The 72089-nt window shown below is 37.2% G+C and overlaps 1 long non-coding RNA gene across 3 annotated transcripts; it reads right to left on the bottom strand.

Moving 5' to 3' along the window:
• Positions 1-15501: 15501 nt before the first annotated feature.
• LOC143654858 (uncharacterized) lies at positions 15502-24824 on the bottom strand. 3 transcript variants are annotated; one of them, XR_013162013.1, is made up of 3 exons: positions 24647-24824; positions 17473-18292; positions 15502-16131 (listed from the first exon to the last, which is right to left on the bottom strand). It is a non-coding gene; the product is annotated as an uncharacterized LOC143654858 (long non-coding RNA). The 3 variants fall into 3 exon arrangements; XR_013162015.1 differs by having other exon boundaries at positions 17842-18292; XR_013162014.1 differs by having other exon boundaries at positions 17847-18292.
• Positions 24825-72089: the final 47265 nt, after the last annotated feature.

Genomic DNA, 72089 nt, shown 5'->3' with positions numbered 1-72089 from the left:
TTGTGATTTCATTCTTCCTCTTTTCCTTAATTTGTTAATGAGAGTTTTCCACTTCTCTTGAATAAGAAAAAATGTGCTCATCTCTTATTTTTCATTTCCAGTTTAGCCAGAAAGGTCACAAAGACATTTTAAAATTATGCTTCCTGGTAATATCTAGGGCTGTTAAAATCTCTTAATTCTCAGAGGTTCTACCAGTATCACCATTCATTTTATTTGATGACTATCTGCAGAAAAAAATATCATTCTCCCTTTTCTCTTCCTTTTGCATAAGAAAAAAAGTGACAGAGAGCAGAAGTGGGTTCTAAATGGTCTAGGTTAGGATTCTGTAGAGACTACAAATACCAACACATGATAATCCATTTCAGTTATCAGAGCAGATTCAGAAAGGGTCACACAGTTCAAATATAACCTTTAAAATTAAATCAGAAGGTTTTCCCCATTTCACCACTTTCTGCAAAGAATGATGTTGCACTCTAGATACATGTCGATCCATCCTGTGTGTTAAAGCTGCTTCATTTTTCTCCCTGGATTCTTCTCCATTCTGGGGAAATGATGGCAGAGATTAGGGGTCTTCCCATGATTTGTTTCTCTCAGCCCTGAAATCCATTCCTCAGCTTCTCCTCCGCACAGACACACTTAATAGGGTAATGTTAATTGGAGTGTAGATTTGAACGTCTTCCTCAAAGATCTTTAAATTGTCAAACTGTAGTACAAATATTCTGTTTTCTTGGACTCAGTATCTGCATAGTTTATAACTTTTGGGCTCCAGTGTAAGCTTAAAAAAGAAAGTATCCAGGTGTGGTCTTTGTTTTGTTTTGTTTCTTTCCTCAATAAAATCTTCTTGCTGCTTTTTCTAAAGGCATTTTTCTCATCCTATCCTTTTCTAATGGTGGAAATGATGAAAACTCTTGATTGCGTAATGTGACTGGCATTCCGTCTGCACCGCCTCCTACATATCTGAACTGAAATTGGAGTTGGTCATCATAAACCCATCACCTATATAAAGTCACCTTGTGAACAGACACAGTACAAGCAGCAGGGAAGAGGAAGGAATGTTTATTAAATTCCTACTACGTGAGTCATCATGCTGTTTCTTTTATATGTGGTATTGTATTTAATCTTTACAGCTATTTCTTGAGTTACATTATCTTCACATTGTACAGTGATGAGATTTAAGGTCATGTAGGGCTGCATGACCCCAAATTCCATAGAATGAAGCCTTTATATAAGGCATGGAAAAGAGATTTCCTTGCTCTACTTGGCATTCTATTTAGAAAGCTATGGAAGACAATAGCAGTTACCTAAAATTGTGGAAGAAAAAAATGTATTTTATAAAGTGTTTTGAAACTCACTGACCTGCTACCTAGAAATTCAGGGAAATTCTCAGAGACCAGAAATAGGAAAATGACAATTCAGAGACATTTGAAAGCACTCAAGCAGTTATTTGCCCTTGGGCATCTGCCAATACTAGGTGGCCTAAAGAACCTGAAAAAGTTTGAGGCAGGGCATCGTCCAAGGCCCACCTAAGAAGGAAGATAAAATAAGAGAGTCAATACAAAGCCAGAGCCCAAGATAGGAAATAGCTACAGAGGCAAATACCACGCAATGTGTTGGCTTACACATTTGGAATTTATTTACTCATGGTTCTGAGCACAGGAAAATGTCCAAATCAAGGCAAGCATTCTCCCTGAAATGGTAGCATTCTGCAACTGGCTGCAGGTGACCCTTGGTTCCTCTGTAACATGACAAGTTACTTGACAATACCTCCTGGTCTCTTCCTTGTCTTCTGGGTCCATTTCAGCTTCTTGATTTCTATGGCTTTCTCTCTTTCTGTCTGAACTTTATTCCATTTATAAAGGACTTCAGTATAAGACTAACACCCATTTTGATTGAAATGGGCCACACCTTAACAGAAGTAGCTGTATCAAAACGTCTAACTTACAATGAATTCATACTCACAAGAATGCATTGAATTTAAGAACATGTTTCTATGGTTTCAAATCCAAAGAGGGTAAACTTAGAAAAAAAAGAAAAGAAAAGATGGAGATCTTGGGGATAAGTACTTTTCTTCACCTTAACTCTGAGTGAAATGGGGAGAAAAATTTGTCTCTTCTGAGAATTTCTAAGCACACACCTACCTTTATGCAAATGAGGGCCAGCATCCCACCCACAAACAAAAACCCACTTTGAAGTAGTTCTGAATCAAGCTTTAGTCATAGTTATGTCATGGTTCTGCAGATCAACCCTTGGCAAGTTGAGATATGGGCAGAGAACCATGCTGGGTCCCTGCTCTCGTTCGAAGGTAAATCTTAAATGGAAGGGAAAATAATGAGTTCAGTAATGCACCAGATGCTCTATGCTCACTCATCAATTTATTTTCATACCCACCTGTGCGATATACTTTTCTTTTACCCGTTTAAAGATTAGGCCTCTGAAATGTATGAAGGGTAATAATTTGCTAAATTACACAGGACAGGGAAGTGGTGGAGCCACAGTGTTGGTCCAGTTCTGTGGACTTCAAAGTTCTTTATTTGCTATTTAGAGTGAAAACTTCATCTCATGACAACAGCTATAATGTGTAGACCAAAGTTTGATGACTCGAGAGTATGTATTTCAGGCGGATTTCATTTATACCTAAGTGGGTTTATTTTTGTTTTTGCTTTGTTTTGTTTTACCACCATATTGTCCTCAGGCCACATTGGAAAGATCTTTTAAAGGTTCCCAGGTCCTCAGGAAGTTACCTAACTGGAAATTATAAAATAAATTGTTGTGATCAGACTATTAAAATTTTTCCTTGCTGAATTCGACTACTTAATTGCAATGAATTTAATTGATCGCAGGAAAACGTTCCTTTGAGCTGACACAACAACTGCTTTTTTTGTGTGTTTAGCTGGAAATGGAAAATGGTGCAATGACTATCCATGTTAGGTTTTGCAACAGCAAAAGTCTTGGGGGGGGGGACAGGAAGGGATTGAAATGCTTAAAGTTACTTGAATTGTTCCTTAAAGGATCCTTTCAAAATATGTTAATTTATTGTCTCCCTGTAGCCTCCCTACTTAAATCTTACCTTGATTCCATTTCCTCAATCTTAGAATTTGTTTCTTAGAGTAGAGATATGATCAGGGGCAAAAAGTTGTTCCAGTCTCAGCTCTGCAAATAAGCAATTGTGTGGGGCTTAGGTAAAATTCTGACCCCTCAGTTGTAACATGAGATAACACCTATCTCATATTACAAGTGACCTACTGTTGTCAGAATTAAAGAAGGTAATATCTTATTAAGTGTCATGGAACATGATAAGAAGCCAATAAATACTAGCTAATATTATTAGTAATAACAAAAAGAACCATCAGCATCTCTTGGAAATTAAGATAACAGCTGATATTATTGAGTATTTGCAGATATAATCCTTGAGCTGGTTATCAAGATTTATGCAGGAAACGAGAAATTACAAAAACTGGAGATAATAGAAAAAGAGGGATACAAGAAACTATTTCTAATAAGACAGATACATACACATAGAAAGAGAATTTTCTAGAGAGTGAGTGGATCTGTACCTTGTATATGCCATTTGTCTAGCCCATCTCCAGTCTGACCAGGTGGATACTGGCCTTCTGGGCTGGGCCAGGAGTCAGAAAAGTATAGGAATGGAAATCTATAGATGCAAGCATTGGTCCAAAAGAAAGTCGTGTGGTGTGATATCTAGGTTATTTTGGAAAATAACATGGATATCTTGCTTATTACCCCCCTCAAAATATTTATTCCAAAGATTGAAAATAGGGAGAAAAAGAGGAATATTGGTGTTTCAGTTTGCTAGTGTTGCTGGAATGCAATATACTGAAATGGATTGGCTTTTACAAAGGGGTTTTATTAGGTTACAAATGTACAGTTCTGAGGCCATGAAAATGTCCAAATTAAGGGATCCAGAGAAAGACAGCTTGACTTTGAAGAAAGGCTGAACACTTCCGGGCTTTCTCTGTTGCATAAGAAGGCATATGGTGACATCTGTTGTCTTTCTCTCCTGGCTTCTGGTTCACATGGCTCTCTCAGCTCCTTCTGTGTCTCCAGACCTCTGTTCTCAGTGTCAGCTTTCCAAGCATCTGTCTGTTCTCGCCAAAATGTTTTCCTCTTAAAGTACTTCAGTAAATGGATCATGACCCATCTTGAAAGGGTGGAGTCACATCTCCATCTAATAATTGTCCTGCCCACAATTAAGTGGGTCACATCTCCATGGAAACAACCTAATCAAAAGGTCCTGCCCACTAATAACTCTGCCCCCACAAGATTGGATTAAAAAACAGGCTTTTCTGGATATATAATAGCTTCAAACCAGCACAATAGGAAACTATATTCTGAAAAGTCTGATGTGTATAATATCTAGAAAAATCATCCTGTAATGAAATGCAGAGCCTCAAAAAGAAGTGAGAATGTATGACAAAATTATGGCAGATTGCAAAACAGACTATGTTTTGTACTGAATGGAAGGAATGATCATAAATTGTAAAGTACCTAAAACCTCAAAACCTAACTGCCACCCCTTCTTTCTAAACAACAATTTCTTACAGAAAGCACCAAAAGTACCTAATGCACAATTTTGCCCACATAATACCCTGAAAGCATTTATGTAATCAAAAGCAACCTTTGGGAATGGAAACTGGAATCTGGAAGTGAAACTCAAGAAAGATTTCATCACTGCACAAACAATTTCAAATTAAGTACTAATCAGAGGGGAAAATTAGGTTTATTCACAGGGGCCACCCAAAATAACCCTCTTAATAATGTAGAAATTGGCTGTAGCTGAAATCTCACAAGTCTAGACACAAATACATTTAAAACACAGCAAAGCCAGTCAATATAAAATGTAGCAAATCCAAGAAGTCAATGTAAAATAGATTTCCCAGATATGAAGAACATAGTTCCAGGATTGTAAGCTAACAGCTCAGGAAAAAAAAATATATGTGATTTAGCAGAATTTTAGACCTATAAGAAATGTGCTCACTTTTATTAGTGCCCTGGTATTGAAATGTCTTTTTATAGTCCCCTCTCTCTAATTAGGGCAGATACTGACCAAAAACAAGGTAGTCACTAGACAGCAAACTCATATTTCTTGCGCTGATAGAGGAAAAAGGGGAAAAAGAAAGAAAGCAGTCAGAAGAAAAAAGGTAAAAAAAAAAAAAAAAAAAAAAAGAGAAGGACACAAGATAGTGGCCAGTCAACCTAAGGGAAGCATTAAACTCTCCTGGGATTGAATTCAGATAGACTCCGGGAATATACACAGATACAACTGAGTCCCCACACCTCGGCACCACCTGGGTCAAACCCAGGGACACTGTATCTGTGGATGACTAAAGTAAAGGTTTCCTGGTGAAAGGATCAGGCTTCCTGGGAACAGATAACCAGAGGCAGAGCTGTGAGGCATCACTCTTAGTAACATTCCTGTGTGTAACATGAGTATTCTGACTCTGTCCTTTTCTTTTGTATTTTCCTTCTCCTTCCCACTGCCTCCTTTATTCCTTCTTTCCCTTCTCTTCATACTTCTCCTGGATCAAAACACTTGTCCCAACATTGTTTATTCCTGCAGATGGCCAAAGAGGTTGCTGAACTCTGCTTCGGTTCATGAAATTTTCAAATACATCTGCTCCCAGGCCCTGCAATTGAGCCCTATCTGAATCTCCAAACACACCAGGGTGCCCTGCATCCCTAGCTGGAGAATATCTTATCTGGTCTTCAGACAAGCAGAGAAGGGAAGCAGTCTGCCTACAGGAAAAACACTAAGGTTTCTCTTTCCCTGGGAGCCCTGTAAGGTTGAGGGGAAGGTATGGAAGAGTTTTAAACAAACTTTCTCTCATAATAAGTGGATTCAAAAAGAGAAAAGAAAAGGAGATATTAGGCGAAGAAGATAACAACTCTCAGTCACTTGAACCTGAATATTGTAGATAATCTCAGAGATAAATAATTGGACTAAAGCAATAGTGGACAACTTGATACCCATTGGCTACATGTGACTACTCAAATTGAAATTAAATTAAGAAGTTGCACTCATCATATTCCAAGGTCTTAGTGGGTAGATGTAGTTAGTGGCTACTGCATTGGACAATGCAAATACAGAACATTTCCAGCCTCAGAAAACTCTATTGCACAGTTCTGGAAAGACCTCTGGAGGCAAAGTGATAGAAGAGGGAGAAGGTGAAGACATGAAGGGGAGAGAGAGAGAGAGAGAGACAGACAGACAGACAGACAGACAGACAGAGAGATAGAGTTAGAGAGAGAAAGAGAGAGAACTGGGAAAGAAAGAGACAAAAAGAAATGAGGAAAGAAAAAAGAATTAATAGAGAGAACCACACTGCAGGTCTGGGATCAAATTATTTTCTCTAGGTTTAAATCACTTGACTTTAAGAGGCTGTCTTGGGCTTAAGCAAAATGAATATGAGGCCTTCTCTATAAGGGAGGTTAGAATTTTTGCAGCCAAGTAGTTGCTGTGACCTGAATCCCCTCATTTTCATTTAGATGTTTTTCTTGTAGCCTACCAGCAAGCACCCTACATCCCTCCCCTACCCACTTCTTTCTCTAAATCTGGGAATGACTATAGCAATGAGGCTGGAATAGCACATGTATTAGAAGTAAAGAGCATCACTGAGAATTTAAACACTGTGTCTAGTTTGGAAGAACCCAAGGGAACTTCGAGAAAAGTAATCAGAGTGAGTAAGGAGAGTATACATAATGCAAAGTGTTCCCTCCAGGAACTGTACTTCAACAAAAACAAGTGTGTTTCCCTGAGGGGCATGATTAATGTCAAATTTAACTCTTTCCGAGTCTTCTCCAAGGCACCAAATGGGTTTTTAAGCCACACATTTTGGGGGCTTAACAATGGATTCAGAACAGGAACTGTTAATTTGTCCTCTAACTTTCTAAGTTGACAATGGAAAGCAGACAATATCAGGGTAGTTTGCAGCCTGACTGGGATAACTGCTTACAATTTAGTGGGAAGTTGTAAAAGATGAATTGGTGATACCTCAGAAGTCTTGCATTTTTGACCCTCTATTTTATGCGGTGAACTACAGAGCAAAGCTTCTGGTAGCCTCTGAAGAAATTCACAAGAGGATATTTGTGGAGCATAGAATTAATTTATCAATAAATAACAATAAAGAGATATAACTAATAATCACTTAGAATTATAGAACCTAATTTTTAGCTATTTTCTGGAAAGGAAGAGAACATCAAGGTATAAACCCCCTTTGAGGACAGAGAACCACCCCCTTATGCTTATACACAGATATTGTTACAAGGAATTCTAACCTGAAAGGTCTGCTGCCCATCACCTCTGGCCCTCCAGTTCCAGGCCCCATTTTTGCATCAATCTCTCCATTCCCTGTGGCTTTCCAAGAACCCCTGTAATCCCAATTGCCAACAGAAACCTCTTGCTATAGACACCTGCTCCCTACTATTTCCGGTCAAAATGACTTGTCCCTTCTCCCACTAGTTTTGAACTCTGAACTCTTAGCATCTTAAAGGAAGGTGGTCCTAATGCTAAACATCCATGCAGCACAGTGAGGTTGCTTAAAGACTCTGAATCCCTTGCTCTGCTGTTTATTATGTGTGTGACGTTGAACAAGCTATTTAGTCTCTCTGTGCTTCAGATTCTTCCCCTGTAGAATAAGGTAGTTAGGAAGATCAAATGAATTAATATTTGAAAATCACTGATGAGATGCAGAGAGATAGATGACTGATAAGCATGTGGATAAATAGATGATGAAAGAATGGATGTATAGATTGGATAAAAGATGAGTGATAAGTGAATGGAGATAGATGATAGATATGGATGATGACAGAGATAGATAGATTAGATAGATAGATAGATAGATAGATAGATAGATAGATAGATAGATAGATAGATAGATAGAGAAATAAATAGTTGGGGATATTGCCAAAGTCTGGCATTCATCCTTTCTTCATTTATTCATCTCTTACAGGAAAGGCACTAAGGATACAAATAGCTAAGATGTAGTCCATGAAAATAGCAAGTCAACATTGACTGGAATACAAACAAAAGGCGTTAGAATGACTGTAGTAGATTCAGATACTAATTGCTTTAGGAGTACAGAAGAAGGAATAATTAATCCCTCAAAGGGTTTAGGGAAACATTCATGCACAAGCCTGTGCTGCCCTGAAGTTTCAACACACATTCAGAGCCCACTGGATGTGAATTCAAAGACAAGATGAGGGAAGACCAGATGTGAGATATCTATGGATGACCCTCCTAGTACAATCCTCCTTCAAAAGTTACTCCTGCACACACACTCTTCCCAACTGAACCAACCCTTTGCCCTACTTCTGCTGACAACACTTGAAGAGTTAAAGTTCTTCTCCTGGATTACCATACTACTGTTTGAAAACAGCCTGCATTTCCCTATTGAGAAGTCCATCATTAGAGCAACAAACAGCCACCCATTCAGGTGTACAGGTGTGTCTATCTATCTCGCTCTCTATCTAAAACTTTATATGTATATATTTATACATTTATATGTACAATTTATATATATATATATATATATTTGGTTTTTGTTCTATTACACAAAGATAGCAGGCCTACTCTCTTTTAAATTTATTTTTTTAATTTTTTATTGTATAATATAACAAATATGCAAAGCAAAAAGCAATAATTTTCAAAGCACTCTTCAACAAGTAGTTACAGGAAAGATCCCAGAGTTTGTCATGGTCTACTAAACCACCATCTCAGATTTTTCCTTCTAAATACTCCAGAATATAGGAATCTAGAAGGAATAAATTTTTTTTATCATCACAATAGATTTTTTTTGTGTGTGAAGGATGGCATACATACAAAAAAGCAGTAAACTTCAAAGCATAGCACAACAACTAGTTGTAGACCAGATTTCAGAGTTTGTTATGGGTTATACGTCCACAATTTTCGGTTTTTACATCTAGCTGCTTTAAGATACTGAACACTGAAAGAAATATCAGTTTAATGATTCAGCAATCATTTTCATAAACCCTACTTTCTCTGTATAACTCCACCATCACCATTGATCTTTCTACTCCACTCTTTAGGAGTATTTGGAGTATGGCCCTTCTAACTTTTTTCATGTTGGAAGGGGCTGTCAATAAGATGGGGTAAGGAGATGGAACTAGCTGATGTTCTGGAGAGGCTGGGCCCTCTAGGTTTCAGGACTTATCTGGTTCAGGGACCCATCTGGAGGTTGTAGGTTTCTGGAGAGTTACCCTAGTGCATGGAACCTTTGTAGAATTATACATTGCCCTAGGTACTCTTTAGGATTGGCTGAAATGGTTCTGCTTGGGGTTTGGCAAGGTATGATAGGTAGCAATGTCTAACTGAAGCTTGCATAAGAGTGACCTCCAGAGTAGCCTCTTGACTCTATTTGAACTCTCTCTGTCACTAATACTTTATTAGTTACACTTCTTTTTCCCCTTTTGGTCAGGATAGAATTGTTGATCACACAGTGCCAAGGCTGGACTCATCCCTGGGAGTCATCTCCTGTGTCGCCAGGGAGACTTTCACCCCTGGATGTCATGTCCCATGCAGGGGGTGGGGGGCAATGATTTCACTTGCAGAGTTGGGCTTAAAGGAAATGAGGCCACATCTGAGCAACAGAAGAGGACCTCTAGAAGTAATTCTTAGGCATACTTCTAGGTAGGTTAAGCTCTGCTACCTATATAAGCTTCACAAGAGTAAGCCTCAAGATCAAGGGTTTGGCCTATTGATTTGAGTGGTCCTAAAGTTTGACACAGTATCAGGGGATTCCCTGATGGTAAAGTTTAATAGTTTCATATTTTTCTCCCATCTGTCAAGGGAATTTGCCAATACTTTTTGATTATCTGCTCAATGTATTCTAGGACATATCCAGGCATTACATTAAGCTATACAGGATTAAAGGCCCTCATTCTTATTCTGAACTCCCTGTGTTTCAATTGTTCAAATGAGCTATCCGGACAGTAGAGTTAGTTTATGTGCTACAGAAAATTTAGGTTCTGGAAAAAATAAATCTCTCTTTCTGTGGTCTCAAAGAGTAGGTGCGGTTTGAAAATATAGGCAATGTCTTCCTTACCCTTGTGTTCTGAATTACCTTAATCCCAACCTGACTGGTTTTGTTCTTATCTCTAAATACCAGGTTATAGATATATAAAACAGCCTTTCAAAATCCAGAAATAATATTTACTGCTCCAGACTAAATGTGTCTGCTATAAGAACTTACAATCTAGGCCCCTGTTTTCTTATAAGCATTTTCTAAAGGAGATCATACAGTAGTTGTTCTTTCGTTTCTGACTTATTTTGCCTCATCAAATGTCCCAAGGGTTCATTCACATCATTGCATGCCTCACAACTTTGTTCCTTTTTGTAGCAGCACAATATCTGATCATATGTATACACTATCATTTGCCAATCTACTTCTCAGCCAGTGCAACCTTCAGCCAACTGCATTCATTAGGCACCATGTCTAATGGCAGGCCTGCGCTTAAGAGAAAACATGTTAGGGTTCAGAGAATATAAATATGCATAATAAAGTATGATACACTTGTCCATAGAGAGCCTACTCTACAGTGAAATATATAGTAGCTTATGCATAGCATATCTACTGCTAGCACAAAGGGAAAAAGCCCTTTTCTGGCGATGTTTTATATTCTCTTTAGCTCAAGCCACTGTCAAAAACCTTGGTGATCATATTCTATGGCATATCCCAGTGTCCTCCACTTGCAAGCACTGTTACCATTAGGTAATAAATAAAAAGGTTTGTGAAAACAAGAACAACTATCAGATACTTGTATATTCTCTTTGTATGTCCCATGACCATCAAGAAGCCAAATACTCTCACCCATCTCTTACTGAAAATCTAAACTGTCTTCCCAGTAATATGTACTATGCATGGAGCATAGTAGGTGTTCAACAATCATAATTATTATTATTAATTAGTGCTACAATAGAAAACTTAACCAAAAATAGAAAAGCTCCCATTGTCCTGCCTTCTGATAAGTGCTAAATTAAATCCTTCAAGAAAGAATGGATGAAGAGTGGATGAATATTTTGGATAATCATGAATGCAACATATAGCATAGGTCGGGGAGAAATCTATAACAAAACCAGAAAGAATAGTTTTCCCTTTAGCATCCATGACTATAGAAGAGTTTTAGTTTAGAAATCAGGAAACCCACATTCTAGACCAAAGACTGCCACAAAACTAGCTAACTGCTTTGGGTCAATTCCCATCTTTTTTTTTTTTTTTTCTTATCTAAAAATGAGGAGGTTGGACTAAATGCTCAAGTAAAATAACTTCCAATTCTGATATTATCCTAAAGAAGCAAGGCAATCATTCCTGGGAGTGGTGCCCAAATTACACCTTCTATGCTTCTATGTTCTTTCTATTCCCCAGCTAAAGTATCCTTTTTTTATGACAAGGACAAAAACTTCAAACTACAATCCTCTTGGGAATGCAGGGAGTGATTGTGACTTCTAAATGTTGACTAATTCAAACTCTCTTTAGGTATTTACTTTCAGAATATCTTGACCAGAAAATCATAAAAGGAAGGTGCTTTTCCCATGAGATTTTGGCAAGTATGCAAGCAAGCTGGGTTTTAGTTGATTAGGCATGCTATTGAAATCTGAATGACTGACAATACTGGAGTATTCAATATTCCATTGGAATATTTCAAGACTATACACATGAACTCTAAATTTCCTGTAGGTTATGCTCCCTAGATAGGCTACTTATATAGCCAGCGGACAGGGCCTATATCTAGCATGAGTTTCTCATAGACTTTCAAACTTCCAGAAATAATAAACTAAATTGGCACGAGACCTTGAGTTTCTCTTTTATGGGATATGATTTGAGGGATCCTTCACACCAGGGGGGAAATAATCAGGACCAGGACATCTATAGTATGACTCCAGTTTTGATGATGCTTTTGTGTCCATCAGTTCTCCCCAACCTATGCTACATGTTGCATTCATGGTTATCCTAAGTATTCATCCACTCTTCATCCATTCTTTCCTGCAGGATTTAATTTAGCACTTATCAGAAGGCAGGTCAATGGGAGCTTTTCTATTTTTGGTTAGGTTTTCTATTGTAACACTAATTAATAACAATTGCTATGATTGTTGAATACCTGCTATGCTCCATGAATCAGTTGCTTCTCGTATAGTATCCTTAATCCTTAAAAATATCAGTTGCAGGCTATTTCACAGATAACATAACTGAGATGCAGAGTGGCTCCAATGTCAAGCGAAATAAAGATTCATATCCGGGTCTGCAGTGTGGTAATCTTCCCACTGCATTTCACAGTCTTGAGCCTGGCAGTCGTTCTCCTTATAACATACTTGAGTTGTTAAATTTTCATTTCTCCAGGCTAGTAATGAGAGCTCTCTGAAATATGTATAGCTGCCAATGGAGCACATGTTATCATGATACTTTGTCAGAGCTTGTGTTCATATTTTTAATAATGCATAATTTATTATGCTGAGTTATTGAACTTTTGTTTTATTAGTCCTTTTATTTCTCCAAAATGCCTCAACCCTTTAATTTCCTAAAAAAAAAAAAAAAAAGAGGAAGTCAAAACTCCCAGACTTCCTCACTAAAACTCCTCCACATCACAATTGATGTCAACTCCATCCAATTGCTCAGGCCAAAAAACTTGGAAACACCTTTGACCCTTCTCTGTGTCTCACCTCCATCTTCAAATCCATTAATTAATTCTGCCCCCTCTATCTTCACACTATATCTGGAAGATAGGCATTTGTCTCCGTTTCCATCGCTACTCTCAATGCTGAACCAGTGACATCTCCCACCTGGGTTATTGTAGTAACTTCATAACTGGTCTCCTCAGTTCTATCCATCCATCTCTATAGACTCTTCTCTTCCCAACACCACAACTGGCAGATCTTGTTTTAAAATGTCAGGTCATGTCATTCCTTTGCTCTTAACCCTCTGATGTCTTCCATTCTGCCCATTGTAAAGGCTAAAAGTTGTGCAGTAGTCTCAGGTTCTACATGATCTGATGCTTCATGTTGGCTAATTTTATGTGTGGATTTGGTTAGGCTATGGCACTCAGTTGTTTTGTTGAACACTAGTCTGGATGTTGTTTTGAAGGTATTTTGTAGATATGGTTGGCAGCTAAATTGGTTGATTTTAAGTAGAGTTTCGCTTCAGTAATGCGGGTGGGCCTCATCCAATCAGTTGAAGGCCTTAAAAAGCAAAAACAGATTTCACAAAAAGAAAAGTCCACCTTAAGAACACAGCATAAAAATTCTGCCTGAGTTTCCAGCCTGCAAACCTGCTCTATGGATTTGTGAATTTTGAGCTTTCCAGGTCCCACAGTTACGTGAGCCAAATTCTTCCTGTTGGTTCTGTTTTTCTTCAGAGCCGTGACCAATATACTGTATTAACTTCCATGTGACCTTATTTCTACGACTTTCCCCCTTCTTACTCTGCTCTGACCATTCTAGCTTCCTTGTTGTTCTTAAATAAGGCTCCCACCTCAGGGCCTTCAACCACCCTTCCCTCTACTTTCAAACTCTTTTTTTATTCAAGTATTCACTCAATGTTCATTTGCTTAACTAAAAGAAGGCTTTTCTGACCACCTGCCTCCCTACACCAAATGCAGACAGACCATATCCCCTTTATTCTATTCTAATATTTTTCCCATAGCATTTATCACCTTCTAACATACTATGAAATTTTCTTATTATAAGAACTATTCAGGTTTATGTTCTACCATAAGCATGTAAACTATAAGAGGATAAGGATTTTGTCTGTTTTATTCACTGAGCCTTCCCAAGTACCTAGAACAGTGCCTGATTCATGGTAGCACCAATGAATGAACATATAATATCTTCTAAATCACAAACTCTTTAAACAGCAACATTCTGTGTGTCTATAAATTTCAAAAATTAAGAAGAAGCCCAAGATATAAGAATGTCCAAATACATGATTTCAGAATATTGAATAGTCCACCCACCATTAATATCTGAATTATTTTCTTACCTTTATATAAACAGACATGACTTCATCTATTCAAATAAATAACCATTTTTGGAGGCAAAAAATATTTGAATATAGACCCACATGGATGACTCCCAAATGTATGAATTGTCCTAGAAGTAAGAAACAGTTGTTTTGTAAGCTACAATGAATTAAAGAAAAATATTATATCCAAAGATAATCTGAAGAAGTGTGCTTCGAAATCCCCCCTGGCACATTTGGTATTGGCAAGTTTTATTCAAATCATCTGCATTAAAACATAGTTGTGACTTGGTTGATACTTACTTCCAAGTGGAAACCACGGCAAAGTTTCTTTTGCATTGATTAGTGTCTTCCAGCTGCCTAAAACCCCACAATGAATTCACAATGCATTAAGGATCACATCAGGGGGTTATTTATGGGTGAGGAGGATGCTCAGCTCCACCTCTATTGTGCTGTGTCTGTGCCATGGATTCAGTGACTTATTAGAGTGCCCTTCTTGAGCATTCTTCCCATCAGAATGAATGACTATTTTTGATTAGTCTTAAATGAGCTTATCTGCAATTTATTTTTCTTTACATTTGAAGCATTCATTTACTTTCTAATAAATAACTGCTTACCCTCATCCATCACCAAGGCTTGCCATAAATCCAAACAGAATGGCCTGGGGGCCTCAGCTACAGTTTAGTCACCAGCCTTAATGGGTTCCCCAACACGCTCATCACTGAGGTGTGAACTCAATCTATCTCTTATCTGACTCGACTACTGAAATACATAAATAAGCAAACTCTGAAAAGTAAATGGAGCTGTACACCATTCAAAATGTTATCTGCATTTGCTGAGGAAGAATATAAGTGAATTCAGCTGTATCATGGAATTGTTCTGTGGTTTTAAAAATTATAGGACATAATGCCTGAGGAGACAATGGATTACAGAACCAAGATTCCCCAGTCTCTGGAACTTACACAAATAAAGTAAATAGTCAACACTTGAGTCTCAGCTGGGCACCAGATCTAGGTTTATTATGGGTGATGGGAATTTTTAAGAAATGGAAATGGAAAGATAAAATCATAGTATAGAAAAAAATGATGATGAATTAAAATGAGTATCAGTTGTCTGAAAAAGATTATTCTATTTCCCTCAAACCAAGACATGCAGAGGGTCTACGAATGCTCCTGAACAATCAATAATCAAAGGTAGAAATGCTTTCAATGCCACAAGTTTCTGAAATAACAGGGAATAGTGGGAGGATGGATAGAAGAAAATAAATGGAAACGGGAGCATTGGGGTGGGTAGCAATTCTATTTTCAAATGGTTCTGAAATTCAGCCTTACCTAATGGGGGCCGACTACATGTCAACAGGAGAAATGGGAGAAAAATAACAATAACAGCAAAAACACAGAAAAATTCTTTTGATTGCATTTTCTAAAACACACAGCTTTTCCAGCTAACTTCTCTTTGAAATAACTATAGTAAAGTGCTTCTGAGTATACACATGCAGTCTAGTGTATGCATTTTAGTTATTCTGTGCCTTTTATTTCTTTGGACTTGGGACTGTACAGACATCCCTCTAGGTTAATATCTTACTGTCACGGAGGGTGCCCCACGGGGAAGTTCAGCCACTTCTTTCAGAAGTTCTTTCAGATCCAATCCCTCATGTCAAAAATTCTGGCATCTTCTATTGGTTTTTTATTCCCTTTTATGTCTCTTCTTTTTATTGTTTTTTTTTTTTCTTCTTCTTTATATGTTTTCCCTCTCTCTCCTCCTGCTGTTCTTATTATCTCTAGTCCCACAGGTTCCCAGCTGTAGCTTTCTTTGTTTTCTATGTTTGACTGGTAGTTTCTTTGACTCCATCTCAGTATCTCCAGGATTCTTTTCCAGCATTTTCTTTACTTCTAATCAATACCTTTCTTGTCTAAAGCTCTGGTGGTCTTCGGTTTGTTCTGTGGGCTGTTTGCTTTATTGTGACAAGAATGCATTGTCGTCTGCTTTCCAAAGACCTAAAGTGCTACCATCCATCAATCTGGAGATGATTTCATATATGTAGGATGTCAGGGGCCAGAGTGATACTACATAAGCCGTACTTGACTGAAAAGTCCCAATGAAATCGTTTTACTCCCTGTGAAGTTTCTGTTCCTGGTAGTCGTGTCTGCCAACAGAGAGATCCTGTATTAAAAAACATTGTCATTAACCTGTACTTTCAATCACATGACATCTATCAGTGTTTCTCAAAGTATCAATGGGAAGACAAAATATGGTATTTGATTTTATGTAAACTAGTTCATGTGTCTGCATGTAATCGGTGGGATTGAGAATTCTCCACGCAGACATGTAACATAACTTTTTCTCAAAACTTTGCAACACTTTCTGGCCCCTTAACACCCCAGTTGCTGAGATGAGATATTTCATTTACTTACTCATTTAAGTATTGAATACTCATCTAAGTCAAAGATTCCTGTAATACAATTTATTTCTCAATAATTCAGTCTTTCTCAGAAAATATTTAGTCAAGTTAAATTTTTACCACATATCTGTCAAGGATCACAATCCATGCCCCCTATCTCTCTCTGAGTTTCCCCTATCATCTCTTTCTAACCCTAATACTCCCCAAAAAGGCCTTGTTTGTTCCCGTGTCCCAGAAACAAGGACAATAGGGAAGGAAGATTCTGTTTACATGACTAAAGCTCATTGGTGTTGGGAAAGCATCTGTCTTTGGCTTGTTCCATTTTTCTGTCCATCACCACTCAAAGGTGAGTCATGCCCCATGTGTATATGGTATGATGTGACTAAATATCCAGCAAATCAGCTATGTAACTTCTTTACTGACCTATTCTTCTATAACTCTGAGAGTCATGAAGTATCTGGAGTAGACATCTCCCTCCATTCTCTTCTTGGGCACATGACTCAAGGACTACATCTCCACTTCTTACCCTGCCAGTTTGGAATACTCTATTGAGCCTCTAGCCTTTAGACAATAAACAGGCACTAATCTCTATGTTCAAGTCCTCCTAACTCCAAGAAAATATGCCCAGTGTCTAGGACCAACTAAATAATTTATGAGGCCCAGTACAAAATGACAATGTAGGGCCTCCTGTTAGAAAATTATTTTAAAAATTCTAGACAGCTACCACAAAGCATTAGATTAAGCATCGGGCCCTTCTGAGTCAGGGTCCTGTATGCCTGCACAGGTAGCATGCCCAGGAAACTGGCCCTGACAATGCCTCACTTTTTTACACTATCTAGGAACTCCTCCAAGTACTCTTTCTAAAGAACAGCCACTCACAAACACTTTCCTAGTCCTTCTGTTCTGTTTCCCCAAGAGTAAGTTGATTCATCCTCTCCTAAACTTGGAAATCACTGAGAATCTCAAATCTATCTCAAATCAAAATTTTTAAATTTGAGCTTTCTTTAAATTTGCATGGTAGGAATTAAGTAACTTTCCTTTCAACAACTCACAAAATTTATCTTGGGTATAATATATTTGTAATACCTCATTTTCTTGTTTGTTAAGCCAGTTTCCACACTCTATAGCTACCATTACAGTTTGAGGGAAGTGAGAGAGAAAGATGCCATCTCAATAACCAGTAACACATCAGGGGAGTAGCCTAGCTATATAGCAAAAGGAAAAAAGAAGGTATTAGAACTATTTTTTTCCAGTTCAATGATCATGGAACAAAAATAGATAAAGCGAGAGGAAAGGAGATAGCCATATGTATATTCTGAGCTCCCCTTTCCAGATTTGCTATGGAAAGAGGGAAAGTCCATGTTTGGGATTTGAGGGCATGACTTTTATGTAGGGCAGCATAATAGAGAAGAAAGAGCGCTAAAGTTATACGATGAGATGGTCCAGTTCACACACTTAACGTCAATTGTAGCTTCTCAGTGTTGTGGAATATTGAGAACTAGAAAATCTGTCTTTGGTTCCAATATGCTGGGTATATGGGGTGAAGTGGTGAGATGATTCTGCAGCAGGGGCTATGAGGTTGACAGGCAAGGCCTTGTGCCAGACAGATGACGTGGAAGAGACTCAGAGGAGTCTCTTGTTTTATAGAGGCTCTAACAGCATATGAAAGACAAAAACATCATCACAGGGTCATTGGCCCTGACCAAGCCAAAGATGGCAGCAAGAGTTGATGATGCTCAGATATTGATAGCAGATAGTGTCGGTATTCCATGTACTAGATCACGTTTCTGTGTCTTAGTAGACACTAGCCAATATCCTGTCCAAGGACTGGCTCTGGACCAGTGGGTTAACTTCTTCTTGTTTCTACAAGGTCATGTAGGCCTCTTCCCCATGAACTCAGATGTCACTGTTAGAAAGCAAAAGAGGAAAGCATCTGAGTCACTAACTGAGCATTTTATCTAAAGATATTGAATTTTCCAAAGTAGATACATACATTAGAGCAGCTCTCACAGTCGGTTAAGTTTTTTTTTTTTTTTTAATTAGCATTCAATTTATTAAAGTTGGAAATTTAAAATATGTATTTACATTTATTCACATATTTATCATATATATTCACACATATATTCACATATTTAACATTTTTATTCTCTCAAGTACCTCAAACAACGAATGAAGGAAGACTTATTAATCTAATAGCTTTGTTTCAAGCATTTAAATATTATTTGCAAATACAATGAACCTAAAGTTTTAGGTTTAATATTGGATTCTCTTAAAATTTAGGATACCAATTAAAGACAAATTAAAATATTTTATGACTTTCAAATTAAAAACACAAGTCCAATATCAATCAAATTCACTTACACATTTCAAATTAAATTATTAAATCTAATAGCACTTAAACTTTCATACTAAATCACAAGTTTATTTCTTATACCATCAAGAATGCAATATTACATGCCCACCCAGAGTAACAATTTAGGCTTCCTGGATGACTGGTTAGGGGCTGGGACCTTTATACATTTACAGATCCAGAGGAAACCTGGACACTACTTACAGGATGAATTTCCCTCAAGCTCCAGGTTGAAATGATATATTTGTTTTACCATAGTGGGGCTTTCACATCCCTGCCATATTCTGTTACCTGGTGCACTGCATTCTAAGTCCCACTATCCCTCTTCACACCTTTTAATTGCTATGTTTAAATTGTTGAGTGTCTGTACTCCTATCAGAATTACATGTTTCCTTATTATCTGTTAGGTATTTTACTTTTTAGGTCTCATTGTCTATCCTTTTATAGTCATTTATTAACAAAAACCACATACAACTTCATGTCTGCATTTCTATTAATTGCCCAGCATCGTCTGATCTGGAAAAATTTGTTCAATGCTTTTGGGAGTTGTACCAAGAAATGAGCAAAGATTGCAAAAGTTGATGTCAGATTCCCAGCAGCTACATTTCTGTCTATTTGGGCTTTCCCTTCATGCAAGGTGCAAGTTTAAGAGTCTCTTGGCTATTTTTTTTTTTTTTCACTTCTGCTGAATTTTTTTTTAACTTTTCTTTATTGTATAGTATAACGTATTTACAAAGCAAAGAAAAAAGCAATAGTTTTCAAAACACTCTTCAACAAATAGTTACAGGAACCAACTTTTGGTTTTATTGATTCTTTCTATTGTTCTTTTGGTCTCCCATTCATTTATCTGTGCTTTAATCTTTTTTGTTTCTCTTCTTCTGTTTGCTTTGGGGTTAGTTTGATGTTCTTTCTCAAGTTCCTCCAAGTGTGCTGTTAAGTCCTCGATTTTTGCTCTTTGTTGTATTTTAATATAGAAATTTAGGGCAATAAATTTCTCTCTGAGCACAGCCTTTGCCACATCCCATAAGTTCTGATAAGTTGTATTCTTATTTTCATTCATCAGTAGATAGCTACTGATCTCTCTGGCAATTTCTTCTTTGACCCACTGGTTGTTTAAGAGTGTGTTATTTAATCTCCATTTATTTGTGAATGTTCTCATTCATTTGCAGTTATTGAGACCCAGCTTCATCCCATTGTGATCAGAGAAAGTGCTCTGAGTAATTTCAATGTTTTTAAATTTATAAAGACCTGTTTTGTGCTCCAGAATATGATTTATCCTGGAGAATGTTCCATAAGCACTAGAGAAGAATGTATATCCTTGTGTTCTAGGGTGCAATGACCTATATGTGCCTGTTAGGTCTAATTCATTTGCCAAATTATTTAACTTCTCTATTTCCTTGTTGATCTTCTGTTTGGTTGTTTTATCTATAGAAGAGAGTGGTATATTGAAATCTCCTACCATTATTGTTGAAATATCTATCGCTCCCTTCAGTTTTGTCAATGTCTGTCTCATGTACTTTGGAGCTCCTTGATTGGGAACATAAACATTTATAATTGTTATATTTTCTTGATGAATTGACCCTTTAATTAGCATATAATGTCCTTCTTTGTCTCTTATGATGTCTTTACATTTAAAGTCTATTTTGTCTGATATCAGTATAGCTATTGCTTTCTTTTGGTCACAGCTTACATGGAAAATCTTCCATCCTTTCACTTTCAATCTATTTGTATCCTTGTGTCTAAAATGGAATCTCTTGTAAGCAGCATATAGCTGGATTATGTTTCTTAATCCACTCTGCCAATCTGTATCTTTTAATTGGTAAATTTAGTCTGTTAACATTCAAAGTTATTACTGAAAAGGCGCTTCTCGAGTCCACCATCTTATCTTTTTAAATTTTATTTGTCAGAGCTATATATTCTTTTCCCTCTTTCTCTTTGATTCTTTAAATTACCCTTAGTGGTACTCTTCAATTCTGTGCCCTCCTCCAGACCTCCCTCTCCTGCCTTTTTTTTTTTTTTTTCAGCTGGTAGAACTCCTTTTAGTATTTCTTATACTAATACTTGTTGACAAATTCTTTCAGCACTTATTTGTCTGTGAAAACTTTAGTCTTCCTCTCAGTTTTCAAGGACAATTTGTCTGGGTAGAGAATTCTTGGCTGGAAGTCTTTCTCTTCCAGGATCTTGAATATATCAAAGCACTGCTTTCTTGCCCCCATGGTGCTAGTTGAGTAGTCTGAACTCAGTCTTATTTGATTTCCCTTGTATGTAGTAGATTATTTTTCTCTTGCTGCTTTCAGGATTTTCTGCTTCTCTTCAACATTTGAAAGACTGGTTAGTATGTGTCTTGGGAAAGGCTTATTTAGATTTATTCTGTTTGTAATTCATTGGACTTCTTTGACTTGTATATTTATGCCCTTTATAAGGGTTGGGAAGTTTTCCCCCATTATGTCCTCAACTACTCTTCCATTTACTTCTCTCTTCTCCTTCTGGGACACCAGTGATTCTTATACTTGTGCCCTCTGTTTTGTTTATCATTTCCCCGAGATCCAATTCAAATTTTTCATCTTTTTTTGCCATTTGCTGTTTTTAGTCTTCAAAGTCAGTTATTCTGTCCTCTATATCACTTATTTTTCTTCTGACTCTTCAAATCTGGTGTTGTGTGACTCTACTACGTTTTTTATTTGGTCAACAGAAGTCTTTAATCTCTGTGATATCTGCTATTTTTCTATTTGTTCTTTCAAATTCCTCTTTATGCCCTTCTACTATCTTTTTGATCACCTTTATTTCATTTGCCATTCCACTTATTTTAAGTAGAGTTGTATGAATATCTTTGATTAGTTGTTCCAATGTCTGTGTCTCCTCTGGTGTTTTAATTTGGTCATTAGACAGGGCTAATCTGTCTGCCTTGTGATATGCTTAGTTGTCTTCTGCTGACTTCATGGCATGTAAATCTCTTGATTGATTTACTTTGGGAGTTGATTTCTTTCAGTAGTCTAAGGCCTCGTGTTTCTGGGATGGTTGTACAGCAGGGAGCAGTGGATTATGTTTCTTAATCCACAGGGGTGGGGTGCTCAGTGCGGTGAGTTGTTTCAGGGCAGGTATAGGTGCAGGTTGGGGGATGTTAAGCTGATGCCTGTAAACGTGGGCACCCAGCGGCCAGAGAGGATGTAGCTGTGTGGGTGCACCAGTCTGGGAGGCATAACCCTGGTATGCACTGGTCTAAGGCACAGGGCCCTTTGTGCACATGCGTAGAGATGTGGCAGCAAGTCGGTGTTATGCCTTCATGAACTGGGATTGGGGGCATATGTGACCTGGATGCACAGGTCGGCACTTTCTCAGAGCTGGGAAGTGTGGCTGAGGGCCGTGCGCCTGAGCAGTTCTAAGACTGCTGTAAACTGAGGTTCCCAGAGCTGAATGACGGGATTAGGGGTCCATGCACATGCGTGGGTTTAGGAGTGTCGTAAACTAGTGCGCAGAGCTCAGGGAGAAAGGTGGGGTGAGGCTGTGAGATACTATGGGCAGGAGGGTGGGGGTAGCCTGAGTATGGAGGTTAGTGCCTGCAGTCTTTATGTGCTGGCTACAGCCTGCAGGGAGAGGGTAGAGGAGAGGTGGGTTGGGCTGCATTTGGGGTGGGGGGTGAGGCAGGTATGTGCTCTGAGGGCTGGTGGTGTGGGGGCGCCTGGAGCAAGGGGAATGGGATTGAGTGACGGGGTTTGGGTGTGTGGGGTGTGGGGAGAGTCGCCTGTCATGGGCTGTGCTGGTGAGGGTAGCATGCCCAAGGAATGCAGCCTGGCTGCTTTCTAGATCTGGGCTCCCGTCTGTGCACTCCCACAGGCTCCACACCTCCGCGCCAGGCTCCAGCATTCTGCTCTCAGTTTCTTGGCCTCTTCAGCAAGGGCTACCTTATGCAGTGCAGAAGGCTCTCCTGGGTCAGCTATGCTCCCGAATCACCACCGCAGTTGTCCTCCTGTCCCTTCTCTAACTTTTCCACAGAGCAGGGCTGATCTCGAGCTACTCTATTTGCACATCTTCCCGGAAGTCTCCAGTTAAGTTTTTTGTGTGTGTATTTGCTTGTTATTTTTTTTTTTATGCATGGACAGGCATCAGGAATCGAAGCCAGGTCTCTGGTATGGCAGGTGAGAACTCTGGCTCTGCGCAACCATAGCCTGCCCTCCAGTTAAGTTTTAAATAGATTAAATGCTGAAATGAATGGAAGCTTGTTTGAGTCAGAGTAGATGCTGATGAGGTATATTTGAGCAAAGAACTAAGCAAGTTGAGGGACTGAGACCTGAAAATATATATGGGAAGAACATTCTAAGCAAGGGAAAGAGCAAATGCAAAGGTCCTGAGGTTGAGGGAATTGCTAAAAATTCTAAACAAAATAAGTGCTGACTGGAATGGGGTGAAGAGAGTTTATGAGTAATAGCAGATACGATCAGAGAAATACTGGTCAAATAAAATCCTGAAAAATTTTGTAAGCTATTGTAAGGACACTGGCTTTCATTCTGAGTGAGAAAGGCAAACATTAGATATTTGACCCATAAGAGAATTTCTTTGGATTATAGGTATTAAGTAAGGCAGAAGCAAAGAAATTGTTTAGGAAGACAGTATGATAATCCAGATGAGAGATGATGATGTTTTAAATCAGAGTGGTTATGACAAAAGGGTGAGAACTTTAATTTGAGGCATTTTAAGCTTAAAGTACTGATCATGCATTCAGGTAGTGACACAAACCTATAGTCCAAGGAAGAGGTCTGGAAATCACCAGCTGCTAGATGGCATTTGAAACTCTCAGATTGGAGGAGAGTATCAAGGAAATGAGTGTAAAGAGAGAAGAGAAGACATATAAGCCCAAAGCCTTGGGAAAACACTCCATTTAGAAGACAGGGAGGAGAAAAGGAACCAAGGAAAGATACATGAAATGTGTCCAGGAAAGCAAAAAGAAAACCAGATGAGGTTTCTTGTCTTGGGCACCAACTAAAGAAAGACTTCCAAGAAAGAGAAAAATATTATGACATCAAATGATACTGAGAGGTCTAATAGAATGAAGGTTGAAAACTCACTGTACTTAACTACATTGAAGCCATTGGTAAATTAAAAAAAAATAAATTTTAATGCAGTGCCTGACTGATTGCGATGCCTGACTGAAGTTCTCAATTTATTAGCCATCTTTAAGCAGCAACCTCGGTTGTTTTGATCCTCTCCTTTTATGGTGAAATGTAACAGAAAATGAATAATTAAGGTTATGTATCACTGAATAAATCAGATTATGAGTATCTGGTCTACTGATGTAGAATATCTGGTACTATAAGGTTTAAATGACAACTAGGTCACAAGTCAAAATATTTTCAGCTATAGTCTCTAAACTTTATGTGGACCTACAGTGGTGGGCATTTTCAATTAGCAATATGATCATTGCTACCCGGCATTTGCTTAATTTCTCCAATTCAAGAGGAATCCAATTTTCTCTCTTATACCTTTCTGCTTATTTAATTGGAACATAACATTAGGAAAAACTCTTTAATATTCAAGAAGTATATCGCAAATAGCATCATGTCATGAATATTCCCCACTGTAAAGTCATACATCTGCTTTGACCTTGTTATCATTGTTTTGCTACATAAATTATTCAGCCTGGTGTGTCTTATAGATTAAATACTCTGGAAACAAATTAAAAAACATCCCAGTGGCTTAGAAATGTCAAGGAAGTATTTTTTTTTTCCAAATACTTCTTGTAAAATGGGATGGTAAAAAATAACCCCACAAAACAGGCAGGATGATTTGGTTAGAGATCAAATTGCCAAATGAAATGAGCATCACTCCTCAAAAAAAAAAAAAAAAAAATACACACACACACACACACACACACACACACACACACATATATATATATATAATCCTGTAACTCACTTCTCATTGTTGAATTTAGACAGGTATATGCAAGTTGCCTATTGATATGTGGAGGAGAGAAAGCAAACTGCTTCTCCTGCCCCAGTTCCACAGGCTTGTCATAATCAGAACATGTACACTTAAAGAAGAGCCATTTCCCCCAGAATGCAGCCTGCCCAGAGCTTTCTTTGGCCTTAGAAGAGAGTTGCCAGGAAGACAATAGAATTCCAGAGTAGAACTTCCAATAATAAAATGGACTGCTATGCTAAGGAGATCTTGCCATTAGGAATTTTCTCCTAAAAGGTAGATGACCAATCATGGCAGAAGGTGTAAAAAGGATTTCTTAATTGGATCAGAGACTCATGCACTCATCCCTTTAAAAGACATCTATTATATATTTAATCTGAGAATAGTCATGGAAAATAATAAGCATAAAAAGATTATTCCCTGAGAAGCTACTAACATTTATATAGCACTTTCTAAGTGCCAGGATTTGTTGTAAGCTTTCAACATGTATAAACTCATTTAACTCTCACAACAGCTCTAGGAAAGTGGTCTTATTAATCTAGTAATTTTAAAATGATGAAACCGAGATTTACAGAGATTACAAAACTTGCCTGAGTAGCTCAGATAGTAAATGTAAGAAGGGCATTGACCCAAGCAGGCTGACTCCAGAGTTCATATTCCATATCCCGCCCCCTCTGTGCTGGGTTGAAGCCCAGTAATCTTGACAAACAGAGAAATGAACCCTTTGATTGATTAATTGATAATCAAATTACCCTTTGATATTAGAAAGAGTAAAGGAAGCTTCAAAGATCAGGGATACACCTGTCTAGAAGAGATTTTCAGGTCGCTTTTAAATCTGTATGTCTGATATTAGGGACGAATTGGCTTAATAGAGAGAGCACAAAGAGCTGATTTTCTATTTCTGCAATTTGTCCCAAATTTATAAGATAACACTATTACTGGATAGAGTAGACCTCAAGTAGAAGCTTTACACATGTGCAGAAGCGTATTTATTCTCAGCCTCCTCACTTCATAGCATCACCACTTGTACTTTGCAAAACCTCTCTTTGTAGAAGTCTGCCATGTCAAGCCAGGGGTCTTTCATTCAAAATCAAGAGGAAAAGACTCATTAGGCCATGATTCTAAGATTTTTTTTTTCAATTTAAGGTTTGAGGGAGTCATCTTTGTATTAAAATGAATTTACTTCAAGAATATTTTGATAAGCCGAATGAAAAAGGACCATCAGATGCTCTAGCAAACTGATTCCCCTACACAACACAGTTCTTTCTGAAGCTGTTCATAACCTCAGCCTGCCATAAAATGGCAAAAACTGCAAAGCCCAGCCAATGAATGTGGCCCTCTGTAAACATGCCTAATGCATTTGTTTCTCTTTTCTCTGCTGCATGCTTATACCATACCCTGACAAAGATTGATCTGCATTATGCTAGTCTTCCAAAAGTTCATTCCTCTTTAAAGTGGGCTGCAGCTAGTTCTGACGGAAATTCCAGCAACAAGTTTGTTGGGCTTTTTGCTTCACAAATAAATCTCTCCATTTAACAATAATAATTACCATGGTAACCCTTACAGCCTAGGAATCATTCAGGCATGCAGTTTCTAGGGACCAAAATAAATAAAACAACTTAGCATTTCTGAAGCTTGTTTAACCCTTCAAGTTTCAGTGTCCATGTTCTATGGCACAGTCCATTTGATTTAACCTCTTTGCCAAATAGATACAAAACATCTTCACGGAGGCATCGGGAAGAGATGAAAATGAAAAGAATGAGAAATAATGCATTCAAAGTAATCTAATCTCATTTAAAGACATACAAGCCAAATATGGCATTTGAAACAGCATTTGGCTTAGACACAGACAGTGCTTTCTTGCACATCTCAGCTCTCAGAGAGGACGATAGAAGTAATGAATAGCTCCGTCGTTATGCAGTCAGTGGGAACGTTGTACTGCAAGCCATTCAAATGCTCCTTTCCTTTTCCTCATGTAGCATAAAACTCAGATCATGTAGGAAATGAACAATCTTGATAGCATAATTTGGTGGTAACTATGCCTCAGGAACAGAAGTCAGAGGCTGGACCACATCTCATGGCTTCTCTGTCTGCCTTTTCTTAATACCTCACTCTGCCTAATGGCGTTTTGCCTGCAGAGCTAGGTTTGAGAGCCAAATTAAAGCCTGAAATGCTTGCTGCATGTGCAGGAGCAAATGCATACCAACCAGGAAAGCGCAATTCATACAGAACAAACACCAAATTGCATTAGCACGTCCATATGAGAATAACGAACTCTCAGCTTATCTATTAGACTGTGCCCCAAATCTTTAACATTCCTGATAGTCTTGCTAGCATTGCTTGTCAATAGTTAGAAGAAGAAATTTCTGGTCTTGAATCTTGGTAAAAACACCATTCTGCTGGTGCATTTGAAAAAACAGTTAGAATGATAAAGGAAGAAATGGAAAATTATACTGCACGTGTACGAGTGCATTCATCTTGCCTCAGTAAACCTAAGCTTGATTCATGAGCCTCTTTGGTTAATATCTCAGAATACATTTTTGCCTCATTTATTTTACATTATTTATTTATTTTACATGTTTACAATTTCATTACATAATTTAAATTGTATTGTCTGTGAACACTATAGCTCCTCTGTTGAATTTTTTTTCTGTCAATAAGATTACTTTTGTGTATGTAACCACATTTTAATAAGTAGTTTCATCACTAGGCAAGGTAGTAGTACTTTCACAGAATTTTTTAGCACATGTCATGACTTTGAAGCTGGAGAAAAGAAATGAAAAGGATAGAGGGATCTGATTTGAATGCAATGTTGTAACAAAAATTTGATTATGATGATTAATTTTATTGTTATTAGTATTAGTATTTACCAAGAGTTTCCTTATTCTAGCTAACCTCTCCTGAAGGAGGGAAAAGGAAAATCTATTAAGAAGAATGGCCAGGCAATTTTTTTTCCTTCACATCCCCTTTATCTTCCCATCAAATCTTGATGCTCATACAGGGCAATGAGCCTCTGAAAATAATGGTTTGTGGCCTTGGTAACTGAAGGCAATAAGCAATATAACCATTGCCGGATCTCATGATGGGAATGAAATAAACTTCTGTCACTACTCTTTATGTTTTTTCCAAGCCTTTCACATCTTCAAATCATTCTTCATTTTCTACCCTTTAGCATCGCACTTCATTATTTTTTTTTTCTTCAGAAGTGTTGTACCAAGGTCTACAGCCACAGGAAAAGCTAGCAATGGACTAAACAAGATCCTTTTTCAAAACTTCTTTAGGTGAGCTTTTTGCCTTTCGTTGGTTTGCTTCTTGGGAGCTTAAATGGCGTTGGATGCATGTCAGCAACCACACAGTTTTAATCTTCATGTTAAGATGAAGATGGCCTGAAAATAGCACCTTCTCAAAATGATCCAGAAGTCCTCTGTTAGATATCTGATCTCCCTTCTTGCCACCTCCTTCCCTGTGTCCTCCACTCCTGCCTCATAGCCTGTTTGTCTTTATTCATGGCACTTTTAAATTAGTGAATTGATGGGATTTCATAGTATCAGAAGACACTTTACATAGTGTCTACATAGCAGACTGCAAAATGAGAAGTATCAGAAATGATTGTGCTTGCAGATCTCTGCCTATCTCCCTGCCATAGCACTTCCAAAGTTGAAGGCCCGTTCTTGGGTATGATGGTATTTTTTGTTTAACTATAAAGCTCCCTCTCTTAAAATGTAAATGTCCTGGGGAAGAAAAAGTTATTAAGCTAGATATTTGTTATGGTTCCTGTGAATTATTGCATCTGAACTCATTTTCTTTCCCTGACGTGTTTGGTATTTTGCTATCGGAAAGGCCATTGTGACTATTTTGGGAACACTGGACACTCTCAGGGGAAGGAAAGGCTCAGTGAAAAACCTACATGAAAACCGCTGAGGGATTGTAAGGATGTTTGCAAGCAGTGGTGAAAAAAAAAAACCCAGAAAGGAGATGGAAGATGGAACCAAAGAAGGCTGCTTCCTCATTCTGTTGCGTAGGCCTGTGAATTACAAGAGGTCACTGCATAAACCCATGGTGAAATGTTTGAATAAACCTTCTATCCCCATGCCTTTTAAACTCTATAGCCTAATGGTACATCTTTGAAATAATTTCTAATTATTTGAACTACCAGGGCTGGGTTTTTACAACCAAAAAGAAAGTCAACGATCCTACTCAGCCCCAGATAATTCAATAATTGTCTGCTCTTAGGTAATCATTTAGCTTTCATCAATTGTGTAAGCTAAATGTGTAATCATTGTGAAGCTAAATGTGTAAAGCTAAATGTGAAGCTAAATGTGTAATCATTTAGCTTCATCAATTGGATGAAGGTGGTGCAAATTGGAGTGATGCAACTTTATACTAGGATACAATTCCTAGTATAACCAATTCCTTTGCAAGATACCTGGAACATGGATTCTAATGAAACAACCAGAAAGAAATGTGTTTAAAAGAGTCAGGTGGCCCTTTCCTGTGGCAGGTCTTGAAGAGTGCAGCCCGGCTCTGCCCTACCCCACCGTAAGGGAGGGGGATCTCAGGGCTGGTCATTTACATGACCAGCAGGTGAGAGAGCTGAGGCACAGACACCGCCACCCCACCCCCACCCATGCTAGCGCCTCACCAGGCACACCAAATCCATGCAGGAATAATCCCAGGGGTGTCACCCCTTACCAGCAACGTGCCATGGAGTTGCTCAAGGTCTCCAAGGAGAAGGAGGCCCTCAAATTCATCAAGAAAAATGGGGCGCACATCCTTGCCAAGAGAAGTGCAAGGTGCTTAGCGGTGTCCACAAGGACAGCGGCTGCCGAGAGAGACTGGGCTCCCCTCTTTGGGCATAATAAATGCTTGCAGAAAGGTAGGAAATCTACTTCCCTCATCCCAAAAAAAGGTGGGAAACTGGGTGATGGGTATATGGGATTGTCTGTACTATCTTTGCAACTTTTCTATGAATAAAGACATTGCAAACAAAACATATTTTAAAAAAAAGAAAAGAAGAAAAAAATTGAAGTTGGAAGGAGAAGGAAAGAGTGAGAGAGAAAGATTCGTATTAGGACTGAGGGAAAGAAAGGAAACCTGGGTAACTTTTAATGAATCCCCACTCCCTCTCAGGCACTTTACATGTTTTGCTCACTAATTCTGACACCATTCTTATAAAGTGGATATCATTATTCTCACTTTAAGATGAAGCACTTTAGAATGCTAGAGGATGAAAATGCAGCAAGATCCCAGGGACAGGAAGCAGTCCAGCTAGGATTTGACTTCATGTGTGTGCAGATCTCAAATTCTCTGATGTTTCCCTCCCGTCCACTTTCATCTCTTCTTGCTCCCTGTAGATTTTGCTCTTGCCAAGCAACGACATGGAAGGTAAGTGTCCTCTCAAATCCTCAGCCTATTCATTTGACTTTTTTTTTGCTTTGTCATAAAATGTACTAATCTTAACACCCAGGTCTGGGTTTAAATTTACAAGGCAATGAGTTCAAGGAAAACCCAGCTGAGGTATCCAACCTTCTGTGCTGTGATAGTTGCATTTTATATCAAATAGTGCTCTAATATTCTCTTTGACAAGTGGAATCCATATTCCCTCATGTTAAATTGTTAATGGCTTCCCTTGTGCTTGGCTTCTGGTTGTAATTTCATCATAACTTGGTCTCCTTATTTGATGTCAGTAAAATTGTTTAGAATAACATCACAGCCCTTGGCGTGATGCCCTTGATGTGTCCAAGAAACAAAGGTAGAGCTTCCCATAAGGACAACACTCTCTCTCTCTTGCTCTTTCATTATTTTCCCCTTTCTCCCTGTCTGTTTCCTTTCTCCCTTATTTTGTCTCTAATGTTTTGGTTGTTTCTTAAAACATACACCAAGTGAATCAATAACACAGCCATGTTACTTGTTGGCAGATATTTCAAAAGGATGAACCTTGTCTCAAAACCTTCAGTTACAACTGAGTGATATATGTCATTATAGATTGTGCACCCTGGTTCTGGAAATGTTAGCTATCTTTTCCTTCTGATGAATTAGGCAACGTTGTTTTTTAAAAAATTCTTGAAGAAATCTGCTCAGACAATGACCTTATTTCCATGTGAATGTACAATTTCCTTCAGTTTTCACAATAAGCTCCACACTATTGGCGTGACCTTCCGTTAAACACAGCACAGGAATTATCCATTCCTCTCAACATTCCCTCAAAGGCTGAAGTTACTTAAAAGGAAGGATTTTATTCCTCAGCTGTCCTGGTAACTACTGGAGTTGACACAGTGTACTCTCAAAATCTGTTCTTCTAAACGGGGGTTAATAGCACTGTCCTCTGAGCCTGGACGTATAAACACGTGATGCCATGCTCTGAGACAAAAACGAATTAACAAAAAACATGAGATGAAATTAAAGGCAAGCTTACCCTTGCTTCTTTCAACGAGTCTATTAGTGATGGCCCGACGTATTTTCCCCACAAGGCATCACTTAACCATTTTCCCACAGAACTTTGTGTCCTGGAGCTCTGTGTGATGGCATGCCTAGAGAGACGTAGGACGAGACTACCAATAATTAATCTGATATGTGGGTGTAACACATAGATTAATTATCAGATTAATTAACCAGGACAGCCACACAGCTGATTGTCCAAACCAGGACATTTGGAAGGTGAATTCGAAAGCTATTTTTAATATACATAAGGAAAACATGTATAAACTGGAATAGTCCTAGGCAATCTGGGGTATATTGTCACTTTGCTATCTGATTAAGTTACACTTTTACCCCATTTGGGTGCTAGATTTTTTTTTTTGAAGTTACAAACATATAATGCTTAATTATTAAAAACCCATAATGAAATTCTAGATTATTTCAATGGTTCTTAAGCTTTTGGTCTCAGGACTCCTTTACCCTATTAAAAATTATTTAGTACCTTGAAGAAGTTTGTTTATATCCCTCAGCATTTATATATTAGAATTAAACTAAGAAAAATTTTAAATATGTGTTTATTAATTCATTTAAACATAAAAATAACACATTATACTTTTATGTAAACAGCATTTTTTTTTAAACTACTGTTTCCAAAAACAATCAGTGAGAACGGTGGCATTGTTTTACATTTTAGCAAATCTATCGAATGTCTGGCCCAATTGAGACAGCTGGATTCACATATTTGCTTCAAGATTAACTATTATGATATCATGTTATATAGCTTCTCATGAAAAAATGAGAATGAAAAAGGCATCTTAGTATTATTATGAAAATAATTTTGACCTTGAAGTCTCTCTGATTATAATTTGAGGATTGCTGGATTATATGTTACCTTACCTAGGGCAGGAGGTTTCTTCATGGAGCTTCCGAGAACTGGCACATGTGCTTTTATTGTTTTCTCTGCCTAAGACACACTCCCTCCTCCTCTTCATTTGGTGCCTTCCTTTATATCTTCCATGTTTCTATTTAAATATTTTCCTACAGAAAGTCTCCCTGACCTCAAGGAGACTAGGACAAATTATTTTGCTGTTTTTCCTGAAAGAACATGTGTTTTTTTCATTATAGTACTTTCCATAATTTAGTATCATTGATGATAGACGTATCACTAACCAAAAGTCTCAAGACGGTGAGAACTGCATCTATCCCCACTATTATGTACCTACCACCAGAATAATGCCTGGCAGAGAATAAAAGCTTAATAAATATTTGATGTTCAAATTATTTATTGAATGAACTAATGATGAATGTACCTAATCTTCATATTCTTAAAATCAGCAACATCTGTTTGCAACTGGCCAGAGATAAGGGTTTATCTCTAACAATTAAACGAATTATCATACACAAATCTCATACTTCTAGTTGCACTAAACATGGAGAAACAAATGTACTTATATTGCATCCAAACTAAAGGCATCCCAAAGACTGGAAAAGTTATAAGATTTGGACTACTCTATACATATAAGTCAACTTGGTTGCAATTTCTACATATTTATTACCTTACTTATAGGACATGGTCCAAGCTTCTGCTTTCCCACCCACTGTGAACGACCATCCTATAGTCTGGAAACTTCCTTGTCCCTTTAGCCTTTACTGGCTAGTTTGCATAGGCCTTCCCTGTGGAGACCTTCTTCAAAATCTTATCCTCACTGAACTCTCTGTCTGCTGAATTTCTATAATTCTGAGTATTCTATATTCCAGGAGTCCTTTTCTTAAACTGCCAATATATGTCATTATTTTTGTTGAGCTCTGTCATGTCTTTTAGTAGATGATAAATTTGAAAGCTTATTTTCAGTGGCTTCTAATTTTTTTCTCCCCACATAAAACCTATATGGGACAACGTCTTGTACATAGTTGAACCTCACAAGTAGGTATGTGTCATGTGAAAGGAGGCACTAATAAAAGACTGAATTGCACCACGCTTATTTGATCAAAACAAACCAAAATAATAACAACTGAAAACCTTTTATGTGGGTTATACAACAGTGTGGAGACAAAAAAAAAAATCTGTTCTTGGAACCTGCCACATGTCTTGATGCAGACTCTTTGTGATAAATGCCTAACCTTTAGCAACTTTGATACCCATGGGTATTCATGAGGGAACTGAGCTCCAATTCCACAGTACATTCTCAGCCTCAGGGTTCAGCCCATCTCATCCTCTTTGAGTTATGGATCCCTGTTCTTTTCCTCAGATTTATGAATTCGAACGGCATCATAGGAGGTGGGTGTAACACATAAATCAAATAACACAGGCACATAGGGCAAGCTGCAAAATTATCATTGTACCTTTCCACACTTCACAGGGTCAGAGTGAGTCCCTGCTTGTTACATGGGTTTCATTTAGGAATGAGAAAACGCTAGCTTTGTATATTTCTGTACTAAACAATTTATTTATAACCTCACCAACATAATATGCAGCATGTCATACTTTTGTTAGAAAATAGGGTTGGATTAAATATTCTCAAGGTTTCTTCTAGTTCTAAAATTCTAGAACTCAATGAGAAAATATTTCAAATGTTTGATATTGTTTGATTCAGTAGCATTGAAGTCATTAAAGACAATTTCCCTTCATCAAATATAATGAATCAGTGTTTTTCAATGGCTCTCCCAAATATCAGACAAATTCCACTGTTCAGAGAAGAAACAGTGATAAGTGTCAACAAAGAAAAGCATTAGCTTTATACTAATGGATTTTGAGTGGCTTATACCAAAATAATTCTATATAAGCATGACAGAGATGAATGGGTTTCCATCAAAGATTGGTGTCCCATCTGCGGTTTTGAGTTGTTGCTGGGAAGTAATTGCCCAAATGGTGTTTTTAAATCCAAGTTCCCGTTGCACTAGTTGTAGCCATACAACTGCAGCCCATGGAATTTGAGCACTGCGTCACTTCCAGAACTAGCCCATAAAATCTCCCATGTAGTCCTACATGGCCTCATTTTGACAGTCAGAGCAATCTTGGAAACCACAAGATGAAGATAACAGAGCCTCCATCAGCTGGTACCCTGAATTATTGCATGCAGCAGAGCTTTCTTTCAACCCCATAAACAACCTGCTGTACCCCCAACCTCTAATGATTGACCCATCTGTGCATGAGAAAGATGCACCTATTTGTAAGTTACTGATATGTTGGAGATTATTTGTTATATGGCAGCTACTACTAATGCAGTCAGTACAGGTGAGTTTATGCTATTTCTGCTAAAACAAATCACAACAAAAAGCATTGTTTTTTCCTTTAGACTTTTTAAGAGTGTCTTCTCTTTCCACTCAGGAGTCTTAATGTGGGTGCACATTAGTGAAAAGCAAAAGGATGTGTTTTGGATGAAGAGTTAAACTTTGATTATTATAAATGTCTAGGAAATGGATTTTTAAAAAAAATAGGATGAAAAGAATTTAAGATTGGGAATAAAGCTAAAAAGAAAAGTTAGCAGGGTTAAACACTAAATAGTTGTCTTGCACTTTATTTTGAAGTAACCACATTCCACAACCACCCCCAGCCAGGATCTTTTTGCCATTTCAATTAAACCAACCTGTTCTTCTACAATGGTAAAAATGAAATCTGGAGTAACAGCTCTCTTTGTCTTTCTTTCTGTTTTTGTAAAGTGAAAATAACTTTTTGAATGTCTAATTTTTTAATTAAACAAAAATTTGTAGAGCTGTCCAGAGAGATGAGGTCACATTCAACTCTCTATCAGACTGAGTACCTGCACCAATCCACACCGCCCATTTCCTCTCTTTTTCGGGTTGTCTTTGGTGCATATACACAGCTGTATTGGTTTTGTTTCCCTGTCTCCATTTCTTCACCCCAGATTTTTCCAGACATGATTAGGCTTCAGGTTTGTGCATTTCCACATAGGCAATTTTCTAGGTAAACACGGCTTCTCTGCTTCTCTTCTTAATATGTCTTAATCTTTGGAATTTAATGACTCTTGGTTGAGTTAGTTTTGTTATGGATGCTACTGAATCAATTTACCCATACTGTCATATTCATGTTATTACTTTACAATCTCAAGTTCACTCTCTTTACTGGCTGCATTTGGCATGATAATTTATAGATATTAGAGACACTAAATACTGTTTGCAGTCCTTTTGCCAATTATTTTCACTTGTGATCACTTTCATTTATTATTATATCCATATCATGCATTGAATTGTCAAGTTTCTTTAGAGAATTCACAGGAGATTTTGTCAAAGGTTTGAGAAACCAAGTCTTCTAAGATATTTTTTTCTGAAATACCAACATAGTAATTATATCTTGTAGAGAAGCTGAAGTTGTTTGCTTGAGATTCTTTGATATTCTTCTCATTGTCTTATACTTCGATTATACATATTTATTATTAATGATCACCATACACTTTCTGAAAGTTATTTACTTTCTAATTGATATTAAATTGATGCACCTGAATTTCCACAGTTTTCTTTTGGAAGATTTGGAGTTTGTTCATTTCCAGTCTTTTGCCACCAATCTCATTTTTTCATATCTCTGTTCATGTTCAAGTTTAATTGGTTGTGAACTTATGTGCAACTTCCTGGTATAAATTAATCTGAGTCCTGTGCTTTCTTCCTGAACCTTGACTTATCTGGTCAACAATTCTTTCTTCTTTCTTCTTTCTTCCTATGACTGATATTATTGTTCAAAAATCTGAAGATGTTTTTCCTAGACGACAGTAAGAAGGAGTTGAGTGAGTAGTTTGTCATCCTCTGTTACCTGTCTATTATCAATAGCAAGCTTATTCATTCCTTGTTGGCCTTCTTGGTTGGACAGTAATTTAAGAACTATTTTTGGCCGATGTTGTTTGTAGGTATATAACAGATTATCTGAAGTTTCAGCCAGTTGTGCATAATTCTGATAGTTCTAGGCTGCTTCTTTTGTTTATGCCCTTGGTCATGTGTAAATTTATTGATCAATTGTCCACATCCTTTTTAAAGTCTCAGTTCATGTGAAAGTTTTTATCATCTCTATATTAACTTAACAAAGGAATTCTTTGAAGCCTAGAAGTTAAATGACAAAAGAATGCAGCAAGCACAGATATATGTTTACAATGTCAAAGGGGAAAAAAATCTTTTAGAATCCATTCCAGTGACCATTCTTGGGTTTTACTTGTAAGCTTTTCTAAGGCAATATTGCTTCATGACATACATGCAAGTATCAAATGCATTGTATACGGTGATGCCCACAGCCATGCGTCCTTGGGACTTTCAGGAATAAAGGTCACTGAGCTTCAATCCCAGTCATGCTGGATTAGCTCCCATCCTGAATTTCATTTTGCTTTCCTTTACAGTTTCAATGAAATCTCTACCTCAAGAGGTTTACCTGGTTTTAGATCAAAACTTTGCAAAAGGTTGATGTTATAAAGCTTCCAAGGGCAGCTTAGGGTCTTTATCAATCTTTCAGTGATTTTCCTGGTATCTAGAGTTTATCTTCAATGCCAAAAATATGTTTCATAGACAGAGGAATTTTCAACTTCATGGCTTGCAGTTCCTTTAAAACTATATTGCATTCAAAAGCAGGTTTTCATTTGGTTTCAGTTTTTCAGTTTTACTGAGACCATTGTTCTCTGTTAGATCATATACTCCGTCCATGTGATTTCAAAGTGTACATAGAAAGAGCAAAACCCTTTCCTACTCTTCTGTGGTTGTCGGTAACTCATAGAGGAAAATGAATACTGAAACCTGTTGATACAGTGACCACAAAGGAAGTTTTTTTAACTGTTGTTCCAAATCATTGTAAAATACCACTGGGCTTTGTGATCACTGAAGAACTGCAGCTTTTTTGTTTTTCATTACTTTTTATTGGTGTTTACATAGCTACTTCCTTGTTTTGTCATTCTGTACATTTTACTTTCCTCATTTTGCCCAATATGTTAAACGGAAACTCTGTTTCAACAATTCATATGAAAACAAGAACAGCTTTATGCTATTCCTTCCTGAAGAAGCTCCTAAAGAAGCTCTAGACATGTTTAGATTACTAAACTGATTGCATAGTAAATCACTGATTGCATAGTAAATATGAAAGCAATATTACAAAATTTCTTTTCATTTCTCAAAAACAGGTTGCTTCTAGGTTTGAATTTATTTTAGCTGAATGCTGGCTTTAAAACAGAGGAAAGCAGTTCATTTGCGTTTGAAACAAGGATGCAAACCCAAATGCTCAGGAAGGTCACACTGAAACTCTAATTGAGTGAAGTGGAAAGGAAGGACTCAGGAGTAAACTGGAGGAGAGGCTCAGGCCTCATGAAAGGGGCTCCTGTCGAGAGCTAGCTAGCTGATGGGAGCCCTATGGGACTTTAGCTTTCTGTTCCCAGGTCTTCCGTTTTTTTAAGAGATGCCAGGAACGTGGATTTTTATGTGAAACTTTATACTTTTTAAATGTTGGAAACCAACTCAGAACATTTTAAACCCCTTGCACACCAAAAGAAAAAAATAAAAAAGGAAAAGAAACACATTTTGAGGACAGATTAAGCCTGGGCATCACCTTTTTGCAACCTGTGGTCTAGGTGAGAAAATAAGATTTTCTCTAGGAAGAAGTGATCTTTAGCTTTGTGTTAAGGTCTCATTTTCTCGTTTTGTATTTTTTTCATCTCATTGCTATATGTCACTATTGAAAGAAGTTTAGGTGACAGGAACATTTATGTGAAAACAGGATATATATATAAGTGTGCATGTGTGTAAATGTATATGCTCATATATATTGTATGTATATGTGTATATATGTGTGTGTGCATATGTGTATATGCTTAGGCAGCCAGAGAAAAGAGGAATGCAAAGCAAATGCTTGTTTCTTTAGAAATTCTGAGGTAGGAAACTTGCCTGAACCTATGAAAGGTAGTGACATTCAGGAGACACATGAACATAAAGTACAGCACACTACATCATTTTGAAGGAAGGCCATCAAATCTGAGCATGTGTGGATCTGTGTGTATTTATAGTAGCAACCTTACAGCATTGGATATGCTCTGATTAGTTTGCACTGTTCCATGACAATTTATTCCATTGTGGGACTCAAAATAGCTTTCTCTGTCTTTTTTTTCTCTTTACCTTTTAAATATCCATATCTGAGCTTTTAAAATTGTGTGGTGGTGGCATTATTTTGTATATATGTGTGAAAATTTTCGCTAAGCCCAAATGAGATGACCCTAGATAGTCACAAATCTAATTAATCTCCTTCCTTTTCCCGTATTAGAAATTATGTAATTGCTATATTAATATTTTCTTATTCCTACATCAATGTTTTTCTTTTTTTCCTGAAGACATAAAAAGAAGAACACAAGAATAACAGCATTACTTAACTAAATGTCTGTATTATGAGACCAAGTGTCAGTTTTAGTTTAGTTTTTGCAGACTGTAAATCAACTGGTTAATTTGATGAGCTGATTCTAAAAAGGGTCTTCAAGGAAAATAATTCTCCAAGTCAATTTTATTTGTTGCCCATTAATTATTGTATTTTATTCACCTAAAATATTTTGGATGATATAAACACAACTTTATGTATCAAATGGCCAGTTCATAAGTAAAACATATCCATCATTTGGTTTCTTTGTCGAAATTAGGTTAAACAATTTTTTTATAAATTATTAAATGAATTCTCTACATTTTATTCTTGATATTGTCACCCTAATTTTTAGTATTATTTTGGGCCAAACACTTATAGATAATTATTTTCTAGTATGTATTTTTATTTCTTTGTTTTAATTTTATTTGGCTTTTCCCTAGGCCTTTCTTTATCCAATTTTTTCCTCCTTAGAGTAATATTACTGATGAGTCCTACAACTAATTTTTACTTAGTTAATGCAAAGAAACCATTTACTCCCTCCACGTCGATTATTTACTCTAACTAGCCCCAAGTCATTATCCGCTATTTATCAACACTCAAAAGAAAAAGGAGTTAGGCAATAGTTTCTTATATATAACAACAAAAGCAATAATAGAAAAAAATAGAAAATTGGATTTCATCAAAGTTAATAATTTTATTGCAAATTATACTATTAAGAAAGTAAAAAGATAAGCAAAAGAGAGAAAATATTTGTGAATCATATCTGATAGGAGACTTGTGTAAAGAATATATGAGAATATATAACAATATATAAAGAACTTCTCCAACTCAATAATAAACAGATAAATAACAATTAAAAATGGTTATAGGATCTGAATAGATATTTCTCCAAAAGATACGCAAATAGCCAATAAGCATATAAAAGGTGCTCAATATCATTAGCCATTAGGGTAATGCAAATCATCACCAAGATGAAATTTAACTTCATGTCTACTATAATGAGAATAAAAATTTTTTTAAAAAGACTAATATCAATAGTGTTGGCAAGCAAGTAAAGAAAAAGGAATCCTTACACATTGCAAGTGGGAATGTAAAATGGTGTAGCCATTTTTTTTAATGCAGTTGACCATACCTCAAAAATTTAAACATAGATATGCCATGTGACTCAGCAACTCCACTGCAAGCTATAGCAATTCTGCTAGCTTTTTCCCTATATATGGAAGAAACTTTCACTCTTTCACAATTAAATATGATGCTAGCTATAGTTTTTTTAAAACATGCTCTTTATCAAGTAGAAGTTCTCTCCTATTTCTAGTTTGTTGAATGTTTTATCATGCAAGGTTGCATGAAATGTTGGTCGTTTATTCTATAAATATTGTGTATTACATTAATTGATTCTTAGATGTTACCTGACCTTGCATTCTTGGGAAAAAATATTCCTTGGTCATGATGTATAATCTATATACACTGCTGAATTCTGTTTGCTAGTATTTTGTCGGGGATTTTTGTCTCTACATTCATAGGAAATGTTGACCTTTAACTTTCTTTTGTTGCAATGTTTTTATCTGGTTTTGATTTTAGTATAATATTTAACTCAGTTAAGTTGGAGAATGTTACTCCTTTTTTATTTTTGGAGGCATTTGTGAAGAATTGGTGTAACCTCTTCTTTAAATGTTTGGTACAATTCATTAACACAGCCATCTGGGCCTGGGTTGTTTTTTTTTTTTGTGACTGTATTGAAAATTACTAATTCAAGCTCTTCATTTGTTATAGGTCTATTCAGATTTCTTATTTTCCTTTGAGTCAGTTCCGGTAGTGTGTCTTTCTAGGAATTTGCCACTTTTATATGAGTCATCTAAGTGTAGGCATATAGTTGTTTGCAGTATTCCTTTATAATTGTTTTTATTTTTGAAGTATCAGTCATGATGCTCCCTCTTTTATCCCTGGTTTTACTAATTCGAGTTTTCTCTTTTTTTATTGAACGTTCTAGTTAAAAACTTGTCAGTTTTGTTGATCTCACAAAGTCAACTTTTGATTTTTCTCTCATTTTGCTACTTTCACTCTAATGCACGCTAATCTTTATTATTTCTTTCCTTCTTCCTGTTTGAAATTTAATTTTCTCTTCTTTCACTAGTTTCTTAAGGTGGAAGCTTAGATTATTGATTTGAGATCTTTGTTCTTTTTAATATAGGTTTTCACAGTTATAAGAGATGTCCACTATAAGCTTTGTTATGTTGTCTTTGATCTCATTGATCTGAAAGTATTTTCCAATTTCCTTTTTTTGAGTTCTTTTTTGACCCATTGGTTAATCAGCAGTGTTTCGTGTAATTTCCACATATTTGTGAATTTCCCAAATTGCCTATGTTATTGGCAATTCTATTTTGACTGGAGAAAACATTTTATATAGTTTCAATCATTTTAAATAATTAGGACTTCTTTTATGGCCTGGGTCTATAGTTTATTCTGGAGATAGTCCAGGTGCTCATGAGATAAAAGTTGGGTGGAGAGTTCTGTAGATGCCTGTGAGGTAGTGATGTCGCCCATGGCGTCCACAGCCTCGTTAATCTTCTGCCTAGTTGTTCTGTCAATCATTGTAAATGGTGTATTGAAGTCTCCAATTACTATTGTTGAATTGTCTATTTCTCAATTCAATTCTGTCAGTTTTTGCTGCATTTTTTGCTTTTGTTTTATGGCTGTCTTATTACTCGTATAGATGTTTATAATTGTTTAGTTGTCCCTTCATCATTATAAAGTGTTCTTTTTTATCTCTCAGAGCAGGTTTTGTTAAAGTCTGTTTTGTCATGTATTAATATAGCCTGAACGCTTTCTTATAGTTGCTGTTAGCACAATATATATTTCTATCCTTTTGCTTTCAACTGAGTTGTTTCTTTGAAACTCATGACTCTCTTTATACAGCGTATATTGGACTGTACTTTTTATTGCAGTCTGTCAATCTCTGCCTTTTGACTGGATTTTTTAATCAATTCACATTTAATTTTATTATTCACATAGTTGGATTCATGTCTACCATTTTACTTTTTGTTTGCCATGCCTCATGTCTTTTTTGTTCCACATTCCTCCTGTACTGCTCTCTTTAGACTGAAGTGAATATTTTCTAGCACAAAAATTTAAGTGCTTTAATGATTTTTAACTATATTTTTAAGTTGTTTTTTCCTAGTGGTTGCTCTAGGACTTGCAATCTGTTTTGCAGTTTCCATATTTGTGAATTTGTCTACCTGCTGAAATGTATTTGTAACCACAAAATTAATACCCACATTTTTCATTCATTTGCAGATATGCACAGAGTGGCAAGAAAAGTTGAATTTCCTGATAAGCATGTTTCTAGCTTAGGTCCAACAAAGCAATGCTCTGGTTCCAGCCCTGATGCAATAAAAAGGGTCCTTTCTGCAGTGTGTCTAGCTCTTTTTTTTTTGCTTTTCATTGGTGATTTCAATGAAACTTGGTTCCCAAGTTCAGTGCCAAAGTGTTGTCTGGTGTTCCCAAGTACAAGAAGGCTGTGATATGCTTCATGGAGAAAAATACCTGTAATAGGTAAGCTTCATTCAGGTATAAATTACAGCGCTGTTGGTTATGAGTTCAATATTAATAAATCAATGTCTTATTTAATGAACTCCAATTACCTCTCCCCTGCTCTTACCCCACCATATGATTTATGATTAAACTTGCTTCAATTTGGCATTCAAAAACTGTGGTAGGTTGAATTAGATATCCCAGGGAAAAAACGTGTTCTTTTTTTTTTTTGATTTCCTAAATACAAGGTTATTTATTGACAAACCAAAACAACATGCAAACATAACATTCTTAACATATAAACACTCCATATATAGCATACAATCAATGGCTCACAATATCATCACATATTCATCACCATGATCATTTTTTAGAGCATTTGCATCGCTCCAGAAAAAGAAATAAAAAGGAAAAAGAAAAAACTCGTACATACCATATTCCTTGCCCCTCCCTTTCATTGACCACTAGTATTTCCATCTACCCAATGTATTTTAACCTTTGTTCCCCCTATTTTTGAAAAACATGTTCTTAATCTTAACCCTGTTCCTATGGGTCTGAACCCATTGGGAATAGGATCTTTGAAGATGTTATTTTTAGTTGAGGTGTGGCCAACCGCATCAGGAAGGGTCTTAATTCTATAACTGAATGCCTTCCTTATAAAAGAGAAATCCTCAGGGAGGAGGCGGAAACCCAAAGGAAGTCAAGAACTTGGAAGAGAAAGGAAAGGCTATCACCATTTAATAGGAAATTCAAGGAGCACAGGGATTGCCAGCCAGCCAGAGTGCTGCTGGCCCAAGGAGGAAGCAAGCCCTCTAGGCTCTGGAACCATGCGACAGTAAATTCTCATTGACAAAGCCGAAACATCGTGTTTCCTTGCTGTTGAAGCAGCTGGGAAACTAAGACAGAGGCTTTTTAAAAATGTTGCTCTAAAATATTCTGAAGAAGATGATATTGATTCTGGATGGAGGTATTAGATAGAGGTGTCTAAAGACTGATGAAACTAACAATAGGAATCACTATGCAAATTTAAGGAGGAAGCAAAAGATATGGGTGTCTTGATGCAGAAACATATATATATATATAGCAGTTTATCTGTTAATTGATTGATAAAATGTTGTGACCAGAGGCTTTCAGAAATCTAACCCTGTATTTCACCTAGGGGTAACGGCTCAGCACACTAATTCAGTGTGCACAATGACTTTATGGAACATTACCAGTAATAATGAGAATTGACTGTACATTTAATTTATTTGAGATTTGTACTAACCTAATTCCAGTAAGATATGGAAGCTTTAGATAGCTCTATCCCTATCTTTTTGTGCTATTATCGCTGTACATATTACATGTGCATGTTACAAACCCCAGAATATATTGCTATAATTATGACATTTAATTTTAAGTCTTTTAAAGGTAAGAGAATAAAGGAGAAGCATGTATATATTTATAAATATTGTTATACTAACTCTCTTATTTACCCTTTCTCTTTCTCTTCATTTCTCTTGTGAATTCAAGTTACTGTATGTTCCTACCTGCCTCTTTTATGCTGTTTTTGTGTAATATATTACATTTCTATATGTTATAGACCTAACAATACAATTATATATATATATATATATATATATATATAGTTAGCTTTTTATTTTTTTTCAACCTAGGCAACAGCTTTTTAAATCAATTAAGAGAAAATAAGAGAAGGAATATACACTTATACTATCTTACACAATTGCCTGCATAATTACCTAGGTTAGCACTTTGATATGAATTTGAATTACTATATGGAGTCACCCATTTTTAACTGAAGAGCTTCCTTTAATATTTTTTGTAGGACAGGTCTGCTAGCAATAAATTTATTCAGTTTTTGCTTATCTGAAATCATTCCTATTTCACCTTTGGGTTTAAGTGAGAATTTGGCTGGATGTGAGAGTCTTACTTGACAGTGTTTTTTTCCCAGCTCTTTGAATATGTCATCTGAGATGGTTAATCTTATGTGTCAAATTGATTAGATGATAGTATTCAGTTATTTAATCAAACACTAGGTATTGCCATGAAGGTATTGTAGAAGGTACTACAATCAATTATTTTAAATAAAGGAAATTACACTAAAAAATGTGGGGTGGGCCTCATCAGTCCACTTAAGGCCTCCAGATCAAAAGTTGAGTTTTTCCAGAGAAGAAATTCTCCCTCCTAACTGCAGCATCAACTTCTGCATGAGTTTCCACCTGCCAGGCTGCCCTACAGGTTCGGATTTTCCAGCCTCTACCATCATGTGAACCAATTTCTTAAAATAAATCTCATAAAATAGATATCTTTTTGGTACTGTTTCTCTGGAATACCCTGACTGAGACACCATCCCACTATTTTGTGATGAGCAGTCAGCTGTTAATATCATTGGGATTCCTTTGTAAATGATAGATTGTTTTTCTTTTGCTGCTTTCAAGATTACTCTCCCTTTGCCTTTCAGTATTCTGTTTATTTTACATCCGTATGTAAATTTGGAGTTCATGGAGCCTCTTAGATTATGGTTAACACTTAACAATACATTTGGGGAGTTGTCGGCTATTATAGTTTGAGTATTTTGCATGATCCTTTTTCCCTCTTCTGTTCTTCTGATCTTCCCATTACACAATAGTTGATGTATTTAATGGTGTCCTACATTTCTTCATGGCTCTGTCAATATTTGTTTTTTTCTTTTCCTCTGTTTTTCATATTGCATAATTTCTACTGATCTATCTTCATTTTTATTTGGTATTTTTTCTGACAAATAAAATCTACTGTTGAGCTCATCTAGCAATGTTTTAATTTTAGTTATTGTACTTTTTAAAAACAGAATTTTTGTTTGATTCTTTTCATAAGTTTTATCTCTATTGATATGCTCTATTAGACGTTAGATTCTTTTAATTCATTATGCATGGTTACTTTGTATGTCTGAACATTTTTAATGGCTTTCTTTGATGTCTTTGCTAAGTCCAATATGTGTACCCCCTCAAAGATGTTTTTTTCAATTACTTTTTTCCTGTACATGGTTCACACTTTGTTTCTTTGTCCTTTCTATGATTTTTTTGTTAAAAATTGGACATTTTGGGCAGGCCATGGTGGCTCAGCAGACAGAGTTCTCGCCTGCCAAGCTAGAGACCTGGGTTCGTTTCCCACTATCTGCCCATGAGAAAAACAAAAAAAAAAATTAAATTGGACATTTTAAATAATACATGGCAGCAACAATATACACTGATCTACCACTTTTTGGGGCTACATCTTGTTGTTGTATGTTGTTTGTTTACTTGTTTAGTGACTTGATTGGACTTATTCATGAAGAATATTGCCCTCACAGTGCTCAGCTTCTGATGTTGCTCTTGAAAGGACATGGACATATACGAAGTCTCTTTGATGACCAGAGATGAACGTGATTAAGTATGCTTTTTTTAATTGTCTCTCTTATCTCTTCTTTAAGCCTAGGCTTATCTACTTGTATCACACTCAGCTGCTAGCCTCCACTAATTGTTAGCTGATATCTGTTTGTTTTTTTTTGTTTGTTTGTTTGTCTTTTGTTTTTTTTTTGACATGGGCAGACTCCAGGAATTGAACCAGGGTCTCCAACACAGCAGGCAAGAATTGTGCCACTGAGCCACCAGTGCACTGCCCTCTCTGTTGTTTTTGACAAAGTCCTGGGGCATAAATTCCTTTACACTGTGAGCCAATTAAGTTACAGCCCCTTGATAGGAGGTACAGAGTGTTACCAGTTTTCAAGGTTGTGTCACATCTCTTCCAGGAACAACTTCTGTGCTGTGAAGGAGGAGGGGAGCTGAAGGGGAGCGTGCACTTCACTGGCTGGCCCACTTGGATATTCCTTATGAAGCAGCAGCTATGTATATGTGTCAAAGAGGACGGTCAGCCACTGGCACCACCACCCAGATGATGCCTCCATCACAGCCCAGAACCTAGAAAGATTGAATCTGATGATATTAACTGGCTGCCAAGTGTAGCAGCCAGTCAATACCATCTTCTGCCCTGGGCACATGGGGAAGATGGGAGGTACCATTTGATGATTGTACTCTCCCAGAGGTGCTCTTATACAATAAACAACCGTATGGTAAAGGAAGATCACTTTCTTCACCAGGTGTCCTTCCCAGATCCCTCCTACAGAGCAAAAGAGTTGGGATTAAGGAAACAAGTGCCGCCTGGCTGCCACCAAACGTTCAATATAGGCTCTCCATAGCACAGCAATGTGGCCAATGGACTATGTCATTGTTCACCAACTGCTAAACCACCCAGAATAGCTCTTCTATCCTAAGAATCTTGGAGAGAAGGAAACTGGCCCTTGGCTGTGAAGCCAACTGAGACATTTCTCATGCAAGTCAAAGCTGTTGAGAGCTGGATGCAGCACCTATCTCAAATGCCACAGAATCACACTCTTTTTACAAAGTTTTCCTGGATTTTGTTGAATAAATGATTCTCAATTTGTTATAAACCCTTTTCTCAACCTCTAGAGACTCTGATTGCCTTCTTAATTTTATCAGCATCATCTCTAGGGGAAAAATTTCCTTGAGCTCCTCATACCACCATTCCAGAAGTCTTTTTCTCTTTCTAGATAATTTTGACCTGTTTTATACAAAAAATTTGGACTGGAGACTCTCCTCCAATTTGTGATATTATAGCTTTTAACTAGGAGAAAGTGACATTATTTCTGTGTTTTCTGAGAAAATTAAGAGGATTCAATATCACAGCACAGAAATGTACTGCAGCTTCGGGCTTCTTGATTTCCTTCTGCCATGTACCAAAGGAATAAAAGATCATTCGTTTTTCAATAACACAGTTGTTTTAGTCTGCTAAGGCTGCTGGAGTGCAATATACCAGAGATGGACTGGCTTTCATCAAGGGGATTTATTTAGTCACAAATTCACTGTTCTCAGAGGAAAGGCTACTAGCTTTCATCTGGGTTTCTCTGTCACATGGGAAGGCAAACGGCAATGTCTGCTGACCCTCTCTTTTGGCTTCAGGGTTCAAACTTCTTTCCCTGGGGTGTTTCTCTCAGCATCCCTAAATGTCTGGGTCTGAACTGAGGTCAACTGGGCTGTACTGAGCTCCGTGGAGGTGTGCTGGGGTGTGCTGAGCTCCTTCTCTCTCTTCCGGCCTCTCCTATTAAGTCTCACTAATACTCCCCTCAGCCATTCGCAGATGTAATCAGCCATGGATGAACTTCACATGCTAATGATTGAAGTCCACAACAGCATGACAACTGGGCACCATCACCTGGCCAAGATGACACCTAAACCTATTGTAACAGTACTATTGTCATCTTCATTGTTGTTTTCACTTTGGAATAGGCATAATCAGTCTCCAGAGTTTGAAAGCAGGCTTGGAGAATATCAAAAATTATTTTAAAAAGAGAAGAAGTCTGATAGTTAGAGTGAGTACCCAGTAAGAGAAAATTCTCAATACCTGAATTTGAAGAAAAAATGACTAAGCCTTCAAAGTATCAGAATATTGCAACCAAGGGTTAAGAGAAAAATGAATCAATTGAAACCAAATCATAAATGATGAAGATGATAGAATTATTAGTTAATGACTTTCAAATTATGTATTCCATTTGTTCTAAAAGCTAAAGGAATTAAGAGGTATGGAAGATATTTTAAAATAAAAGTGAATTTCTAGAGATGAAAACTTCAGTGTCTGAGTTAAAAATATGCTGGGATTAAAGGCAGCGTAAATGTAAGGAAAGAATTAACAAACCTAACAACATAACAATGGAAAATATGTAAAATGAAACACAAAGTGAAAAGCAGACAGAAAAAAAAAATGAACAGAGTATCAATAAACTTTGGGAAAAATTTAAGCAGCCTAAAATATGTAAAATTATAGTCAAAATATGGAGAAAAATTTTTTGAGGAAAGAAATAATGGCAATATAAATGATTTAAACCCAGCCATGTTAATAATCACGTTAAAAATAAGTGGACTAAATACCCCTACTTAAGGCAGAAACTGTCAGATTGGATGAAACTAAAGGGCCAACTCTGTGTTACCTAGAAGAGACCCATTTTAAAATTAAAGAAACAATAACTTAAAAGTAGAGGGAAGAGCAAAGGTATACTGTGCTGTGTGGGTCAGGATTTCCCAGAGAAACAGAGCCAATAGGATACAGACACAGACACACACATACACAGACACACATGCATACACAGACACACGTATACACAGACACACGTGGTTCATTCTAAAGAATTGGTTCAGTTTGGGGGCTATCGAGTCTGAAGTACGTAGAGCAGGCTAGAAGGCTGGAAAACAAGGCAGGATTTGATGCTTTGGTCAGGAGGAAGAATTTCTTCTTCTCCAATGAACCTCAGTTTTTGCTCTTAGCACTGAATTAGGCCCATTCACAATTTCAAGGGCAATCCCTTTACTTAAAGTTAACTGTAGATATTACCCACATCTATAAAATACCTCAGAGCAATGCCTGTATTAGTGGTTGGTTAAATAACTGGCTACTATAACCAAGCCATGTTGACACATAAGACTAACCATCACACATGCTAGCACTCATGAAGAGAAAGATGACGTGAGTATATTAATATTAAGCATGGTTTATTTCAAAACAATAATAAAGAGGATCATCATGTAATAAAGAAAAGCCCATTTTGCAAAAATGACATATTACTATTAAATGTTTCTATACCTAGGAACAGAGATTTTAAAATTAAAGAAGGGAAATCACAATTCAAATCCACAAATATATTAAGAGACTTTAAAAATCCACTATTACATTGAGAGATTCTAAAATTCCTCTCTTGATAATTGATAGGACAAATGGAAAGAAATTCAGTAAGGTTATCGAAGACTTGAACAATATTGTCAACCAAATTAATCTTGTTAACATTTATGGAACGCTCAATAAGAGTAGAACACATTTATTTTTCAAGTGTACATGGCACATTTACCAAGATTAAGGATATTCTGAGCTATAAAAATCTCAGTACATTTAAAATGATTAAAATAATTCTAAAAATAATGATATAAGCTAATTACAGAAAGGTATATGGAAATTTACTTAACAACAGAATTTCTTAACAACAAAATGAGATAATTCAAAATAATCTATGGGTCAAAGAAAAAAAATCAAAGGGAAATTAGAAAATATTTTTTAACTGAGCACAAATGAAAACACTACGTATCAATATTCATGGGTCTGAGCTAAAGGAATAAAGGAATCTTTATAGCACTGTCTATATTAGAAAAGAGGAAACGTCTCCAATCAATTCAGCTTCTAATTTTAGAAACTAGAAGAAAAAAGAGCAAATTAAACTCAAAGTAATCAGAAAAAAGGGCATATTAAATATCATAGCAGAATCAATGAAATAGAAAAACCATAGAGGAAAACAGCAAAAGCAAGAGCTCTTTTTATTTTCAGAAGATCAATAAAATTGATAAACCTCTAGTAAAACTGATTGGGAAATAAAGACAGAAGACACAAATTATTCATATCAGGAATGAGAGAGGTGACTTCACTATAGAGTCTATTAAAAAGGTAATAAGAGCAGTAAGACGAAATGATGTCCTGAACCACGTGACAAAATGGATGAGCCTTTAGGACATAATGCTGAGTGAAATAAACCAGACCTAAAATGATAGAAACTGTATGATTCCACTTTTATGACTGTCGTAAAGGTAAAATCAGAGGCTTATAAAACAGAATATAAGGGACCTACAAATACACAGAAGTACAATGGGTGAACAGTTAACTAATGAGATTGAACTTAATTGTAAGCAAATACATAGAAGTGAAGGTGGTTCACTAGTGGGTCTATAAATAATATTACCATATTGAAGGTGAACATGATTGAAAGGGATTGTATAGACTCATGTGTCCCACTGATTAATGCTACAAATATAAATAAAATAAGTTCTTGCGTGAACTACTGCAAAAGTATGAATCTCGTACATAGAGTGTATAATTTGGGGGTATAGGGTGAAAAATGCTATTGCATGCTACGGCATATGCTTAACAGGAAAACATCAACAGTACTGCAGCAATACCGGGGGTACATAATGGGGGGGGGAGACAAGAGTTGGGGGAGGTTTGCATTTTCTATTTGATGAGGGTGTGTTTATTGGCTATCTTTCTCTTGGGAACAATGAAATTATCTAAAATTGCTGGAATGTTGACTTTGGTCATTATACATGAGGCCCAGCAGATGGAGGGGGAGATGCATTGACTGAGAAGTAGATTGGCAAATGAGGGCATATACGTATGATCGGACATTGTGCTGCTACAAAAAGGACGAACTTGTGAGGCACGCAATGATGTGAATGAATATGTGGGACATTTAGTGAGGTAAAATAAGCCAGAAATAAAAGAGCAAATATTGTATGATTTCATTTACGAAAACTGGGGCCTAGATTGTAAGCTCTTATAGTAATCACATTTAGTCTGGGGTGGTCATTGTTATTTCTGGATTGTGAGAGGCTGTTTTATATATATGTATAACCTGGTATTCAGAGATAAAAATGAAGCTGATTAGGTCAGGATTAAGGTAATACAGAACACAGTGGCAAGGAAGACATTGTCTATATTTTAGAACCTCACCTACTCTTTGAGACTAAAAGAAGGGTTTATTTTGTCCAGAACCTAAATTTTCAGTAGCATATAATCTATCTCAGCCTGTTTGTATAGATGATTTACACAATCCAAATGCAGGCAGCCCAGAATAAGAATGACAGCCTTTAATCCTGTATCATTTAATGTAATGCCTGGATACATCCCAGAGTATATTAAGCAGATAATCAAAAAATATTGGCAAAGTCCCTTGAGGGATAGAAGAAAAGATATGGAACTGTTAAATTTTACCACTGGGGAACCCCCTGATACTATGTCAAATATTAGGTACACCCAAATCAACAGGCCAAGCCCTTGATCTTGGGGATTGCTCTTGTGAAGCTTATGTATGTAGCAGAGAAGCTTAGACTACCCATACATATGCCTAAGAGTGACCTCCGGAGGACCTCTTTTGTTGCTCAAATGTGGCCTCAGTCTCTCTAAGCCCAGCTTTGCAAGTGAAACCATTGTCCTCCCCTCTACGAGGGACATGACATTCAGGGGTGAAAGTCTCCCTGGTGGTGTGGGAGAGGACTCCCTGGCACAGTGGGACCTGGCACCATGGGATCAATAATTCCATCCTGACCAGAAAGGGGAATAGAAGTATAACAAATAAGGTATCAGTGGCTGAGAGAGTTCAAATAGAGTCAAGAGGCTACTCTAAAGGTCACTCTTATGCAAGCTTCAGTGAGACATGGCTACTATCAAACCTTGCCAAATACCAACCAAAACTATTACTGCCAATTCTAAAAAATATCTAGAGCATTACATAAGATTCTACAAAGGTTCCTTGCACTAGAGTAACTTTCCAGAAACCTGCAACCTCCAGAGGGTCCCTGGACCAGATAAGGCCTGAAATGCAGAGGGGCCAGCCTTTCTAGAACATCAACTAGTTCCACCCCCCTATCCTATGTTATTGACAGCCCCTTCCAAGATGAAAAGGCTAGAATAGCCATAATCCAAATGCCCCTAAAGAGTGAGAGAAAGATCAAATGTGATAGTGGAGTTATACAGAAAAAGTCGGATTTAACAAATGAGTGTGAGTACTGAATCAGCATATTGATATTTCTTTTAGTCTCTAGCACCTTAGAGTATCTAGAAATGAAAACCTTAAATTGTGGAATCGTAACCCATACAAATTCTGAAATCTGTTCTACAACTAATTGTTGTAATGCACTTTGAAATTTATTGCTTTTTTTGTATATATGTTATTTTTCACAAAAAGAAAAATATGTTTTTAAATGTATTTATCCCAGAAGTAATGGTTGACTTTTACATTGGAAAAATCAATCAATGTAGTAAAACCCTGTGATTATCTCCATGGATGCAGGATTAGCTTTTGACAACATTCAACATCTATCCCTAATTAAACTGCTCAGCAAACTAGTAATGAAAAAAAGAACTTGTTCAGCCTGATAAGAAGGTATAGATGAAAACCCTCCAACTAATGTCATTAATACTTCATGGCAAAGGCTGAATGCTTTCCTCTAAGGTAAGGAACTGGGCCAGAATGTCTGCCCTCACCACTGCTATTCAACACTGTACCAGAGATCTAATCAGTGTAATAAGGGAGGAAAATAAATACAATGCACCATTAGAAAACATGAAGTAAATTGTTGTTTTCTCAGACGATATGATCATCCACATAGGAATTTACATAAGGAGCCACTAGAACGAATCAGTGAGTTTAGTAAAATTGCAGGATACAAGATCTATGTACCAAAACCAATGAGCAATTGGAAAATAAAATGTTAAAATATCATTTTTAATCATTTCAAAATATTAAATACTGGGTGGGCAGTGGTGGCTCAGTGACAGAGTTCTTGCCTGCCATGCCGGAGACCCAGTTCACTTCCTGATGCCTGCTCATGTAAAAAAAAATAATAAAAAAATAATAAATTAAATACTTTGGGATAGATCTGATGAAAATGTATGAGACCTGTATGCTGAAAAAAAAATGACAATACAGTGCTGAGAGAAACCAAAGATGGCCTAAATAAGTGGAGAGATAGACTGTGTTTATTAACTGTTAAGGTACCAGTTCTCTCCAAATTGATTTACAGCTTGAATGCTATCAATAAAATCCCAGCAGCTTTTTTCATGCATATGGACAAGTGCATTCTAAAATTTATATCAAAAGGCAAAGAAACTAAAAAGCTAAAGCAATTTGAGGAAGAATACTATCTGACTCTAGGCCTTATAAAGTTACCGTACTCAGAAAGAGTGGTACTGGCATCAAGATAGACAAATGAATAAATGGAACTGAATTGAAAGTAAAAGTAGACCCCTCACACATCGTCAATTGACTTGAAAAAGCTGCAAAGGCATTTCAGTGAAGGAAGGATAGTCTTTTCATCAAGTAGTGCTGGAACAATTGGCTAGCCGTACGCAAACATGAACTTCTATTTCTGTCTTGCACCATATGCAAAAATTGACACAAAACAGATCATAGACACACATATAAAAACCAAAACTAATAAAAATTTATGGCAGAAAACATAGGGAAAAAAACCTCTGTGACTTTGGGTTAGGAAATGATTTCTTAGATAGAAGAAAAAAAAACATGATCCGTAAAGAAAAAAAAATTATAAGGTAGACTTCAAAATTAGGACTACTGAATTTGAAGGACACTGTTCAGAGAAGGAAAAGGCAAGACCTAGACTGGGAGAATGTATTTGAAAACCACGTATCTGATAAGGGACCTATACAAATAATAGATAAAACACTCCCAAAGCAAAATAATAAGAAACAAACAACCCAATGAAAAGGTGGCAAAAGAAATGGAGAGCCCAAAGAAGGGAAATGGAAGGTAAATGAGCACATGAAAAAATGCTCTGCATCATTACTTGTTAGCAAAACGCTCATTAAGAATCATAATGAGATACTTCTACATATCTGTTAGAATAGTTAAAATTAAAAAGATTGACCATACCAAGTGTTGGTGAGAATATGGAAAGACTGGAATTCTGATACACTGTTTATGATCTTCTTGAAGACAAGCTCTGATTCTAATTCACTATCCCTAATAATAATAGGTTTAATCAGTATTTATGAAACTGAATAGTAATAAGTTCATAATTTATTAATAATCAATTCTGGTAATGTTGTAAATCCAACTTCATATCTATAATCATAGTATAAGATTAAAATTCTCAAAGTCGTATGACATGTCTAAGTCACTTTACCATTTATCATAATCCTAATATACATAACTTAGTATTTATTGAAATTAAGAAATTGTTAACAGATGCTTCTTTGGTCTATTTTTCCAAAAATTCTGTAACTTCATGATGGTAAATTTCCATTCCTTACTTATTTCCAGTTTGGAGATATTTAATTAAAATATGAAAATTGTTATTTTAAGAAAAAAGACAAATTAAATGAAATATGAAAATCCTTATCTTAAAAAAAGAGACAAGCAGAGACAACAGAGAAAATGTGAAAAACAGAGAAACAAAATATCTATCCTCATCATATAAGTTATAAAGTCCTCCAACCATTTCTCCCCTCCCAGCCCAAAGCTACTTTCGCCATTTCTGATGCTTCCGTAGTTTCTCATCATATATATTTGGGATGTTTCTGCCACAGGGAACTGGCTTCATCCCCACAATCGCAAATTTAATATATGCAGCATCCTCTAGTTTTTACAGAGAGGATAAGGGTACCAGTCACTTAAATGTGACTCTTTAGCTAAGACTTGAAAAACTTTAACAGTCTTTCTGAGCCTACTTGCCAGCTGTGAAGTTCAATCTTCCTGTGCCGGAGCAGTAAATACTCCTTGAGGAATGTGATTTCAAATGTTAATATCAGGGTGGTGCATATACCTCATGATTATTTTCCATAATCTGTGCAGTCAAGGAAACTCCCAGACTCCTTCTGCCTCAGGACCACGACAACTATACAAGCATCTTCTACTAGTTGCTTCTCTCCCTGAATTTAAGATGAGATAAAATGGATAATTTTTCACTCTACTAGGTATTTTGCTGCAAAAACTATTTATCATCCTGCAAATATGTGTTTCATGAATTCCTGAACTTGCTGCTATCTGAAAGCTGCACATAGAAATTTAAACAGCTCTGGTCCTACCCACCAAGAGATTATAATCAGTTACTGATATGAAAGTAGGCATTAAATTTACTCTGCAGAATTGGAATGTCAAAGTATGAGGTATGGCTTATAGAACTTCACATATTTGTCTGGCAGAAATAAAGTCCTTAAAATAAAAGATATTGGTGAAAAATTACCAAATAAACCATTGTAAAATGGGTTACTGGTTTTTATGTCCACACTAGGTAAGAGGCATTTGATATTAAAATAAATATGTGAAGATCCTGTAAAGTATGAAGCAACGAACAATAGATGCATGCAGTTGGACCTTCTTGAAGCGGTGGTATACTCCTATTCTTATTAATATGGTGCTTTGAAGAACAGCGTAAAAAAAACTTATTGAATCCTGAAATTCTGCATAGGGGTAATTAATTAAGCAATGAATGCTTTTTCTTTAACTTCACATATAAAGTCCCTGTAAAGTCTTTGTTGTTTTGGAACAGCAATAATCATACTTTCAAATGAGTTGCATTTAAAGGGAAAAGACAATTAAATAATGCTAACCAATTTTAAATGAGCAAAAGATGTACCTAACTCCAGTTGAAATCCCTTGTGAGCTAAAGGTTTCCATTTTGGGGTAAATCAGTTCCCAACACTTTGCATGTCTACTCTGCATATGTTACAGAAAATAATTGTCAAGATGTTTAAGCTGTTAAGAGAACACATTTGTGGTTTCAGGAGCCAAATTTGAGATTAGCGTGGTAGAGAATGGATTGCCATAAAGACCACAGTCTGGTGGGCAAATTCTTCAAGTTCAAAAACCTACAGCTGTTTCGTCTCATGATGATAAAATATGATGTTCCACTAAGCAGCTAAAAGCACTCTACTTGGCTCCAAATGTGAGAGACAAAAGACTATCTTGCTGAATGCTTTGGAAAAAGGAAATTCAGCTCTGAAGAGAGGCAGACTTGAATGAGATTAAACCACTAAATGGGAAAGAGGAAGCGCAGATTTAGGACATGGAGAGATTTGCCAAATTAAGGTGCAGATGGTTGCGTTTTCAGAATTTCTCATTCCTGACTTAGCCACCAGGAAGGTTTCAGGTTCACATGCAATTGACAAAAGTTGGAGGGGAGAGAAGGGGATAGCAGGTTCTCTTATTAAGTCTGGAATTAGATTACATCCCCAAGTTCATCAGGGAGAAGTGACAAAGATGTATTTAAAATTTGCTAAACTCTTGGGAAGAATAAGCCCTTCGTAAAATCTAAAAGGACTATAAAGGACTCATCATTCCCTTTTCCCATTCCTCTAAGATAAGGATGCAGTGGGTTTATTCCCCTTAATTATTGTAGTTAGGTGCCCTCAATTCACCTGGCAACAAATTGGCTTACGAACCAAGGACTATTAGTTGTGCATTAACATCAAGTCAGACACTGTATCAGTCTTCAATAAACACAATAAATAATAACTTTACATTTGAACAGAGAGTCATAATTTGCAAATCATTTTCATAAAAATTTTTTTCTTTGGAGACCCAAGAACAGGGATTGGTTAACCATTGCTTATGGCCCAAATGTGGCCAGCTCCCTGTTTTCTATAAATAAAGATTTATTGTGACATGACCATGCTCATTCTTTCACATATTGTCTATGGCTACTGTTGTACCACAAAAGCAGAGGAGATCCATGTACTTCCTCCAAAACAAACAAGCCAAACAAACAAGCAAACAAAAAAAAACCCAAACAAACAAAACTTCAACAGATGGTGCTGCAATAACGGGATACTCACATGGAAAAATAATGAAATGTGACCCCAACATACAGCATACAATAAAAAAATAATTAAAAAATTTTAAAAAGTAGTTACAGCAGAGTAGTTACAACAGAGACTGAACGTCCTGCAAAGACTAAAATTTTTACTATCTGGCCCTTTATGGAGTAAGTTAGCTGAGTGAGCCCTGCCCTCCAGTTCTGTATTGATATCTTCTTTAAGTCACTTATTTAACTGACTTTTGTTTTATAAGGATATTTGTAGTTATACTATAATTGTCCCAAGTACAAAGTATTTGAAGGCAAGAAATATGATTCACTTTTGTGTTCACTGAAATACTGAAAAGAGATGAATAAATATCTGTAAATTCAAATTATCTGATTTGGTTCTTTTCAAAATCCTCTTAAAATTATGATCTCATTTTGCAGATCTAGAAATGAAATGAAATGAAGTAGTAGTCTTATTTGAACATCTAGCGGTTGTAAAAATACTATTCAAATGCATGAAAAAGTAAGTAGTTTTACTTTGTTTTTAAAATCACTGAACACACTGTGTTCTTTGTGTTTTAAGACAATTTGTTGATGATGGTGCTTTTCAAATGTACCAGAGCTAAAACAGTCAACGTATAATCAATATTTCATTACCTACTATTTACATGGACAGTGTTCCTTTGGTTTATAGCTGCAATAATTGTTTTCAAGGCCTCTCTCTGGCTTTCTTTAGACATGCACTAGGGAGACTCTTTAGAACGAGCTTTTTGCATGTTGAGCCATTGTTAGTAATGGCTAGCTACTATTAGGCAATACCAAATTGACATTGAAACTATGAGATTTTCTCAGTAATAATAATCTTCCCATTTGGGCCTCTTTGGGAATAAACTGTGCCTAAAGGAATCATCTTCTCCCATCCCCTCAATCAATCCCAAAGCACCTGTGGGTTCAGGGAAATGCATGCCAAGAATGGAAATTTTAAAAAAAGAAGAGTTTTTTCCTAAAATCTGAGGTCTCCTGCACTGAAAAAAAATTAGCCTCTGGTTCTGACTTCCTAAATTCTATCCTTGCCAACCTAGATTTTTCCTTCTGTGAAGACTCTTTCAGAGATGGACTTCTTTCTGGGGGAACTTTCTATCCCTTTCCCATCTGGGCAACATCAGTCTTGGCCTTGGGCTCCTTTGTCCACACTCCTATGGATGATGAATTGGCATAAGAATGATCTGTCATCAAATTATAACGACCTGTCTTTTGACAGCCTTTTTGACATGCAGATTTCTGGCACCCAGAGATGTAGAATGTATACAAATAATTGCTACTACACAGGACCCTGGCCCAGAAATAGAGAAGCCTGATGCTTTCTCTCCTGTCCAGCACTGTAAGAGATTCGCTGCAATTCTGGCAAATATTGAACTTTGTCCAGCCTGTTTTAGTCCAGCCCTATAGGTGGCATCACCACAGAGTCATAGGTTAGTCAAAAGTCACGGGTGAGCCAAAGAACACCCCACTGGTTTTCAAAAAATCTTGTTCCATTCTCAGCTCTACACTAACTACTTGGGCTATCATGTGCAAGTTATATTTCCTGTCTGAGTGTCAATTTTCAAGACCTTTGTCAGCTGCTATTTCCTTTCATCTAGGAGCACTCAGAAGGTCAACATTTTCTTAAAGAATTTACTCTGTTTGCTCCATATGCGTCTCCTTATTCTATCTTGCTCTGGTGAGCTTCTTAAATATTTTTTTGTCTCCCACCCTTTTCACAGGCCTGCACAGACATTGAATGGTTTAACATGTAGCATCATCCAGAGCAGTTTCAAAGCAAATGCAAAAGTTACATAGCTGTTTATCTGTATCTACCTTCATTAAATGTTATTTTTTTGGGGAAAAAAAAAACAGACCCAAAGATTTAACTTCTTATAATCTCAATGAACTCAAGAATATGTTCTGGAAAAACTAGAAGTAGTGAAAAATGACATATGTTTAATAAAGAATTTGACCTCAACCCAGAGATGTCTGGCCTTTGTCCCTAGTTACCAGAAGGTAACCTTAAATCCTATGAATTTCCCAAGTGATTGGGGTGTATTTGTTATTCATTCTGGGGCCTTGATAACTTATGCTAATAGGGTGATTCATGGTGAACCTCCCATATTTTATGGTAGCCAGATGACACAGAATGGGGGCTGAAATGGAAGCTTCACATTTGGAACCCTCCCAAACCTCACCATGTAAATCTTTTTGTTTAGCTGGTTTTTATTTGTATTCTTTTATATGATAACATTGTAGTCACAAATAAAGCACTCTTCTGAGTTCTGTGGGTCATACTAGTGACCATAAAATCTGAGATATTATGTGAGGAGTCCCGAATTTGCAGCCAGCTAGTCAAAGGGTGGCCTTGGAGACCACTGACCTTGTGGCTGGCATCTCAGGTGGGGGAAGTCTTACGGAGGGCTGTGCCCTCTAAATGCAGTTTGGCCTAACTCTGAGTTTATAGGCTCTGAATTATCATCCAGCCAAGATTCCAAATTTGGGGAGCTGATAATTAGTAACAACTAAGAATAGATTCCATTTCTTTGAATCATAGTGCAATACATGCTAGAATTAATATTCATACCGTATATGTTAAGTCAGTAGACTTGCCTAGCTGGAAGTCTATTATATCTCTATCTGTACTTGTGGGCTACAGAGGCATTACCAGGCAATGCAAGTTTATTCCTCAAGAAACAACTTTGCAAATATTTTAGCACTTCAATCACTGTTTAGATGCTTATCAGCAATGGCAACTGAATACTATATCAACTGCCTGTTTTGTCCATAACAATGAGCTGTTTATTTGGAATACCAATATTGGAGATTTGAGTCCCTTTTCAGTGTTGTTTACAGCCTAGTTGAAGAGAAAGGGTATATATCCATAAGATGAAGAGCCAATGGATTAAGTGAAATGTCAAATGCGTGACTGTCACAATTTTATGATAGTTTATAACAATGATTAGACCACCCACCTAAGATAAAAGCTTGTCTTTAATGCAATGAAAAATCCAGCTACTACATTGTGTAAAGATACAGGTACAGGAGTAGGAAATTGAATTCTCCTGGCTGGCACAGCACCGTGTAGTCCATTTGTTTCACCCAGTCTCCTTGCAGGGACACCAGGTAGTAAACAGCTCCCTGTAAGGAGGTCACACTGCGTAAGGGAGCTACAGCCCCTGTGATGCGGTCCACTTTTATCCACTCCTCCCCCCAGCAATCATTCTCCTCTCTCTTTGTACTTAACATCCATAACTCATACATGACATACAGCAAGAAACATCTGTAAAAAGAGACACGCACAAGTATATATTTATGAGACAGGTGTGCATTCAGCCCTCTGATTTGGTGCCTTCTTAGAAATTAATTTTAGGGTATCTCTTCATTTTCCAGTAGACCATAAAGGACAATAAGTTATACAGAAATGAAGAGAGAGAAAAAGAACCTGAGGCCCATGGTAGTTGAGCAAAGCTTATGAGGGAAGGGGAACTTGCACTAGACTTGGAAGGAAAAGAAGAATTTAGTTAAGAAGGGAGAAGAGGACACTACAAGTTTAATGAGACACTAGAACTACATCCTCTAAAAGACATCGACTTCTTAATCTACTTTTCTTATTTTTATTCAATTAGCAGAGAACACCTCATTAGAATCATCTAAGTCATCTCAGGCTCTCCTTTCACCAAACCATGAAAGGTCATACTTTGCATGCCCCTGCTTGTCCCTTGCTGAGCCCTGACTGTGACATGGTGGCATGGGTGGCCTGAAGCAGCTGACATCTTCATCAGAACTTTCCTCCACACACCAACAGCCCAAAAACATCACCAGCACAGGTTTTCCCTCCTGCAGTAGATGACAGGCTTCATATGATGAAGAGAAGGTCCTCCCCATAAAAAACAAGTAACTTGGGCGGGCCGCGGTGGCTCAGCGGGCAAAGTGCTTGCCTGCTATGCCGGAGGACCTCGGTTCGATTCCCGGCCCCAGCCCATGTAACAAAAACGGAGAAACAGAATACAATAAAACAAGAAAATGTTTAAAGATGTTTCCCTTTCTTCCTTCTATCCTTCCTTCCTTCTCTCTGTCTTTCCTTTAAAAAAAAAAAAAAAAAAAAAACAAGTAACTTCTGTCTTGACCCATGTGGGAAGGGTAGATCACTTAAGTTGGCATAGGAACTTCAATGTTCATCTCTTGTGGTACTCTTCAGACTGCCAGCGTCTATGATACTTTGCACACTTTCTAATTTTTTGCCTTACAAAGGCAGTCATCAGTATGCACGTTCTCCTGGAAATGAAATCAGGGAGTCTTGAGGAAGCCATATAGTTTGAAAAAAATTTTCAGAATTCCAATCCCCTGGAGGTGGCAATATCTATGTTGCACTTGAAGCAAGAATTGAAACCTCATTCTGTTTTAATATGCAACTTAACTCATTGATTTGCCTTATTTTCTTTTCTAACACATTTGGTCTGGGTAATGGGGTGGGGGGATTAAAGCAGAAACATGTGGAGAGGAGAAACATGCTTGGGTGAGACACTTGGCAGGCAGGGCCATAGAAGGCAGAGCACTAATCCTAGGAGAGTTCTTCAAGAGGGTAGGAAACAGCAAGAAGTTACATTGTTAGCTTCTGGAATCATGTAGATCTTGTTTGGAATCCTGTCACTACCACACCGCCTTTATGATCTTGTACATTTGTAACTATTATTGTGTCCTCAGGGAACAGATTACCTTAGAATCTTGGGGAAATCCTCACTAATTCTAAACATTCCTGGATGTCTGTGCCTATCGTATAAAAAAACTGCGAAAATGACCTGTCGTTGTCTTTCACAAATTTCCTACCTCCCCACAGCTTCAGGTAATTTTCTCTAATAAAGCATACTGAAAAGTTTAAGTTGTAATAATTCAGATGAAGTATTAGTATTTTATCTTCCAACAAAGAAATTTTAAGGTTGGGGAGTTTCAGATATTGATAAATAAACAGGTAAGGGACAAAGGAAAAGTACACCATGGTATTATTGTTATATTGGAACACAGAGATAAATACTGCCTGTTTGCTAAAGCTGCCATAATGCAATGTAACAGAAATGGGTTGGCTTTTTCAACAGGAATTTATTAGTTTACAAATTTAGTCCTAAGGCCTTGAAAATGTGCAAATTAAGGCAACTAGAAGGCAATACTTTCTCTGAGGAATGGCTGGTGGCATCCAGGTTTCCTCTGTCACCTGGGAAGGCACATCATGACATCCTCTAGTTCTTCTCTCCTGGGTTCCAGTTTCAATAGCTTTCTGTCTCAGCTCCAGTGGGTTCTTACTTATTTCTCCCAGGGCATTTCTCTTTAAGCTCATTGAGCTTTTATTGGCTTTTATCCTCTTCAAAAAAGACTCCAGTTAAGGAATAAGACCCACCTGGAATTAGGTGAATTAGGACATCTAGATTACATCCAAAATGAAATCACCTAATCAAAAGGTCCCACCCCCAAAAAGTCTGCCCCCACAAGAATGAATTAAAAGAACATGGTCTTTTCCGGGGGTACATAACAGAATCAAATCCACACAAATACCAAAGTGTTTAGAGGTGAAATAATATGGTGTCTGGAATTTGTTTTAAAATAATCCTTACAGAGAAGAAGAGGGGGGATTAAGGGAGACACATAGATGAAATAGGATAGGCCAAATGTCGAAAATCACTGACATGTTTAATGGGCACATGGGGTATATTTTAATATTCTATCTAAGTGTGCATTGTTTGAAAATGTCCATAATAAAAGGTTAAAATAATTCCACACTACAGTGGATAGGACAGAAATACAGGATGAAGTCTATCCTATATATAACACTTCCGTATCCCCTGCTTCCGCCAGCTCTACCTCATACCTGACAACTTTAACCAATAAGAGGGTAATCAGATTTTAAGAGTTAAAATTTGTCCAGTAAGTTATATAATAGCTTCTTGTCCAATATGTTAAAGTGAAGACCCATCAATGATGTTCTTCTTTAATGTGCTACAGTAGTGAGAAGCAATGGAAGTGCAGTTCACCCAGAAAACAAAAGTTAGTGTGTTGAATGCTAGGCATAGAAAGCTCTCTGCATAAAACAAATTACCAAATTATCATACTTATTATAAGTAGTTGTAGCAGTGCCATTATTATTATGATCACTTTTTTTGTACTCTGATGCGGTCATGAATTTCTTAGAGATACCCAAGATCCCCATTCAACTACCCAGATTCTCTTGATTACACATGCATTGTATGTTTAAAATCCTGGAAATAACTCTAGATAAAATCAGAATACCAGTCTGATTCCAATTTAGCTATTTTCCTGGGAGCCACAATTAATTCACAATTCTCCAAAGCCTTGGGGACAAAACTGTTTACTAGGATGACAGCAGGAAAACTTTGTACATTATCCCTGTGTCAAGGCAAAGCTCTTTCACTGGGAGATTGTTGCTATCCAAATATTGAGAATGCCACTGTCCATCTTTATTTCTATATCAATTTCCTCCCAAGGGACAAGCTCAGGTTCAACCTTTTGCATGGAGACTCCGTTGACAAATTGAGATGACATTGAACTCAGCCTTCTTGAATTTTTGTACATTTATTCATTCAAAGAGTATTTTTGAGAGTTTACTTTTCATACCTCAAAAATAGCACATTATTGCATAATATCTTACTCTCTAAATGTGTATAATGTATTGCTTACTATTTTACTTGATAACTTTTTGTTTTTAATTGTTTTTTTATGCTCACCATCTTTCTCAAACTGAAGCTAGTCATACACACACACATACATATATATGAGGTTAGGAATGTGAACATACATACATATATGTGTGTGTGTGTGCTAGCACTAGTATGATAAAATGATAAGCCAATAATGTGCTATTTGCAGGGTATGAAAAGACAACTCTCAATAATACTCTCTAGTTACTTAATATCCAGAGATACAAACAAGCAGATATACATACTGAAAACTGAAGTGCAAATCACTAGCTATAAGTGAAGGTTAAGCAATAAACTGGGTAAACTCAAGATTCTTTCCAGGATGCTGCAATTCTGACCTCAGGTTTGCCCCAGTATTTTCCAGTAAAACCTACTGACAAATTCCTGGCCCCTCTTGTCAACTCTACTTATTCATAACAGTGCTGATGATGTTATATCCTCAGATCCTGGCCTCACCTTTCATTATGAGATGTGGAATAGAAATTTAGAATCTGAATCAGTAACTGTTTTGCCACTGACTCTCAGTTACTGTTTTTTCCAATAAGCCATGTTTTAATCAATTAATTGTAAAACACAGCAGGGATCATAGAAATGCTGCATCATCACTTTACATAAGTATGTGTTGTTCTTGCCAAGTTTGCAATGGAAAGTGATGTAAAAATTCGAATTTATTTGCTATGACATTTGCTTTAACAGTCCTAATTAATTGGTTAAGAAACCCTTTCTTATCTTCAGGAGGAGGTGAATGCGTGAAAGGTAAATTTCTAAGCACAGGGTTTGCTTAGAGCTGATCTCTATCTCGTTCTATTACTTTTAATGGACTTGTAGGCTCACTTGGACTTAAGTTTTGTTTCTTTTCTCTCCTAAGAAAAAAATCTGAATGAATTTTTATCCATTCTATAATAGAAGCGCACTAGGAAACTACTAAAGTTAAACAAGTCATACAAAATTGACTTCAAGCATGTATCTATCTGTGTCAATTTTTATGTATAGAATCATAACTGGATGTCACTGATATTTAAGGAAAATTGATGAAGGAAAAGGATTAGCTGAAGTGCCTTAAAATAGTGAATAGGGACTTTAATTTTGAGCTAGAAATTTTTAAAATTATTTTGTTTTTATAACACAAAGTTTAAATGATGATTGAAAGAAAAATAAAATGCCATCTATTTTTTGTTTTCACACAATTATAAAACACAGGACTCCACAGATTCACTTTATCATTCCTCTTGCAAGGCAATGGGGAAATTTTTGAGCAAATATTCCAGCATACCATCAGTTTTCTCAAAACCTTTTAAAATCTTTCAATAATCAGAAAAGTTTTTACCTGTTTTTAAATGGGTTTGCATTGAATTTTCTGATGTTTACCAAAAGACTGATGGTGATCAAAGTCTTGGTGGGAAGGAGTAGATACTAGGATGCCTGTTTGAGTGAAAATTTACGTTCCATTATTAGTTTAAGAAAAATTCTCTGAGGACTATTTTTATTTCCTTATTCAACTTCTGTACTTGGAGAGACTGATAAGAGTGATGAACGTTCAAAAAGAGGCAATTGCTATAGAGCACTTCCAAAGTCCCACTTCAGTACTGTGGCACTGATTTCCCCAGCATCTGGGAATGTTATTTGGTGACAGCTCTCAGCTGAGCCCATCTTAAGACTGGCCTGCTGTTGCAGGGAGTCATTACGCCTCTCCTTGGAGGTAGCCCTCAATTAATGACCACTAATGTGGGAAGGCAAAGGCCCAGGAAACTTACTTCAATTGGAATAATTGTGAAGAGTCAATTTTAGCTTCAGATTACCCCATGAGATCAAGTGAGATGCCTGTTATAACTGCATCACAAAATCAACTTTTCTCTCTACCCAGTCCATTTTCATTCTTTTATGTATGTTTTTCCACCTAGCACTCCTTAATGTATCTCTGAATGCAAGTCTCCATTTCAATGACTGTTTGTGGGGAGCTCTACCTAAAACTGTTGGTGTCAGGAGTGCTCTTAGAAAACAAAATCTAGAATAGGATTTGGGATTTTGATCAGCTACTAACCATCATTAGTCATAGGTTTAGTGCTGATAACCTTTCCTGTGATGCAGAAATAATTGTTAAAAGAATGAAATGAACCAAGATTTCACAGAAATTGAATACAATGGCAGTTAAAATAGTTCAGTTATTTTACAGACTTCAGAAAACTAAGCACTATAAAGATTTCTAATATGATGACTACTGCTGGAGCCTATTGCTATGTTAGTAAAAGACATGAAAGGCTGAAGATGAATAATCATCAATTTAAAATAAAGTAAGAAAGGTAGCGGGCCTACTGAGTACCTGAAAATCAGGCCTAGAATGTACATGTCAAATAGCAAAGCTTCAGAAAACTTTGAATTCTCAAAACTGGCAAGTCTGCTCTGCCAAGTCAGTATGTAATTGAGATGGACTAAGACCCTGAATTTAGGATGGGGGCAGCTGATCAATGAATATGAAATCCTTGAAATCCCAGATTCCCCTGACTCCTCTTGGTCTGAGAAGTGAACTTCTCCTTCTTAAAGGTCTTCCATTGCTTAATGATATATAGAAGCAGCAAATTCTTCCTTGCCCTAATCCTGGAATCTACCTCACCTTCCCTCCAGCACAAGACTAATAATTAAGATTAATTATTAACGTCAAGCCACAACAAAAGGCAACTAGGGATCTGCTCAAAAAAGGAATATAACCCAAAAGAGTTTCAGAACCTAGCCAATGTCCTGGCAGGAGTTGACACCTGACAGGTGAAAACATAAATTTGAATAAAGAAGAGTTTATTGATATGGAAGCGCTCTCCATTGATACAATAAAAGACTCCTTAGCAAGGACCCTGGGAGCTGATGCTCACTGCTAGATTGACTCTTAGAATCTTGGAGAAAGCAATGCCACACTAAGTAATGTAGAAATACCAGACAGTAGAAATAGGGATTAAAAGGCTCATGGAAGTGGACATTATAAAATGAATAGGTTGTAAAAAGCTGAAAAAACCAAGAGTCAACTATATTCCAGAGAAGAACACAGAGGTCAATCATTTTACCCAAGTGCTAAAAATGTGCTGGTGTGATGGGCACCTTTACCATTAAGAAGTTGAGTGGGGCATGTTTCAATTTGATAAAGCTGCCAGAATGCAATATACCAGAATTAGATTGACTTTTACAAAGGGGATTTACTAGATTACAAATTTACAGTTTTAAGGCTATGCAAATGGATGAATTAAGGCATCAACAAGATGATACATGGACTCTGAAGAAAGGCTGCCTGCATCTGGAATATGTCTGTCATCTGGGAAGGCGTGTGGCTGGTTTCTGCTGGTCCTTGTACCTGGTTCATTACTTTCAGCTTCTGATTCCAGGGGCTTTCTCTTTGTATCCTGTGGGTCTTCTTTCAGCATCTCTGGGAACTTTCTCTCTCTCTAAGTATCTCTTACATTCTCCTGGGCAACTATGGATTTCATCTTTTACTATCTTCCAGGGTGTTTTCTGTCTCCAAGCGTGCGTGCTTTCTTCAAAATGTCTCCCTCTTAAAGGACACCAGTAAGCAGATTAAGACCCACTTGAATGGGTGGATCACATCTCCATGGAAACAACCTAATCAAAAGGTCCACCCAACAATAGGTTTGCTCCCACAAGACTGGATTAAAAGAACATGGCTTTTCTGGGGGTGCATAACAGTTTCAAATTAGTGCAAGGCACATGTGAGACTGAGCTTGAGCAAAGCCAGATATACAAGAGCAGGTTTCTCAGACCATCACCACCACCCCACCACCACCACCACCACCACCCCACCAACACCCCCACCCCCACCACCACCACCACCCCCACCCCCACCACCACCACCACCTCACAACCACCACCAGCACCCGACCACCACCACTACCACCACCCCACCAACACCCTACCACCATCACCACCACCATCACCGCCACTACTACCACCACCACCCCACCACCCCCACCCCCACCACCCCACAACCACCACCACCACCAGCACCCCACCACCACTACCACCCCCCCACCACCACCGCACCACCACCCCCATCACCACCACCCCACCACCACCCCCACCCCCACCACCACCCCACAACCACCACCACCACCAGCACCCCACCACCACCACCACCACCCCACAACCACCCCACCAACACCCCCACCACCACCACTACTGAAACCACCATCACTACCACCATCACTACCACCATCACTACCACCAATACCACTACCACCACCAACAGCACCACCACCACCACCACTACCACCATCACCACCACCAACACCAACACCAACAAAAACCCCACTACAATCATCATGACCACTCTCAATAATGATAACAACATCATCATGACCACCATCATCACCAACAACTGCACTACCACCACCATCACCACTGTCACCACCACCACCATCAGCACTACCACCATCACCACAATCACCGCCATCACTACCACTGCTACTACCACCACTACTGCTGCTACTACTACTACATGCTTAGCAATTGGGAAAATACATTTATTTTAAAGAGTTAAAAAGTCTCAAAGCCATATGTACAGTTCTTTTTTATTATATGCTTGCCATTACCATCTAACATTTACTGAGTGCTAAAGATGTGCTGGCAAGAACTTTGCAAACATCAAGTCTTACAATCCTCACAACTCTATGAAGTAGGCTTTATTAATAGTACTTTGATGCAGAAGAGGCAGCTGAGACATCAGGAGGTTGAATAACTTTCTCAGGATCATACAACGAGTAAATGGCAGCCGAGATTTAAACACAGGAAATGTTTGGCTCCAAAGCCCAAGTTCTTACACCACTATTATTCTGGCTCCTTCTGTACTGTATGAAATGACTTCATGGTTTGACATTTTTTTTCTCTAATCTCGTTGTGATATTCCCTGTATGTCCTTCTGTTTTTGTTTGATGGAGAGAGCTCAAGATGCATTTGCCAATAGGATAATACTTGTCTTGGACATATTCTGTTTTTCATGGACACGGCTTCCTTTCTTGGGCTATGCTTTTACTTGCCTTAGCACCACAATCATGATGGTTACATAGTATTCCTATGTCTATTCTGTACATTGGTTAATACTGATACTGACATAGAAACTAATCAGTTATACCTTTTCTTATGAAGAAGATCTAGGCTAAACCTATTTTAGTGAATTTGTTGTTTTGTGTGTTTACCCTGTCTTTCTTGTGGGATAACAATAGCATTTTTCAAGCAAATTTAGTCCAAACATCAGTGAAATATCAAACGGGAGAAGTAGATGGACAGTGGAAGGGAAGAATACTAATTTAAAGATGGAATATTTCTAGTATGTGTTTTTTCATAAACATTTGTAAATTTCTCATTACTGGGTAATGCTATAAACAATGCTATAAATGGAATCCTTGCAGGTAGCATAGCAGAGGAGAAAGAGAGCTTAAAGTGCAGTAGGCACAGTACATCAGGACTGTAATGAAATCAAAAGCAACAGAATATGTCTCCACTCTGACCAATTTTCAGCTGAACCTTTTCATCCACACCAGCTGACTTCTGAACAACAGATTGGATTCTAGTCGTGGATCCTAAATCTTTGTGGGGTCCTCTGTGAAAATGCTTTCTACTATCCTAGGCTTTGATAGCTGCCCTCGCTCCTGGAATGCATCACAATCTGGTAGCACTCAGAGCTTTTAGCTTGTTAGTGCAAATCAACTTTTATTGCCTGCCCTGCATCTGAGAGAAAAGGACAATGAAATCTCACATCCATACATTATTTTGGCCATTTGTAAAAGGTTAAAAAAGAAGAATGGAAGTAAAAACTGCAGCATTTCTGAGAGCTCAAGAAATTACTTTGAAACGCACTTGCATGCACACGCACAGATACACACACACCAGCTGCTAGGGGCTCCTGATTGCACACCAAAGACAGACTAAATGTTAGCTAAGTGATTTACTGTCAACATGGGATGACATTTTGACATGGACTGTTTTTATGTTTTCACATTTCCTATCTGAAATTTGTGGAACTTTTAAAGTTGTTTGACTCCAGAAGCCTGTTTAGCCGCTCTGACCACTCAAGCCCTGCAAACATTAAGTGGCAAGGGGTTTTAAAGAATTACCAATAAATTGTGAGTGAGGAAGCAAGAGTGATGACTGAGGCAAGTGTTGATATTAGAAACTTTGATTTGGGGGTTTATAAAGGTAACTGAATGTGACAGTCAGTCATTTGGATTCTGAAATGGGAGAGTGCAAGGATTACAGATGATAGCTTTTAGAGGAAGGCAAAATCTTTTAAATCTTTTATGGCTGAAGTTTCAAGGCAAAGTCAAAACTAGATTAGAAGATAATCAATACTCTGAGGCTTACCAGAAGGTTTAGAACATTTTTACTCAGAATGCCAATCTTAGGGAATAGTTTTGGAAAACAGTCTCAAGTGGAATCAGTAAAGGTGTATCTTTAAGGTGATAACACAAAGTCATATTTTAGAACCAAAAAGTGATCGTTGTTCTAAGCACCTCATTTGTCCACATAAAACACAGTCAACATAGTTACTGTATCTTATTCTGGCATTTCTGATGTGTAAACATCCCAAACGTCCAGTATTCAAAAGTTCGATTTCACTAGTTTATTCACACAAATTAGAGGATTTTTGTCATTAGAAGATGTGTAAAGCTGACTGTTTTCTTCTAGTTATGAGTTTAATATATTCTCTAGGTCACGGCTGGAGTGAATTGTTAAGTATGGTCCTTACAATTGAGCCTTTCAAGAAATGTTTGCAAAAAGGGTTTTTGAACTAAGTCTTGTATATCTGAAGACGTGTCTTAAAGAGTTTTCCATCTGAGCATTACTTGTACCTCTATTGTTCAATATAAAATGACATGCAGCAATCTCTTTGCTCATGTATCAAACAATGTATTAAATCTCTATCAGATGTTAGTAACATTCTTTTTAAAATTTTTTATTGTGAAATATCCATACACATACATCAAACCATATTATACAATCAATGGCTCACAATATCATCACATAGTTGTGTACTCTTCACCATGATCACTTTCTGAACATTTGCATAACTCCAGAAAAAGGAGTAAAAAGAAGAAAAAAAACCTCATGCATCCCATACTCCTTACGCCTCCCTCTCATCAACCCACAGTATTTCAATCTACCCAATTTTTCTCTCCTATCTCCCCCCTATTATTTTTTATTTTTTATCCCTGTTGTTTACTCATCTGTCCATAACCTGGATAGAAGGAGCATCAGACACAAGGTTTTCACAATTACACAGTCACACTATAAAAGCTACATAGTTACACAGCTTTCTTGAAGAATCTATGTTCCTGGAACACAATTCAACCGTTTCAAGTAATTCCCTCTAGCCACTCCAATACATTTTAAACTAAAAAGGATATCTCTATAATGCATAAGAATAACCTTCAGGATAACCTCCCAACTCTGTTTGAAATCTCTCAGCCACTGAGAGTTTACTTTGTCTCATTTCTCTCTTTCCCCTTTTGGTCAAGAAAGCTTTCTCATTCTGCTGACGCCAGGTCCTGGCTCATCCCTGGTTTCAGGTCCCACATTCCCAGGGAGATTTATACCCCTCAGAGTCATGTCCCATGTAGTGGGGAGGGCGGTGAGTTCACCTGCCAAGTTGGTTTGGAGAGAGAGGCAACATTTGAGCAACAAAAGAGACTCTCCACCTTACCTTCCCATTGTAAACAAATGTGCTTCTCTCTATCATTCAAGAAGAATCATCCCTGAGTCTCAGATCCCTCTCCAAATATCACCCTTTTTTTCTTTCTCCTTTTTACAATATAACTTTTCAAGAGTTGTTTATACCTATTATAAGTGGTATATGTTATACCACTTTCTCACATCACATCACTCCCCACTCTACTCCATTTGGGCTACATCTCCCCACTCCACTGCAAAGATATTCATTCCAAGTTTACCAGCAGTGTCTATGATGTTAAGCTTTCTTTTCTGTTCTAGTTTCATCTGCCTGTCAGCAATATTCAGTGTGGTTGACCCATCCTCCTTGAAATACTATTATCCCTTGGCTTCTAGGACACTTCTCGCTCCTGTTTGTTCTCTGGTACTTTTTTACCTGACCTTTTCATTTTTTCCCCTGCTAACTCCAAAAGTTGATTTCAGGTATTCCGTGCTTCTCTGGATAGCCGTTTCTCATCAGTGACCACATCCATTATTATGGCTTTAGATATATTTTATCTCTAACCCTAATCTTCCTTCTGAGCTGCAGACACAAATATTCAACTACAACTAGACATCTCCAGTTGGAAGGCTCACAGTCCTTTTCACGTAAACAAATCCAAAAAATGGATTACTTGATAACTGCCTCCAACCCCATTCCCTAACCTTGTTGCCATTTCCTCACCTCATCCCAATGGTTTCTCTGCCACTCTTCCTCTTCTCACTAAATGGCACCATCTACCCAGTTGTTCAAGTCAGAGGCTGGTAATCACTCTTGATGCTTCTCTTTGCATTACCACCTACATCAAACCATCAGCAAATGCTAACATTTCTTCCTCCAAAATGTATTTCAAATCCACTTGCCCGTCTTCATCTCTACTTTTACATTCCATACTCTAATATTCCATCACCTCTTGCTTGGGCCACTGCCATTTTCCCCCTTTTATTGTCCTGAGTATACTTATACTCTTCTACAATCCATTCATCCCAAAACAGTCAGATTAATTACTTTACATGTAGATCAGCTCTTATTATTTCCCTACCTATAAATCCATTAATGATTTCCCATTACAGTTGAATAAGATCCAAATTCTTTACACTGTTAGAGCTGCTTTCTTTACCTCCAAGATTCTTTATTCTTCATCCTCATTCTGTAGATCTGGGCTAAATGTCACTTCCTTGGAGACTTCCCTCATTACCTAGGTAGATTTCAAGACATCAGGGCTTGTTTTTGTCCCTCATGGTGCATAACATGGTACTTAAGACAATAATTTCTCTATTTTATCTCCATTAATTAGAACCAGACACTTAAGAACAAGGGTCATGATTGTTTT

This window comes from Tamandua tetradactyla, chromosome 14 (assembly GCF_023851605.1).
Source record: "Tamandua tetradactyla isolate mTamTet1 chromosome 14, mTamTet1.pri, whole genome shotgun sequence".
NCBI lineage: Eukaryota > Metazoa > Chordata > Mammalia > Pilosa > Myrmecophagidae > Tamandua > Tamandua tetradactyla.
Note: the sequence above shows the minus strand (reverse complement) of the source record. Positions and strands in the feature narration are given on the sequence as shown.